Here is a 72,089-nt window from a genome sequence, read left to right as displayed (position 1 = left end):
CTAATACATAAAAACAAACAGAGAGAAGCAGCCAGAATGAGGAGACGAAGAAATATGTCCCAAATGAAAGACCAGAACAAAGCTCTAGGGAAAAAAACTAAGCAAAACAGAGACAAGCAATCTGCCAGATGCAGACTTCAAACACTAGTTATAGGAATATTCAATGAACTTAGGGGAAAAATAGATAAAGTCAGTGAGAACTTCAACAGAGAGATAGAAAACATAAATATTGAGACAGAGAGCATAAAAGAAAAACAGAAATGAAGAATACAATAACTGGAATGAAGAATACGTTAGAGGGAAACAACAGTAGATTCCATGAAGCAGAAGATGGAATCAGCGATTTAGAAGATAAGGTAGCAGAAAACACCGAATCGGAACAGCATGTAAAAAGAATCCAACAAAATGAGAATAGTTTAAGGGGCCTCTGAGACAACATCAAGCATACCAACACTCGCATCATACGGGTTCCAGGAGAAGAGGAGAGAGAGCAAGGAATTGAAAACCTATTTGCAGAAATAATGATGGAAAACTTCCTTAACCTGGTGAATGAAGTAGACATCAAGCCCAGGAAGTGCAGAGTTCCAAACAAGATGAACTCAAAGAGGCTCACATCAAGGCACATCATTATTAAAATGCCGAACATTAAAGACAAAGGCAGCAAGAGAAAAGCAATTAGTTACTTGCAAGAGAGCTCCCATGACAGTGTCAACTGATTTCTCGACAGAAACTTTGAAGGCCAGAAGGGACTGGCAGGAAATATTCAAAGTGATGAAAAGGACCTACGACCAAGATTACTCTATCCAGCAAAGCTATCATTTAGAATCAAAGGACAAATAAAAAGCTTCTCAGACAAGAAAAAGCTAAAGGAGTTCATCACCACCAAATGAGTATTACAAAAAAATGTTAAAGGGATTTCTTTAAGAAGAAGGAAAAAAAATTTTCAAAAATATGAATAATAAAACAGCAATAACTACATATCTATCAACAATTACTTTAAATGTAAGTGGATTAGATGCTTCAAAATTTAGAGTGGCTGAATGGATAAGAAAAACACAACCCTTAATATATCTATATTAACACAACCAATCTATAAGTGACTCACTTTAGATTAAAAGACATGCAGACTGAAAGTAAAGAGATAGAAAAAGATATTTCATGAAAATTGAAATAAAACAAAATAAAGCTGGGGTAGCAACATTCATATCAGACAAAACAGACTTTAAAACAAAGTCTATAATAAGAGACAAAGAAGGACCCAGTAATCCCATTTTTGGGTATTTATCTAAAGAAACCCAAAACACTACTTTGAAAGGACATGTGTGTACATATGTTCATTGCAGCATTATTTATAATAGCCAAGATACGGAGGCAACCTGGGTGTCCATCAGTGAATGAATAAAAAAGACGTGGTACTTATGTACAATGAAATGTTACTCAGCCATAAAAAAATAATAAAATCTTGCCATCTGCAACGACATGGATGAACTTAGAGGATACTGTGCTAGTGGAGTAAGTCAACAGAGAAAGACAAATACCACATGATTTCACTTACATGTTGAATCTAAAGAACAAAATAAATAAACAAAACAGAAACAAACTCATACAAACAGAGAACATTTTGATGGTTGGCAAAAGGGAGGTTGAGTTTGGGTGGCTGGGTGAAAAAGGGGAAGGGAATAAGAACTACAAATTGGTATTTACAAAACAGCATAAAAAACGGTAGCATAAGGAATATAGTCAATAACGAATTTTTTTGTATTTCAAAATTGATTTTATTGCAGCCAAAACAATGGAATTAACTGTACGTAATAAACTAACTATTCTATATGTACACATTTTAAGTTATAGGGAATAAAGTTTATTTTGGCAGATAGTGTTAAACAAAATTAAAGTAGCATACATTAGTAACATAACTCAACATAACTATGTTTGATGTCAGATGGATACAAGATTTATCAGGATGATCACTTTATAAGTTACATAAACGTTTAAACACAATGTTGCACACCTGAAACTAATATAATGTTGTATGCCAATTGTGATTGAAAAATTAAAATTTTTTAACAAATTTTAAGTAAATGGGAAACGAGAAAAAAATAATTGATCAAATATTAAATAAGCCCCAATAAAACAATTTTTAACCATCTTTTAAGTCCACTGGAAAGGATCGATTTCCATAGCTTTTTAATACGACTGTAAGAACGGAATTGGTTTCAAACCAGAAACTAAAACAATGTAAATGGTTTAAAGTAACTAGTAAAGGTCATAAGACACAAAGATCAGGGCATGAAATCACAGAACTCGCCTACATCTGTCATACTTGAAAAATAATACAGGCCTGACCACGTAGCTCCTAAGTTGCTCAAATTCAAATTATTAGGCTATGCAGTTTTCTTTTTATCTTCTAAAAGAAAAAAAAAAGTCATTGCACTATATTCTCCCATAAAGGATCTCACAGCTGTGCATACATGAGCACAATTCTGGATGGTCCCAGAATATCAATAGTATTATTTGGGCTAACCCACTGGCTCACTGGGTCACTGCCAGATAAAGCCCTTTAACTGTGAACTATTAATGAGCTGGGGAAATATTCAGTGACCACAAAATCACTAAATCAATTGGCTCTGTAAAGACAGCCTATAAAGATGAAAGAAAATGGGAACGAAACCAGAAAGATAACTCATCTGTGTCCCAATCTGCAGGTGAAAGGTGGTAGGGGTTGACTTAAATTTCTCCTGCAAATTCTGACCCTGCATGTTCTTCTGCTTTACCCTGATCTTCCAAACACATGAGCAGACACAAACTGATAAGACAGAGCTGATGGATAAATGGTCCTATAGGATGTGATTTAAATGCAAAGTCAGTGTCAGCAAGACTGTGCCGGGGGCCAGAAGTACCTCATTCTTGACGCACTCACACGCTTGAAGGTAACTGTGCTGGCATTGTGTTAAGGTGGCCCCTCAGCTCTCCATACAAGTGAGTTCCTGGGTCCATCCAGTAGAAAGGCTAAGGGCTCAGATGAAAAGTGTCCTTTAAGTGAAGGGAACTGAATCCCATAGAAGAAGGAGCCGGATAAAACAATCCTCCTACTGGGATTTTCAGAAAAGATGATAAGATGATAGCAATAGCTACTATTTATTGAGTACTTGTTAGGTGCAAAGTACTTTATCTGCCTTATCTCACCTAGTCTTCACAACAACCCTTGGGGGTAAGTGTCAGCATTACCACTTTTTATTACATAAGGAAAGTAGGCAAAAAAGAGATTAAGTAACTCACCCACAGATGCACGGCTGGTCCGTCTCTCTCTCCTCCTAACCACCACCCATGCCTTTTCGCCACCACTGCCCTCCCCATCATTACAGACACAATTATGTCATACCTCTCAATGCTCACTGAATTTTCTGCTGAGATGTTGGTGATCTTAAGGGATGTGTTTTTTTATATTTATAATGAAATGTGTCAACCTTTGAAAACTCTGCATAACTCAGTGAACTAATATTTTTCAAGAGACTAATGCATAGTATTACGAATCACGTATGGGTAGAAGAGTCATTAAAATGTAATATAAACCAATTTGTATTTGAAGGTAAAGGAAGCCAAAATTCTTATTATACATGATCACTGTACTCTATCCATCTTGAACTTCACCTTGTAATCTCAGCAGATTAGACTAAGGATTTGTCCATCTATAGCCTGGTCTGGCAAAAGAAGCTCTGTCAATATGGTACTGGCTTACCAGTGATCCTCTCTTAGGGTTGATCAGTCATCTACAGAGGAACTCAGCAGGCAGCAGAGCTGGCAGAACGTCTGCTCTGGACATGAGAAGAGCATTGTGCCAAGATTAACTGGTTTGGCCAGATAATCACCCAAATCCCCGCCTACCTTGAGTCAGAAGGTCTAGCTACTCTGAAATGTGTGAAGTCTTTGCATTGAACCCTATTCCCATGATCTCTGTAGGGCCTGCTCTTCAGATTTCAACAGTGGAGGACAGAAAAGGGAAAAATGAGCCCGTTCGCTGTTTGTTTGTTTGATGTTTTTTTTCCACAGAGTCGGCTGCCATCAAAGAAATCACCACACTGTCTGCAGTTCTGTTAGGACAGGGCCCAGAAGGGTGGCTAGGGCTGTCAGGCATAACCTTGCAGTGTCACCAAAGGAAGCGGGGTGGGGAATACGAGGAGCAGGGAATCTAAGCACTGCAAAAAGTATTTCTTAAACAGCAGTGCAAAATAGTAGAGGAGGTTGGGGGACCTCAGCTTATCTATAATCTATCATTCGGTCTTCTACGTGAACAATTGAGATTTTTTTCAGTCTTATATAAGTTACTTTTAATCACTCAATTATCCCATTTTTCAACTAGATTGCTGCCTTAAATCCTTATAGAAAACCTACTCTGCCACCATTGTGCGTAAACTAGTTCTTCCAGGCAAATTATTGGATTGATTAAACAGAGTCCCTACGCAGGCTCTGGGAACTTCTCTCCACTCGCCCTGCCCACAGCCCGTGTAGAGGCTGCAAAGGAATGGATTCAAGGGCTGCATGGTCTGTCTGAAGGACGTTTCTTCTTTCTTCCTTCTCCCTTCTCTCCTCTCTCTTCTCTCTGCCAAAGACGGAGGCCTGTGTGGCTATATCTAATATCTATCTAATATCTAAGATAACCATTGCTAGAGTGATATCAGGAAAGACGTCATTCTTTAGCATCCCAGAATCTATGTTTCTGAGCGCAGCCTTCTCCGAGGCAACACATACAATATTAGGACATTCTGGGACCCGGTGTATACTCTCAGATTGTTTCCACATAAGTCTCTAATCTCAGTCCTTGAACCAAGGCCAAGACCTTTGCTTTTGATTCATTAGGCAATCAGCTAACAAATATTTACTGAACATTTATTAAAGATGTTCAGGCTTCGAACTGATAAGATTAGTGCTGTGTTTTAAGAAGAGCGAGTGACAGCCTATTAATAATTTGCCCGGTTGACTGACATCGAGGAGCACAGCTTGAGACTATTATAGAAGTTCAGTTAGGATGTTGTGAAGCTTGAATAAGAATGGTGACAGGTAAACAGAAAACAGTGGAATAGTGGAAGAAATAAAGTTAATAAGCAGTTATTGTGTGATGACTTTAAAACCGTATGTACAACTATGGGTTAAATTCAAGCACTAGCACTTACCCCAGCAAGTGACTTAATCTCCCCAAGTTTCAGTTTTCTAACTTGGAAAATAAGAATAATAAAACCCACTGTCAGATAGATAGATAGATAGATAGATAGATAGATAGATAGATAGATAGATGATAGATAGACAGACAGACAGACAGAAAGACACACACACACACACAAGCCTTCCAAAAGGTAGTTATATATATTTGATTACTATCTGTTCACCAAAACCCATTTTCTCTACTCCTTGGGCAAAGAGCTGCAATTAAATATTATCACATGACTGAGTTTTAGCCAATGAACTGTGAGTAGAAGAATGTTGCCACTTCTATGCCTGGCCTTTGCAGATTCCTTCATATTCTTTCTCTACTTGCTGGCTCAATACAGAGATCTCTTAGCATTCAGAGGAGAACAGAGCCATAAGATACAAGAAGCTCAAGTCCCTGGATAACCAGATAGCCATGGGATGTCCAACTGAGAATAACACATGAAGTTTTGTGTGTTAGAGACTTCCTATGAGTGAGAAATAAATTTCTATCATATTAAGCCACTAAGAATTGGAGCTTTATATCTTTCTATTCTTGCACAGAACCAGATATCATAATCCCTCAAAAAATGACTATTATGATATTTTTTGGTATTATGGGAAATACAAAGATCAACAAGTTCTCAGTTTAAGAAGACATCCACGTAGCACACACTAGACATCATATGTATGATGCAGACAACAGAAGTTCAGTCTCCAGAGGTAGGGGGATCTGAGATAGCTTCGCATAGCAAGTAGTCTTGAGCTTGTCTTTAAACATTGAGTATGAATTGTCTGGATAATGGAGACTCCATTTATTCATCAATCTTTAAAAACCTCAATAAGAGATCCCCCATCATCCAGTATCCGTCCCCATGGTCTGTAGAATACTTAGGCTCTTACCCAATATTTCTTCGTTGCTCATGTCTTCTGACAATGATGTCCAATGTGGTCTGGCCCTGATTTCCAAGCAATGGCCTTCAGTCACACACAACATTCTGAAATCACCAAATATCCACTTTCTATCCCCAGAACGCCTGACCAAAGAAAGGAAGGAACTCTAGCTTCAGAATTTTTGATACTTTTCCCCTTGCGTCCATCACAGCTCTCAGTTTGTGGCTTTAAGAAAATGGCTAGTAAATGAGACTAATTATTCATGTATATTGCTCTAGCATTTTTTCTTGTTTTTGCAGCTGCTGATCAATTAATCCATTTTAACTACCATTTTTTTCTGGCTATACTAGCAAAAAGCTTCATTTCAGAAATCAAAAGACTGGCCAATCCAAAGAAAGGGTTCTGTATTTTAATCATTACCACGCAATGAAAGTTTGCAACATAAACTGACTGCTCTAATTTCCCTCTACCAAATAATGAATTCTAGATGATATGATGGAAATTCTGCCATGATTTATAACTTGCTTTAATCAACACTTTTGCCCTTTATTCTTCGAAAACTGTTAGGATGCCTATTTTATATGAAAAGTAGAAACCATCTTTGTAACTTCCCAAGTTTTCAGCTTTCCCAAAATCTTTAACCCAGACGTTGTAACTCTCTAGGTTCAGAAACACACAGTGTATTCAAGAGATGTCAAGTAAACTGAAAAGTATCACACATCATTCTGCCAGTTTATTTAAAAAATGAGACTCACACTTGCAGGGTCAGGAAAAAAAGAAAAATGTACTCAGAATTTGGTACGTGAGATCATTTAAAACCCATATTATCACACTGTCAAGTATGCATTCTGCAGAGAGTGTTAATGGAGCTGCAGGTTTTGAAAACCCCCCTCCCCTGACCCCAGGAGACACTTTGGTTCTCAGAGCAAAGAGGAAACACTGGCAGGTGCATACACTGCAGTTATTCAGAAACCCCTTTGATGTGGTATAGAAATGGCCTTCTTTTTAGATACAGTTAAACAACGAGGCCTGCAGGAGCTGCAGTCATCACAACTAGTACTGAGAACTAGTATTGACTGCAAATATCTGGATGAAAGAACATCAGAGAAGCACATTTTGTGGGCTTCAGAAAGAGTCTGACCAGGTCTCTCTGTACTAACTGGCCAAAGTCTAATTGACTTCAGAAAGAAATAGAGGATAAGACACCAGTTGAGGCTAGTGTTTGAGAGCAGTTGCCTTTCAGTCTGGAAGAGTTCTTTGGCTTCTTCTAAAGAATAACTTTGCGTCATCCGTTCATTCAGTATATATTTTCTACATCAATTATGTGTTTGGTACTGTGAGGCAAGCTAGGGATTTAATGCTAAACAAACCCCAAATGTAAGACTCGCCATGTCAGTCTGGTGAAGGAGGCTTCATGTAAAAAAGTGAAGCTACATGGTGATGAACGCCGTGTAGAAGAACACTGTAATTCTGTCCTAGAAGCAGTGTCGTTGCTTATACCACAGATAACAAATGGGTTTCAACTCATGGGCTAATTCCAATTGATTACTAGTGTCTGTTTGAAGTACTGTGTTGAGAATGCTTCTGAGGTCTTGTTTGAGGTCAAAAAGGGAAGAATTTCTTGATTAGTGATGCATGGCATGGATGCAGAAGGGGAAAGCGGAAGTACGTGTGACATGTATCTGATGTGCCTCGTATCCATCTAGAGCATGTAGGCATTTGATAACAAAGTGAAACATGAGTACAATTGCACAGTCATCTAGCAGTATGCAAAAGACAATTACATAGCTTCTTTTTTCTGCTGCTTCTTTCTTCTACCTATGTCTGGTTATCTGAGGACTGGACTGGCCAGCATCTCCACAATAAACTGTCACAGACATGAAGGAAAATGAAACTCATTCCGTCTCTGACATAATTACAAAGGCATCAGGCTTGGTTGGACTTTGGCTGAGTGTAAAGAAGAAGCCATGAGTGGCTCATTGGGTAAGAGAACGGCTTCCCATGAAGTTCCTGGAAAGAAAACTCAGTCAACCGAAACAGACATGGTCCCTAAAGGGTAAGTCTGTGCATTCGTTCTAGTTTCTATAAATCCAAGAGACAATTACTCTGATAGTAAGTGCAAATCTATAACTAAAGTAACACTAATTTTTCAAACGGGAAAAGAAATCTCAGAATAGCATTATCCACCAAAGATGGAAATTCTCATAGCATGGAAGTCAAACAGGAAAACTTGCATGGGTGTCAGGAAAAGAGCTTTAAAAAGAAAAGTATGCACAGGTTAGGGACTGTATTATCCCCATCCTACATCAGAGCCTCCTCAAGTGCCACAGCCCCTGCCTAAAATATTCTGCCTCTACATAAACACTCACACAAGCATGTGTGTACACACATGCGTTCATCCCATCAGCACTCACCTTAATTCCTTCTCATCCTTCAGGCCCCATCTTAAGTCTTTTCAAAAAGATTCCTTGATCAGGCTGTCTAAATTAGATGCTTCTTTTCTGTCCCATTATTCTTTGCATGCAAAGCCTGTTTGTGTCATTCCTTACTTAATATTCTCATATTTACCCCAAGGAGATCACACACACACACACACACACAATACTGACACACACACCACAAGACACACACTGCTAATTCTGTCTTGAAGGCTAATTTGTCATCTTGGACTCCTTGCCATTCTCACTCCCCACCCCACTCCCAGATTTAGTCCCAAGCCCTTCTGGAGTGAGATGCCCTTGATATTATCCGTCTCTTAACCAGTCCTGATGTCAGAGCCTCTCGGCACCTGGTGGTCCCCCTCTCCTTAAACACACATTCCTGTCTGGGGATGGGAAGCAAGGAGGATGACCATGTTGCCTTGCTGGTTCCCAAGATGAGCCCCTCTCTATGTTCCCTTAATAAACTCTTAATGTAATGATGGAGTTGTCAGCCTCTTCCTCTGGTCTGTCAGCCCTGGGAATTTCACTTTTTTTTGATAAATAGGTAGATAGACAGATACATATAGCTACATATATATTTATGTATCTATCTATCTATTCATATATTCATATATATTTGATTATACCTAGTACATAATGGATATTCATTAAATATTTGGTGAACCAGTGAATGAGTAAATGAATGAAATAATAAATGGATGTTACTCTGGGACGTTTCGTGAACAGAACAAATTATTCACCGTGACTTGACCAGGAATGAGAACCCTAGTCTTGATCTGAAGAGAAGCTATTTTTTATTCTCCGGTCTTATGATTAGAGATGAGAACAGTGATGGGGAGACATGCAAAGGAGGGGCTGCTGGGGGCTCGATAGGTCCTACTTTTCTGAGAAAGAGGGTAAGGCTTTACCCTCTGCCTAGAGATTAGCCAGATAAGACTCCAGAATCTCTTGGAGGGGCCAGTTGATCTGCTTGGGCCAATCTTGTTCTCCGAGGCTGGTGACCGCAAGACCCGGAAAGGAACAGGGGAGGCAGAGCTCCTTGCTCTGAATTCCTGATGCGCTGTCAGCAGAGGGTCTTTTCTCACTTCTCAGTTCTCCTTTATAAAGTGCATTTTCTATGAGAGGAACACTGCTTTCTCTGGAGAACTGTTAATTCCCGGAGGAGGAGTAAGCCATTGAGGCCTGCATGGGAACACCCACTCATTTGCAAATTGGCAAACAGACTCTCCCACAAACTAGAAGAAGGCTTGATTCAGAGCTTAGAGGAAACAATGAAGCCCATTTAACAAAGCCAACATTTAATGAACTCAAAACAATGCACTTCAAAAAATAAATTAATAGAGGAGTCTTTTAAACTTGAATGCATATTTATTAGCTTTATTTTAAAGTACCATCTGTTCACTTAGTAAGACTATTCATTTATCGTCATGATTCATCGCCTATATGATTTCCTAGCGATAAACGAAAACATTGATTGGAATTTTGCAAATGACGACCTTTTTGTGTCTGGGCCAGCTTTCACAAATCATACAAGACCTTCAAATAGAACAGCTACCTTCTATTGCCTGGCAATTTGCAAAAGAAAGATACGGGAGAAACGAGCTCACCTTTCAGATGAGTCTGCCTTAAAACCCGTTGTATTGGACTCTTTCAAGATCCTGGGATTATGAAAATCTTCCCATCAGTTTTATTTGTGTGTTTTATGGAGAAATAGCAATGGGTCGCAGAGGGAGATGTTGCTTTTGGATCTCTCCCAGTGGCACCCTCCACTCCATCTTCATCTCAGGAAGGGGGAGGAGTGGTGGAAAGCGGAGAGGGAATGGGGTGAGTAATTACCAGGAAAAAAAATAGGAGCCTCCTACCTTTTATCAGAGCAAGTATCAAATACTATTTGGCCCAATTACATTTTGTCCCATTCTGTTTCTTATGCAAATGAAACATCTAGAAACCAGCCTGCCACAAAAGTTGACTCTACTTCCCAACTTCATTCAACTTGCCCACAAAAAGAGTATCATGTACCTGATTGTTAGTTGGGTCTCCCCTCCAAGAAATTGTAGGCGAGATTTTATCATCTTTGGGCTTCTCCAGAAATCAAAAGCACCTGCTCTTTGTTCAGGTGCGCTTCTAAAGAAAGAAATATTCCCACTGGAAAACACCCAGAGTTAATACGGGAACATTACTGACATGTCCTTCCAGCCTGAGGATATCAACCTCAAACAAACAAACTTTACGGCAGCAAACCTATATTGACTGTTTACTATGTGCCAAGCACTGTGTTAAGCAATTTACATGTAATATTTCATTAAGTCCTTGCAACAGCATAGGAGATAGGAAGTCTTTTTAGAGATTTGCAAACTAAAGGCTGAGAAAGGTCAAGTTACTTGCTCAAGATCACATAACTGGAAATGTGACAAAACCATGATCTCTTAATTCCAGAACCTATGCTCTGAGTTACATATGCATAATTAAGCTCTGATGACAATAATGCATGCTATCTAGCAGCGACCTATTCCTAATAGGCTCCCCTCTTTGGATTTCCCAAGCAGAATTAAACATAAAACAAAAGTCTTCCCTGATGCTCTGCCCCTATCGAGTAAAATGAGGCATGCCTATGCAAAGTCATTTATAGTGGCTCCCCTTTATCCGTGGTTTCACTTTCTGTGGTTTGTTACCCACTGTCAACCACGGTGCAAAAATATTAAATGGAAAATTCCAGAAATAAACAATTCATAAGTTTTAAATTTCACACTGTTCTGAGTAGCATGATGAAATCACATGGCCTCCCACCCCACCCCTGTCTCCATCATATCAATGCCTTACATACTACTTGTCTATTAGTCACTTAGTAGCCATCTAGGTATCAGATTGATTGTCACTGTATCACAGCGCTTGTGTTCAAGTCACCCCTACTTTACTTAATAATGGCCCGAAAGTGCAAGAGTAGTGATGCTGGCAATTCAGATATGCTAAAGAGAAGCTGTAAAGTGCTTTATTTAAGTGAAAAATGTATGAAAGTATAGGAAAAAAAAAACATAATACATACTGTATAGGGTTTGGAACTCTCAATAGTTTGAAGCCTCCACTGGGGGTCTATGAATGTACCCTTCACAGATAAGAGGTGACTACTGAATATCTCGTCTAATACTCTGAGGAACACTATATCATGGACATGATCATACCCTTTCAGGAGAGGAAAAAATTAAGGCTCACAGAACCTCAGTGACTTCCCCAAGGACACACCACTAAGAAGTGGTAAAGCTGGGCTTTTGATTTCAGGCCGACTGCAGGGTCCACCTGCTTAGTCTGACCCTAAACTGCTTCACAGCATCTTGCCAGTGCCCATCAGACATTCCTCTGGAAAACAGGAAAGGATCAGAGAGGTCATTCCTTATGCGGCTTGGCTATTTTAGGCCTCTGAGATTTGGCTTACTTGTTACTTCCTCTGTCAAGCATATTGACTCTCCATTTTTCCTTCTTCTCCATCTCAAATTCCCAGTACAGGCTTCCATCACTCTATGCATCTCTCAACCACCCACCCAATTCCTAGTTCCACTGACTTGCCTGAGTCTTCCCAGAGCCTAGTCCAGTGCCTGGCATATGGCAGAGGCCCAATAAGTGTTTTTAAAAATGAGGAAGAAGAAAAGGCTCAGAGTTAGTGCTCAGTATTAGGAAAGAGAAACTCAGAGAATTCACACATCACTCGTGAGATTCAAGTGCCTTTTTTCTGCTCGGGAAGTAATATTTACGATAAACTATGGAGATCAGTGTAAATGTGCCGATATTTCCAGGCCACACTAAACTCAATCCTAGTGTAAAAAAAAAAATTAATAGGTTGCCTCCTCCTCTTTCCTTCAGCCCATTTAGTCTTTATCGGTAAACTATATTATATGTATTATACAATATAGGTATGTCTCATGTTACATGAATCTACAATGGACACTTTGTAGTAATTTTGAAGAAAAGGAAAATAACTCAGGGACGAATACATCTTGCCAGAAATGGTTAGTTCTCTGTTCATGTAATCTATTTATTTATCTAGTACCTTATAGTTTACAAGAGCCTCACATCATTGTTCTCTCACCCCGTGAGGTGAGCCTAGGGCTACAGCCTCTGTTTACAGAGAAGGAAACTGAGTCACAGAAATTTTTAATAGCTTGTTATATGGCTATTTCCTCAGTCCTTAGACACCATCATGGTAAGACATACTATCAATTTAACCATAGGTTTTGAGAAAATAAGGAAACTCTACCTTATTCTGTATGCATGTTGCCTGTAAGACACTTCGCCATGTTCCTGAGACACTAAATTATGTGCTTTTGGAGGGAGGAACGTGTACATGTATCTTAATACCAAAGAAATATAATAAGTAGCAAAACAATGACTTAACCCCATAGTCTGAGTCATTGTGTATATATAATTTTATTTCTCAGCTACATTAGAAAGCCGTGCAAGGCAGGACATTTTTCTACAATTTTTACATCTGTCTCTCGAAGGGCTTAATATAGTGGCTTCTGTACAATATACTCAGAGGGATAAAAGGGCCTGCTTCCTCCAAAAACAAAAGTTAAAACAAACCCTGATTTCTTATTCTTACACTTCTGAGTGCTAAAAATCCCCAGGAAATATATGTGGAAACTCCCCAGAAGCAGCATTTTATCTTGTTTTTTGGCGGGATCCTGTTTGGTGACTAAAAATTGACTCATAAGTTTGCCTTTCTAAGTTCCTCATAAGTTTGCCTTTTTAAGTTCCTTCTTCCAATGTCATTGCTCTGGGAGACTAACAAAACTTTAGAAGCCTAGAGATCTACAATCAGAAGTTATCTTTCGGGAGGAGTTCTAGAGAAACTTCAAGATGAAACTCTAGCAATTCAGAGTTTGATTTCAAAATATTAGAAAAAGACTTTAACATGTTTGCATCACATAAACAGCCTGTTTTTTGTTTATTGTTGCTGAACTTGATAAGTTTGAAGTTTAGATAGCCTACATATAAAAATAAGAAAGCAGGAAATAAAGCAAAGAAAGCAAGACATAAAGAAAGAAAATTGTCACCTGGAACTGTGCGGAAATTAGTTTGCCTCCAATTGGAGTTATTTTTTGTACGAAGGGGGGAAAAAATCAACTTTTTATTTCAATCCTGGTAGAAATGGTTAAAAAAAAAAAAGTTTTTCCAACTCTGTGAAGCAAAAGAAATTAGACTCAAGGGGCCGTAACTGAGCTTCTCACCGGATTATTGTGCAAGGTCTCCTTTATTCCCCCCACAGTGGATAATGCATGTTCATTGTGATTTATCTGGAGCCGGTTTCTTTTACACCCTCGGTCTTTATAAAGTCAAGCTGGGACTGGGGCTGGAGATTTGGGCAGCACCTGGGAGACAGCATCCACAGTCCAGAGAGAATCAAACAGTTGGGAACATGAGCAATCGCGTGGGTCATTGACACTCCCTGCGGTATGAGCCCCACTTTTTGCCTCCCAGAGCAGACCAGGAGCCATTAAAAATGGGGACAGATGGCATTATCGATCTACCTTGGAAATTCCCCCCAAGACTGTGTGTGTTGCTTCGTTCTTGGTTTTAATTTCTCACGTGTGTTTCTTACCTAGAATGATCGCAGCTCGGGCCACGGCAGGACAGTGAACATTTGGCCAGCTTGGTTTGGTCACCTGGCAAAGACCAGATTCAGAGAAGCAATGGCGATGAGGGCCTTTGTCCTGCTGGCCATCTTTGTGGAAGCCTCTGCGAAATCATGCACTCCAAACAAAGCAGGTATGCCCTGGTGCTAGTCCCTTTTCCTGGAAAGAAAAGTTTCCTGAAGTTTCCCTTTGCAAAGCTCAGAGCTCTGTGCTGATATTGTTATAGAAATGAATAATGTAGCCAAGTAGAAGCACTTAAGCCTCATCCCCTCCAACACCCCCGGTGCCAACTGGACTTTTTCCACAAGAAGTAAAAATATTTTAGATAAATTTAGACATTTTTACAATTAGAGAATGCTACATAGATGGATAAATAGAAAATCTCCACATATTTTTCTACTTTCTACTTGACTATTGTATTTCTGTCCTGTGCCATGAATTACTGTTTCAGAGCATTGTGCATGAAATGAAGACACTTCTTATTTTGTTATATGCTCATTTTTATGAGATTTAAAAATGTTTATATATGTAATTATATATGAGAGATATATATTATATATGAAATATAATATTTAATATCATATATATATATATCTTTAATCTATCCAGTCTGGCTTCACAGATCTATTCCTTAAAGGAGATTAAAGTTTAAAAGTGGACTAATTTTCAATACATATTTAGTACAGATATTCCACAGATGTAGCAAAAACTATAAAAGTGGAACTTCATTGACAGATTTGGTGAAAACTTTTATCACAGCTCATGAAGAATAGTGGGGAAAGTGTTTTTAATCAATTGTTTCGCATATTCAGCTGTGGCTGGAACCGCTATTGTTTATGCAGATTAGTAGGATGACCGTCTCTGATTTGCAACCATGTGTATCATCTTTCTAGATGTCATTCTTGTGTTTTGTTATCCCAAAACCATCATCACCAAAATCCCCGAGTGTCCCTATGGATGGGAAGTGCATCAGCTGGCACTCGGGGGACTGTGTTACAACGGGGTCCATGAAGGAGGTTACTACCAATTTGTAATCCCAGATTTGTCACCTAAAAACAAGTCCTATTGTGGAACTCAGTCTGAGGTAAGTCCAGGCCATACAATGAGGAGTCACTAAAATGAGACAACTGGGCCCAAGAATAAGACATCTGCTGTTTACCCGTCAAAAGATGCAGAATTCACCAATTTCCTTTTAAGAGTCGATCCATACTCTTATTCCTGGGATGTTAGTGTTATTTCAATTCTTCTCTTCTGCCTAGTTTCAGTGACTCTTTGGATTTGAATTTTATTCTCTTAATGTGTTGCCGGAGGCAGCTAGGTCCCCTTCTGTGAGTAGAACAACATGCATTCCCCACCTCTACCTTGCTTTGAGTTCTGAGCATGTGCTCACAAGATGCCACCCTTTCTAGGTTGGATGGGAGGGACACCTTCTGTCTGAGACTTTAAGTGAGTAACCAAAGCATAACACAATTCATAATTGGGTCTTGTGAAATACCCAGGAAAGGCAATTGGAATTAAAAGGAACCACAGACAACTTCTTGCCAATATCCTACGTGACGGAGGAGAAATCTGAGACCTCCCAATGAAGTCACTAGTCTGGGGGCACAGAACCAGTAAGAACGCAGTCCTCAAGGGAGGCTATTCCACTGCTGATGTCCAGCATCCCTACTGCCTTGACTACAAAAGACTTGACAGCAATCGGGTCTCAGAAAATGGGACCAAAGAGCTCATAAGACCCCACAAGGATTCAGCGATTAAGTGGAAAGAGCCATAGGCATGATTAACAAAAATGTCGTGTCCTTGAGTTCCCTGGTAAGGTGAACTAGAAATTATCTGCGTTGTCTCAGGCTTTTCAGGTGGACGTTCAAGATTCTTCTTGTCTCCGATATCCTGTGATTTCAGCATTCAGCAAGTCAGAGGAAAGCTTCTCAGGAATCATGCTCATGACTGGAAGAAAGAAAGAGCAAATAATTAGACAATAATGTTCTAGAAATGGGGGAATTCTAGAAATCACTCTAAATGGGTGAAAGTATTCACATAAGATCACGTGGGCAGGTAAAATGGGTAAAAAATTGATGTTGGGAAAGAAAGACTCCTGAACCAGTTCTTTTTGGCCAGAAGCCTAGTGGGTAAATGGATTTCTTTTAAGTGTACAATGGTCAACTCAGATTATTTTAAACAATCTTAGTTGAACAGACTCCGGAATTCTTTACAAAAATGATCAGCCCACCAGACAAAAAGCGTAGGTGCACATTCGTGTCTCCCCACGGGGCTTTTTTCAGAGCCATCTTTAAATACTTTTCCCAGAATCCTTATTCTCATCGTGGGGGTACAGGGCTACCCTAACGCCTTCTTCCTTTCTCCAGTACAAGCCCCCCATCTACCACTTCTACAGCCACATCGTTTCCAATGACAGCACCATAATCGTAAAGAACCAGCCCGTGAACTACTCCTTCTCCTGCACCTACCACTCCACCTACTTGGTGAACCAGGCTGCTTTTGACCAGAGGTAAGTTGCTCTGAGAGTGGAGGATGGGATGCTCTGTGTGTGCTCTACAGTCCCTGCCAATCAGGCATGTTTCAGTCCTTATGCAAAATTCTCTCCCCTTTCCAGAGTGGCAACTGTCCATGTGAAGAATGGGAGCATGGGCACATTTGAAAGCCAATTGTCTCTCAACTTCTACACTGTAAGTGGTATCTTCAGGTTCCCATCACTGCCAGGAAATGAATGGGTTGGACATGCTGGGTTGCTTCCTTGGGGTTTGCTCTTATATAGGCTCTATGCAGAACCTCACTCTTGAATTCAAGTTGAGACGTAAGCTTTGGTCTAACTTTAAACCTCTTTAAAAACTAAACTCAGAAAGCCAGATTTATAAATGGGATAAAAGAGCTGAAAGTACCACCAAAAAAAAAAAAAAATCAACCTTCCCATTCTTTAGATGAAAAAACAGGCAAGAGAAATCCTATGAGCTACAAAGGTCAATAGACAGTAAGACAGCCGATGTCTCTTTATCCAGATTCGTTTCTACTACAACCTGTTCTAGAGATTTATAGTAGGATGTAGCTCTTGTTAGAACATTTGCACAGAGTAGCGAGCTTCCTACCTAAGACAGGGCCAAGGAGAGAGGTTGGGTTTGACCTCTGCTGCCTAGTTCTCTGGTTGCCAAGCCCTTCACTTAGCGGGCTTCCTCCACCACCACCCTGTTTAATTTGGGCATACTGCCTCTGTTGACATCCAGGTCAAAGGCACATTTGGTCTCTCTCAAAATAAAGTGCTCCAGAGAAATGAAAAATACAATGGCCTTTAGCCTTGCTGCCATCCTGTTTAGAAGGTAGAAGGGGAGCTTTGTTTTTTAAACCTGCAGCTTTCAGTGAGGAGAAATACACATAGCATACTAGCCCAGCTGGCTGGAGGAAGATGCAAGCAGAAATAGAAATCTTTACATAGAACATTAGAACTAGAATTTATCCTTAGAGGTCATCAGGTCCAACCCTTTCGTTTCATAAAGAAAACAACTATAGTACCTGGAGTGCCACTAACTTGGTACTCTTTAAACTTGTTTTATTGGGTCCCTAGGAGCTATTGACCCTGCTGGACTCAGAAGGTGAGAGCTAGAAGGGACCTTAGAATCGCCTAGTCCATTTTACAGCCCAGGAGGAGGAAGTGATCTGCCCCAGATCACGCAGGTAGTCTGAGACACAGTTCTCCTAACCCTGTTCTCTGAGGCAGACTTACTACGAAGGGAATGAAGCTGAAGTTTCACGACCCCCCAGTTGCACAGGCCCCTCTCAAGGCCCTGTGTCTAATTTTGTATTCAAAAGTTTGACCCTTTTCATTAAAGAGGGCTCTCCAAATTAGATAAGCTTTAAGGTTCCACAGAATCCTGCCACATCCCACTAGAGGTTAAGTCCTAAAAAACAAGGAATCCCATGTGGCCCCTGGATGTGTAATCAGGAATGTTAATACAGGGCTAACTGCCAGGGCAGATGAAGGGTGGCAAAAACCACTGTAGAAACTGATGAAGCGTGTCCAGAGAGAAAAACAGGCTTCACGTATTGACTACAGTCTCAGGGGACATCCTGGTGACAGGCTGTCTTTACTACTGTGTCCCCGTCCAGAAGAACATGACTGTTACTTTAACTAGATAAGATTATGGGTATGAACCTATGAAGATTTTTACGACAGGCACCAGAACTGGAGAGGCACCAGGATTGTCGAAAATCATCATCCACCGTCAGCCATGTTGGGCTATGTTTCAGATATAAGTATCAAATTTTAGAACTAGAAAAAGCCTATTCTTTTTTAAGAGAAAACAAAAAATACAAGGCATGTCCTCAGCATCACCCAGGCCATCCCGTGGGCTGGACAGACAGACTTAACAGGATGCCCCCTTGAACTGTTCTAGAAATGAGGCTGAGACCTTCCTCCCCAGGGGACTACCAAGACCCTTACAGGACAATCAGACTCAGCATCAGGGCTCTGATGCTGCGACAGAGAATTTATACTGATTAATATTCCCACCGTGTGCTTGGTTTCCTAAGCCTGACTCACATGGTTGGTATTTTTCTTCTCTTCCTTCTTCTGCTTTGAGAGCATTCTTGTGTGTTTCTGAAGCAACAGTTGCTCCCTGCATATATTTCCATCAAATTACCAGCAACTGAGCTGTGCCCTAGATTGTACAATGAAATCAACACATTGCTGATGGCTTAGGATCCCGAGAACTCTAAATGCTGGGCTCTAAAACCACCAGTTCTACTCAGGAAGCTTCTTCTCTTCTCTCCCTATTCTCTCCCACTCTTGCAATGGCCCATGGTTGGTATTTGTGTCAAAAAGTTATTTTGCCTCCCAATCCAAAATAAAGGAAGGTAGTCAGTTTGCAGGAGCAGCCTAGCACTGTGGTAAGAAAATAGGCCTTGACATCAGACAACTGGTTCCGCCATTTACTAATTGTGTGACCTTGGGCAAGTTAGTTAACCTCTCTGGGCCTCCACCTACACATTTGTTAGATGGAGATAATAATAGCACTTACTCCATGCATTTGTGATGAAGATTAAATGAAATAATCCTTATGAAGCACTTACCACAGTGCCTGGCACAAGGTAAGTACTGTGGAAGTAGCCGTTCTCATTATGTTAACTTCTGACCCCATTTAAAGTGGAAACTCTGAGAGCTCCTAGTGCTAGCATTGTGGTCTTTATAGAATTGAACGTCAGTGTCCGTATGGGATTAGGTGGATTTATACTCAATTAAAATAGTACTGACCATTTCTTGTGGCTAAAGATAAATGAAAAAGCTTGGGATGAAACAAATGCAAGCAATAGAGGCCAAAATTTAGACTTCCAGAGCCAGAACAAACTTCAGAATCGATCAACCTTGACCTTCCATACAAAGTTTAAAACCCTACTGCAAGACTGCTGAGGCGCAGGCTCTCCACCTCTTCCAAGGACAGTGGCAATTTTGCCCTTCCCATTTTAGATCAGTATATGATAGCTGACATCTTGAACTCTGGCCCATTGGTCCTGGTTCTGTCTTCTAAAATAATACCGTGTAATGATGTTGCTGACAGTCCTTCACCTTTCTCAAGCTTGTCTTTCCCATGTAAAACATCCTCCAACTGCCAGTGGTCCATTTGTCATCCCAGGTACTCTGCTCTGAGTATGACCCATTTAGTCCATGCCCCTACTGAAAAGCAGAGCTCAGAATTGAAATGTTATATTCTAGACCGTGTCAGACCAATGCAGGGCATAGTGAGTCAGGGGTGACCTTCTAAGTTCTTGGAGATTCTAGGGACATGTTCTAGGATAAGATTAGCTTCGGGCAGTTTTCTTTCGCTGCTGTCTCACATTGAGCTTGTGAGCAGAAGCAGCTCCCAGATCTCGCCCACGTGACCTGCCGTTAATTCAGATGGACCAGTCCTCACGTGTTACTAGCTAGTCGTGACTCAATCTTTTGATCAGGTGAAGGGCCTGGATGGCATGATTTTTCAAAGCGCTCCTCTATCCTGTTCAATGAATGAGTAGTTTACGTGGTGTTTCTGGGTTTCCAAGAATGCCAAAACAGACTCTACGGGTACCATATGGAGAAGCTATCTGGAATTAGGTCCCTAATTTTCATGTTATAAAGAAAGTAGAGGGATAGCATGCTGGGGTCGCCTTAGCTGTAGGATGAGAAGTGAAGAAACTGACCATTAAAAGCGTTTTGCTTCAGAGATTGAATTAACAGGTAGATTCTGTTCTCCACTTTGAAACAGAATCAGGCAGTTTCCTCGGGGAGTAGAAGCATTATTCCAATATTCCGATATTCTGCTGGCTGGTCCCTGGGAGATGAGGCTGGGAGAAGCACCTCTGGCTAGGTTGGAGACTACGTTATGGTCCCCAGGCTAGGTCCCACACTTGGAAACAGTCTCCTGAAATATGACAAATCTCAGAAAATAACAAGGAACATTTAAAAACCACTTCAACCTGCTAGTAAATCACTTGGAATGAAGAACATTTTTGTTTCATTATTGCAACCATTTAAATGGTGCAGGTGGCTGACATATGGGAGGAAACATCTGACTTCCAGGTGACTGAGTTCAGGAACCCTGGCCGGACTTGCAATCAGTAAAATAACATAAGAGGCACTAGAAGATGACTCTGAGGCCTCTTGGAAAATTCTCTGAATTTGACCTTTAGGAGGTTAAAGTCCATTTTAACTAGATATCCTTGTTACAGTATTTACCTATTGCAGTTCTGCAAATCTCTAAGTCAATGATCCTTAATCTTTTAACTAGTATCCTGGTTTAAGCTTTATGCTTCTATTACATAAAACCACCATCATAAAAAAATTTTGTGTGAGATAGAAGAAGGCAAAGGTTATTCCCTTTGTGTAAATGGGGAAACTGAGGCCCCAAAGGCTGACTGTGTGTCCCGCGTTAGTGGTGGGACCTAGGATTTGCTCAGAGTCCTTGTTTTTCCATCACGATGCTTTGGTCTATGGAAGCTAAACTCGGAGAGTAGATAAAGGTCGTTACTAGAGTTGAATGAACCCAAGACACAAAGAATGGAGAAATCAGCCTTCTTTGGGTAAGTCAAGTGGAAACACTGCTATTATTCCTAATAACTCATCCAGAATTGCCTGATGAAAATGACAGCCGGAGACCACACATGCCAGGCCAGTGAAGAAAGGCTGCTGCTTCTGTACTCAAGTCATGGCCATGACCCCCTATTGCACTTAGAGGTGAAACCACAGTCTTCTGGATCCACCTCCGTAGCCTCTCAAGCTCATCTCCTGCCCCTACGCACTTCCTTCCTCCCCACCACTTTCCCCCTTGACTCAGTCATGCTCCAGCACATTGGTCTCCTTACTGTCCTGCCAGCCACGCCCGCACTCCAGGGCCTCCGCCTTGGCTGAAACACTCTTCCTTGGATACCTGCATGCACGATAGAAGGGTTTCTTAGTATCAGTACTCAGCCTGGAAGCACAGGCCTCATCAGCTCCCCCGGTCTTGGTTCAAATGTCACATCCTCAATGAGTCCTCTCCACCTACTCTATTTATAATTGCAGTTCACCCCTCCTTGGACTCCCAATCCACCTTACCCTGCTCTAATTTTCTATAGCTTTTCTATATAATGTACTATAGTCTATTCTAACATACTAGGTAGTTTACATACTCATTGTCTATCATCCATCTCCCCTGCTAGAATATGGGGGGGTTAGAGACAGAGATCTTTACTTTGTTCCTCAGTAATCTCAAAAGACAGAACGTCCTGACGTAGAAAGTAGCCCAATAGAGAGAACAGTGCCTGCCACTTAGTAAGTGATCAGTGAGTTGTTGTTATTGTCATATTTGTTAACTGAGACTCGGATCATAAACTTTCCAACCCAGGCTGGAAACTGCTCAGACACGTAGTAGAGGAGCAAGGGCAAAGTGGGGTTGGATGTGTTTGGTCACCCATGCCCTTGGTTAACTCAGGAAAACACAGTGCCTCAGCATTCCTGGACTCCACTTCCCCCCTCCCCCACCCCATCAGCCAAGTCTTATTTCTCTTTGGCACAGATAAGACATATAGTCCATGTCTCCTTGTGACCAGCAAACCCGGACATGTGATGTCCTATCCCTTCCAAGATGGCACCAGCATCCTAAGTGGCAGAGCATCTCTGATCCTGGAGGTTTCTCACTGTGGTCTCGTGTGCCTGTGCCTTTTGCATTGATTCCCACCCCTACCCCATCCCAATTCATCTGCTTCTGTCCATCCCAACTGCTCAGTCTGAGAGGTCATAATGCCTAGTGTCGATTTCCTTCCAAAGAATGCCAAGTTCTCCATTAAGAAAGAAGCCCCTTTTGTTCTGGAGACATCCGAAATTGGTTCAGACCTGTTTGCAGGAGTAGAAGCCAAAGGGTTAAGCATTAGGTAAGTAGATTTACTTTGTGTTTATATTTTTAAATACAAAGTGAAGGGGGAAAGATCAGCAAGAGACTTTTTAATCACCAGTTGTTTCTAGGCATACAACACTCTGGCTCAAAGGGATATCTTTTTTTTTTAATCCAGGTTTAAAGTGGTTTTGAACAGTTGTTGGGCCACACCTTCAGCTGATTTCATGTATCCCTTGCAGTGGCAGCTGATCAACAAAGGGTAGGTACTACTCTCCGGAGCCCAGGGCTGACAGATGGAGCTAAACACATTCAGGGCTGCTCTGGCTTGGGAGGAAGAGGCAGAGCCTATTGAGGTCACATCGGTGACATCCTCTGTGCTTCCAGGCTGAGTACCGACACTAGCAAACATTGATATAGTGCTTTCTGGTACCAAGTACTGTTCTGAGAGCTTTATCATATATTAATTCATTTGCCTTACAGGCAAAGGTGGGAGGCAGAAAGAGGCAGCGGCAGCAACTGTGATAATATCTGAACTGAGGTGTAACCACATGAATGGATAGATCATCTAAGGGATGGAGAAATAATTAACAACGACAAACTTAGCAACCCACTGGATATGAAAGGAGGGAAGAGCAAGGCAAAAAGGCTGAGGAATATGTGACAAAGATGGCTTTGCATTGTTGAGTCTGTGGATTGTGAAGACTTATTTGTTGTTGGCTGCTTGAGAGGGGACTTTCTGGATAGGGGGCATTGTGTTCTTCTAGAGCTCGGGAATGCCATGTTGAGCTTGAGGTTGTGATTGGCCAGAAATACTGGGAATTATAACTTCAGAAAACAGGGGAGATTTAGAGCTAGGCTGAAGCTGTGGGCATCGTCCACACCACGAACGGCAATCACAGAAGAGGCCATTCCCCAAACCAAAGCAGACCGGTGTGGCCTTGTTATTACCACAATCCATCAGGGCTTAGGTAAACATTGGGGCCAGGGACAAAAATGATTAGATAGCAAAGGTCGAGCCACTTTGAACCTTTAACTATTTATTTTCATTTAACGAACACTTGTAAAGTACTTTCAACATAGCAGACATGGCTCTAGGTAGGTGCTTTACAAATATTAATTTCTTCACATTTCATTAAACCCCTATCAAGTAGGTAGTATAATAGTCTCTGTTTTATAGATAGGAAAACTAAGGCACAGACAAGACTGAAACTTGCTCGAAGTCTAGACTAGTAAGGGGATGGATGATCTGGGGGTTCAAACTCAGGTAGCTGATCTCCTGAGTAGCATTGTAGGACAGGCCAACAGAGCCACATCTGAGCCACTCAGCAAAACTTCCTGCAGAGATGGGATGTTAGTTTGGGTGTTTATTTCACATGTGTTACTCAGTGCGTCATTTAGGATGTGTTGATGATGGCCCAAGCAAATGACTTCAGGGAGATACTGAAATAAATCATTGACCTACTGGTACCTGAAATTACTATGCAGCATTGGTAGCCTCTCCCAGATGGTGGCCACACAGGAGCAAAGTATTTTGCCACACGATGGGATCTCCTCCCTACAGATAGTTCTGGTGCTGTTGCTTTTATCTGACAGATGTGTAATATAGCAGAAAAAGGAAAGCTTGTGGCTTTGGGATAGTTGATACAAGCATCCTTCAAACTCGAGTGTGCACAGGCATTACTGAGGATGCCTGTGATACATGGAGGCACGCTGTAAGCCTAGCACCCCAGAAGGGCCCTGAGTGAACCCTGGGAATCTGCATTTAAGTGCAGTCATGTGGAAGAAGTTCTGATCTATTTCCATGTTCTGCTTAGTTGAAAGGGCCCCTTGAGGTTGGAGATACATGCACAAAGACCAGTGCCAACCAGGAAGATGAGGAAATCGCTCCCACAACCTTCCAGATGCTTTTGGTTCACACTAGGCCTTTTTGGAGGAATATCCAGTTTTCAGAGTGCCTGGAGAGATGAGAATAACTATATTATCAGGAAGTTTGATCCTGTGTGGGGAAGGAGTTTCCTGTGGTAACAGTGTGAACGCCCCCCTATGGGTGTTCTGTCATCCAGGGATTTCTGTCACAGCCAGGCAGGGGCCACAGCCAGCACCAAGAGGCAGTAGTGCCAAGGCATCTAGTCCTGCCCATGACTTGCCTCCTCCCCTCCCTGGACAAAGCTCTGCTTACACTGTTTTCCACTGGCTGACACCAGGCCTTGGGCACTCCAGCTGCAAGGAGCTGTTTTAAGGACTCACATCTGAGTTGGTACAAGAATCTCAGGTGTATTGACCAAATGATCTCCTTAGAGTCTTATTTCACAACTCAGAAAATGCCTCCAGTCCTGTCACTGCTCAAAGGTCACCACAAACAGAGGCCAGCTTCCAACCCCCGGTCCGCATCTAAGGCACAGTGTTCACTTCTGATTTCACTCAGTAACTCTGAGAGTTAACGTTGCTTCAGTCCTGTCTCTAATTTGGCCCCGAATGTCTGGTTCTGGTGGAATGGGATTGGGAGAATAGGTGTGCGCTGAGGACATTCTGGAGGAAAGGACACGGAGTATGGTGCAGACATTCTGAGCCCTGCTCACGCTGCCACCAACAAGCTACACAGTCTGGTGTGTGTGGAGTCTGACTGACAATGGAGCCAGAGACACTCTCTGGTTGGGATAGGGCGGGTGGTGATGCATTAACTCGAGGACCCACAGTGGTACTGTCCACTAGTCTTGAGCTTTTGAACCCATAAGTCTTTTTCTATAGAGGACAGATTCCGATGCTCCCGTCACCTGCAGACAACCCCCCCCCCCCAATCCTGAGTGGGCCTCGCTGCTACGTTCCCAACATCTGGTTGAATGTCTGGCACCTCCATAGGGCATCGGTATGTGTTTGGTAAATGAGGAAGTGTCTTGCTTAAACCAGGGTCTCTCAGTCTCAACAGCATGGACATTTTGGGCTGGATCATTGCTTGTTTGGGAGGATTGGTTGGGTCTGTCCTGTGCATTGTGCAATGTCGTGTATCCTTCTTGGCCTCTACGCAAGAGATGCCAGTAACATCTTCCCCTCAGTCATGACGACCACAATGCCAAATGTTCCCTGGGGGGCAAATGGCTTCCAAATGAGAACAAATGGCTTCAACTAAGGCCCATCTGTGTCATTATTTTTTCTTTTACTGCAACTTTTACATTTGGGACTTTGGAACTTTCCAAATATTACATTCTCATTAGAGAGAAATCAGGAAATACGTAAAAATACAAAGAAGAAAACGAAAATTGTCCTAATTCTACCACGCCATAACAGCCAGAGTTAACACTGAGATGGCACCCTTCCAGTCATTTTTCTCTGTGCTTCATTAAAAATGTGACCATATTGCTACAAAGGTAATTATGGAATATAATGTAAAATTTAAGTAGTAAATTCAATTTCCCAGAGGCAGAACCTCATAATGCACAGGGAAAAAAATGTGTTGGGCGTGACCTGGGTTAGGTGGCTGTGCCAGCACTTTGGGAAATGCCATTCCCAGCACTATCAACTTTACCTTGTACACTTGCTGGGAGTCTGTACAAATCCTAGTGCTCGGGAGGGCTGGGGGTGGAGGGTGGGCGCTTCATCTTTGGGATTTCACTTTTTTGGGACAGAGGCGTGGTGACTTACCAGGTGTGTGGCTCTTTCTAAGTCCCCTTCCCACCCTCCAGGGTAGCCTGACTGCAGAATGGGGATGACCACGCCCATTTCATCTCTCCTCAGCTTGACTCAGTAGTAGTCGTCGTAGTAGTCGTTAGGCTGAGTGAGATGCCGCCAAACTGCCTCGGAAGGGTAGCGTAAAAGCCCAAGGGAGTGGTTGGTGGCGCTGAGCCGGAACTGCCCCCAGAAGCCCGCGCTGTCATTCGTGAGGTGACATTTTCTCTCCCGCCCCTACCCCTGTGTGCTTTAGCTGCCCCACGGACGAAACGGTCCTCGTGCACGAGAATGGGAAAGATCACAGGGCGACCTTCCAATTCAATGCTTTCCGGTTCCAGAACATCCCCAAACTCTCCAAGGTTTGGTTACACTGCGAGACTTTCATCTGTGACAGCGAGAAGCTCTCTTGCCCAGTGGTGAGCCACCTCGCTCCAGAACGAGGCTGTCACCCCCGGGGGCGGGGGCGGGGCGGGGGGGAAGGAGGGTGGGGGGAGGGTGCTGGTATTTGAGAAGCCGTGTTTTTAGCTGGGAAACCATAGCCAAGCCAGGATAGGTGTGCGCCGAGGACATTCTGGAGGAAAGGACACAGAGTATGGTGCAGACATTCTGAGCCCTGCTCACGCTGCCACCAACAAGCTACACAGTCTGGCACATGTCACTTAACCTCTGAAGCCTGGCTTTCTCATCTTTAAAGACAGAGTGGCGAGCACGTAAAATGAAAGCAGTAAGACATGAAAGTGCTTTTAAAAAGTTAAAAGCACAAGAGAAAATGAAAAATCTCAGTGGTAGCAACAGGTCCTGGACGGAAGTCAAAAGGTGCGTTATTTTCAGCTCTTGCCTGCCAGTCTCCCCCCGCACCCCTCTCCCCCAAGAAGCTGCTGCAGCTGCAATGAACATGCACAGCAAATGCAAGTGGGAGACAGTTTTCCGCTGCAACCTGGTCCTTCAAGCAGTTGGTGCCAAAGTGTGGTCCATGGCAGCTTCAGAATCACTTGGGCACTTGATGTAAATACTCAGCACGGCCCCCAACCACCTGATTCAGAAACTCTCTGCTTTCAGGAGTCCTTAGGGTGATTCTGAGGCATGCTCGAGTTTGAGAACCTCTGCCTTAGAGGCCCGAAAGTGTTAAATCCCAAATTGTCACCTCCTCCAGTCTATTTGGACTAGAGATCTCGATGACGAGGGACACGGTGTTTCTGACCAGGGCCCCTGCTCACATCGCCTATAGTAACCAACAGCTACAAGAATATAATCTCTAGTTCTATTGATGCGTTTAGCCAGACAATGGTCACTTATAAGCACAAATAGAGAAAGGGGAGGGAGCAGAGAGACATTTAACAGCTGATGAAAGGATAATTATTGGCAGGGCATTTAAAAAAGAGAAGAAAATGAACCAGAACACATTGCAAGTGTCCACTTCTCAAATCGCTGTGATGAGCGTGACTGAGGTAAAAGCTTTACTTCTGACCCAAAGAAATTGTCAGTCCCTCCCATACCCAATGACCTCATCCAGCACGATTTCTTCCAGCCTGAAGCACTAACAAAGTAAAGCTTTCTTCCTTTTTCTCAAGTTAAAGAAGGGATAAAAAAATGTTTCTTTGGGTTATTTAAAAAATAATAAGGTAACTAATATCTGTTAGCTGGGGAATTTTGACTCACGTTTGTGGCTTTTTTTTTTTTTAATCTCTTGTCTTTCTCTCTTTTCTCTCCTGTGTCATTTCTCATCCTACCTCCCTCCCTCCTCTCCCCTCTGCTTCTCCTGGGTCTTCAGACTTGTGACAAACGGAAGCGCATCCTCCGGGACCAGACAGGGGGCGTCCTGGTGGTGGAGCTCTCTTTCCGTAGTAAGCAACCCTGTTTTCCAAAAGGTTGAGTTCTCTCTGGGCTGCATCCAAAGGCACGGCCGGTTAGAGCATTTTTGCCCAATTGCCAAACCAGTTGTGCCTGTAGACACAACCTTCACGTGCAACTCTAGTCTTCTTAACTGGGGCCCGGTAGCTCATGAAAAATCAAGGAGTCGAGGTTAGTTAACTACCCTGAGAAGCTCTACCTGTGGCCTAAATTCCAATGCCCCCAAGGAATTAGGACATGCTGAGCTTCCAGGTAAAGCCTGCCATCAACAATCATGATAGAGACGTGTGCTGGGAACATCCAGTGCAAGTCAACAAAACTTGAACTGGGCTGGGCCCTGGGGTTTCAGAAACAAAGGAGTCCCACGTGGGCTTTTAACATCTAGCAAGGAGAGAGGTGTTAAGTGCTAAGGGAAAGGAAGATGCTGTCAGCGGTGGGGGTGGGGGTGGGGTGTGCTATGGGAGTATGTGACAAGGAGTTCAACCTCGTTCAGGACTTAGGGAAGAGCTCTGTAGGTCACCAAACTATGGCTAGGGATGGGGTGGCGCTAACCCAGGCTGCCACCAGATTTCGTATCGCCTTCGAGCGAAGAACAATTTTTACCTTTTTATGCAGTTGAAAAAAATCAAAAGAATGATATTTTATGATACATAAAATGATGTGAAATTCAAATGTCAGTGTCTATAAAGAAACTTTATTGGAACTCAGCCACACTCGTTCATCTACGTGTTGTTTCCAGCTGGCAGCACCAAGTAGTTGCAATAGAGATCCCATGGCCCGCAAAGCTGAAAATATGTACTATCTGGCCCTTTGCAGGAAGTTTACCAACCCCTGCCTTAGAGAGTTGAGAAAATGGTGTGAGATGAAGCCTTTGTAAACCTTGCTATAAACTTTGTTCCAAAGACAAGGGAGAGCCCGCTGGTTTAATCAGGAGAGAATACAGTCGGGTTTGCATTTGAGAAACATAGCTATGAGACATCTCCTTCCATGATCTTTTCGTAAACCTTCATCATTCTCTCTCTTTACTCACTACAGGCAGGGGATTCTCGAGTCTCTATAGCTTCTCAGGTAAGGAAACAAGGCACCTCTGGGAAACGTCATGGGGCGACACTTTTAATAGGCAGATATGTGTTTTAAAAGAAGCTCACCTTCTGCCCAAGCAAAGCCGTTAAAAATTGAAAACTACTCTTTAAAGCACACCTGAGTGGGGCAGAGGGCGATGGAGGTAGAGAGGTCTCTCTCCAGCCAGCCCCTGAGCTCTGAAGGGAGGGAGTGAGTGGGGGCAAATTGGATGAAGCAGAACTGGATCCCACAGGTCTCGACAAAGACATCGCCAGGTGGCATCGCTTTGTTCTTGCATTTAGAGAATGTGAATTTCAAGGACCCCGTTCATTCAACAGATATTTGAGCCTCCTCTATGACTCTGCCCCCTCCCCCATTAACTGAGTGACCTTGGGCAATGACCTCAGCCTCTCATTCTCCAACTGCCTCTATGAAATTGGGTTAATAACTGCCCCCATCACACATGGCTGTTGTTTGGATTAAATATTACAGCTGAGGATACCAAACAATGCACAGCATATGGCAAACATCCAGTAAGGATCAGCCAGAATTACTATGACTCTGTACCAAGCATTATTCTGGGTGGTATAGTTATTGCAATGAGAGGCAGGCAAGGTTCCTGACTTTCCTAATACGCGTGAAATGTTGGGGTCTGGGAGGGAAGGACACCATGTAGATGGAAGCCAGGAAACTCTGGCAGGAAAAAACATTTCAACTAAGACCCAGGATCTCACCTGAATGATAAGAAGGAGGCAACTAGGCAACTGAACAAGGAGATGGGGTGAGACAGTTCTGTTTGTTAATAAACTCACAGATGTGGACTTTGTTCACTCAGAGGAAATCATGTAAACCAACTTTTCTTAAGGCTCCTATCCAATTCCAGATTCTAATTTTTTAAAGGCAGGTCTACAGCTAAAGCCCTACAGTGAGATGTCTCGTCATTGTATTATTGAAGTTCAGATTCCCATCCCTCAGAGGTCCGTATCCTAGGTTTATCTGTTGGGTTCTGATCGAAGTCAGCTACAAAAACCCCAAAAGATGAACAAAACTGACTTCGCATAAAATGTAGAATTTATGAAAAGTTATTGCTTAACACCCCTGGTTTGACTCTTTTGTTGAGTTGTCCTTGCTCCTTGTAGAACTGTTTCTGAATGTGCTGTCTCCTTTCCTGTCTGGTTCACAGATGTTCTCTACCACCTCATCGTGATGCTGGGGATTTGTGCCGTGCCGTAGGAAGGAGGTAGCCAGGCAGGCGGCTGCAGCTCCTCCATCCACCATCACCTCCTCTGTCAATGACAACTCACATTTATTGTGGCCAAAAAGAACAGACGACCGTATTGTTGGGGAACAGACAATAGAGCTTTGCCAAATATGTGTTCCAATGATTTTTGTGAATTTCAGTGATTGTTTTTCTTTGGTGTCCTACTTCCTCTTTTTACTTCCTGTGGATGCTATGGTCTCTCCTGCGGCTGCTGGAGACTTCTTTCCCCATACTCAAGTCAGGGCTGCAGTGGACTCCTTCAAAAGCTATTATTCTAATTTTAAAAGACTAGCACACCCAACCAAGTGCAGCTGAGCATTTTGAGGAGAATAACCACAAAGTCAGTGCTAAGAATGCACAGGAATAGCCAACTATGCCAAAAGGGCCTTTGTCATCAACGCTGTGCAATTCTAATCTGAGGACTACAGCTCAGCCACCAGGCAGGGGTTCCAATCTTTCGAATGATGATGTGGGAATCGGAGAGGAATATAACAGTTTTGCTCAAATCTGAGTAATGTACAGGAAAACAATTCCTGAGAGCCCAAACCGCTCACACAATTTATTTGATCATAGGGTTTCTTGAATATGTATAAACATTATATAGGTATAAACTCCTTATTTTTATTGCTGATATATAGTTCAAAAAATCAAAAGAAAATTACGGATTAAATAGGAATAAAGCTACAAAAAGAACAAAACCCACAACAACATTAATTTAACATCATAATGTGGCATTGACTAAATGAAACTGCTATGGCAACATGACTGGGGAGTGACTGCCATGATAGGTCCTCGGAAGCGTGTCGATCTCATCCTACCAGAGGCCTCCCCAACTCTCTCACTACTTTTTCCTATTTGGTCTAAGAAATCTTCATTTGTACAGAATGGTCTGACCTCATGTAGCTTTCACTTCAATGTTCAAATTCATATTTGTTTTTATCTCATGAACTTACAATCATGAAAATGGAACCAACAACAACAACAAGGGAAACAATTACAAATATGGTGCCGCACCCTGACAACACTGCCACCCCAGTGACCCAGAATACATTAATATTTGCAATTTACATGGCCAAGAAAACAAATACTGAATAAACCAATCCCGGCTGAGAACTGGCAGATCTCTGAGAAGGCACCATGGACCCCAGTTTGAGGCTTGAAGCTGGAATGAGACAGGAAAAACCAGAGCTCTAAGGTCTTTTCTTAGTCCTGTACAGGCTTACTGAGTCGGCTTATGATTAGATACACCTCAGTTTGTATCTCTGCATTTTATGTATTTGAGAAGTCTTGAGATTTGTACTTTGATGGCTCTTTTACACCAGAAACGTTCTCGAATCTCTGGAGACATGAAGTGCATGTTTGTTTAACAATAGGCTAGATTAAAATGACCCCATGTGCTGTACACTGGTCTCAAAGCTGGCCTCAAACCAGTTTGACATCTCTTCTTCCTCTAAATTTAAAATTTGTGTAGTCAGGAAGGACAGAAGACGTTTTATTGGTTCTACTGAAAAACTCTTAAATAGCATACTCATAGCCATAATCGAAATCCTTGGCTGTCAGAATAAAACAGTGTTGTATTAGGTCTGCTCTATTTTATCGCAATGTTTAATGATCTTGTATCTCTCCCTGGTGCTATGGAATAAATAAAATGCCTTAAAATGATTAAACATGACTATCGCTTACAGTGGTAATATCTCATGTTGATTCCTCAACCCTCTCAATGCTTTCAACAGCTAGAGCTTCTTAGACTCATGTGTATACTACACAGACTTTCCACCATTCTACCCTGCATTTACATTTCGAAAATTCCGGTATTGGGTTTCTGATGCAAAGAGATAAAGCCATTTCATATGATTAACATGGGGTGGGGTGCGTTCTTTTTGGTCACCTCTGTCTCTAAAGCCCTAATGTCTCTCACCAGCAACCAGATGTGTTTTGACTTAAAATTAACTAACAGTCCCAAGACGTTCGGTCCATCTTCATGTCTCACGACTTCTCTATTGAGGAGTTAAGAGAAAACACTCTCCAAATAGTTCTCTCTCGCAAATTCCCATTAGTGCTAAACATAACAGAGACATTTAGAGAAAGAGGAAAGAATATATTCTTCCTCAGGTATCCTTGGTTGGCATAGAAAAAAAATACTGGATATAGATTTTAGGAAATTGCTCTTAGCAAAATTCTTGGTTATCATCCCTAAAGACTCTTTCAAACCTTGAGTACTATAAAAATATATACTTTTAGATATGAATATATATTTATACACACATATGTACTAAGTACACGTACCACATAAACCTCTATTGATCAATTCATAGATATATAGACGTATAGACATACGGACATATAAATATAGGTATAAGTATAGGTAGAGATAGAGATAAATATAGATTTATGTGTTTGTATTCAGCACATACGTATGTATATCTATGCATGTAAATACATATATACATGCATATGTGCACATGTGATATCTGTGTGTATGCACATGTATGTATATGTTTTATGTGTATGTATGTGGTTGAATGCCAAATATTTATATTAAAATATTCAATAAAAAGGGCAGAAGTATTAAAGTTTTTATTATATGAACATAACTTCTGTAAGCACGTGGGCCAGGACACACACATGCGCACGCACACGCACACACTCACACACACTCCATACAGTTACAAAGATGGGATAATAAGAGACAGTTGCCATATCCTACCCCATTCCCACATCTGTGTATCATTTTCTAATGCCCTTTTAATATAACAATATTTGATCACTTAGTTACTTCTACACTTTTGAACATATCTCTATTAGTCTTGAATATATTACATTACTACTATTTATGCCTCCTCTCTCCAACTAAACTGAGAGCTAAAGATCATAGAAAGTTTCATATTCCCTTCTATCCTCCACTGTGGTAACTGGCACAGAGTAAGTGCTCAATAAATATTCCCTGAATTAATGAAATGTTCATGTGGATGGATGGATGGATGGATGGATGGATGGATGGATGGATGGATGGGTACTGGCCCATTTCTCTAAGAGACTTCACAGCAGAGGCTGCCTTATTCCCTTTCATGGTGAAGTAAAGTGTGTGGGACCCAGAAGCCTTGGTGCCGAACAAAGGAAGAAGTTATGAGGCACAAGAAGATAAATTTTGTCCCATTCTCTCCATGCTGGGGTAGATGACATTTATATGTCATCTTCATATAAATGCATTCTACCTTCCCTCCTCCGAGCGTCAGTCAAAGCTTTCAGCCCGCGCTGCTGAAGGCCTTTGGAGAGGTGCAGAGACTATCACAATTAAAATAAAATTGTAGTCCAGAAAATGGAGTCTGTGCAGGGCTTAGATTTCAGCTGCCTACCTCTGGGCAAATGAAACGTACTGCCGATAGGAACACTTAGGGGCTACAGGGAACCCTTTGTAAAGTGCTTCCCTTGGCCCCTATTACTGTCTTTCTTCCTGAAGAGAGGCAAAAATTCCGCCAAACCTTTTGTAAAATCTGGTATTCAATGCTCTCGACCCATCTAAAGGTCATTTGTTTCCCTGTACAGAGCTCAAAAATATCTCTACAAAGGCAGCTCAGTGATCAAGCAAAAAAGAAAACCCTCCCAAGTCCTGCTAGGTTTCCCTTCTTCAGTCATGGGACATTCAACAGGAAAAGGTCTCAAATATGATCCGTCATTCAGATGACTTTGCCATATTCAGGGGCAGCCACACAGAAGAGAATCTAGATGTGAGGACTTGCAAGGGATAAAAAAAAAAGTGCTGTAAATGTATTAGTGGTTTAGTAAATCTATTACAAGAACCACTGAATAAAACAACATGGAATCTTATTCTTTGTGTAAAGGGGGAAATGCTCATGGCAGAATGGACGGGCTCATCATTGTCTGCTGGAAATTACCAAAAAATATTAAACACATCATAAATGAACAAAAATTTCTACTTAGAAGTCAAGCCCTGATTACATCATTTGCTCCATGGATGATAGGAAAGCAATTAAACCATAAATTGAGAATGGGACAGTATCCATTTGGAAGTTGCAGTGCTCACAGAAGCTCTGGAGCCAGGCCTTCCAGCGACTGTCTGCAAGGGTCCTGTCTGCTCAGAGTGGCCTTGTCCTACTGGATTTCAGTGATCACTCCCTCACACCTTAGGTAAAACTTTAAATCCTAAAAACATCCCTGAGATGCCTTCTGAGGTGGGTTTCTCTCTCCTTGCAGGCTGAGTGGCCGACAAGGAAAATAAGCACGAAAGGTTAGGGAACGGCCACCTTGCAAAGGAAGGTGGTGGACCTGTGGGTGGCCCCAGACTTCCTTCTCCAGCTTTCCGTTCTCCCAGAATGAAATTGGGTTCACTGCCTACTCACAAGCTAATGAGCCAGAAATATCTGGCAGCTCGGGCAAGCTCCCTGGCAGGCCTGGGAGCGACAGCCCAACCCTCGTCCCCCAGAAAACGAGTTCACTATATACAGCTCATCCAATTCCTTAGTTGCTTCAGGCCACAGAACTCTGTACTAGGATGAGGCGGCCAGCTAGATGGCTTCCCCTACTGGGACACTGACTCAGGACCCTAGAACTACCTAGCCAAATGGTATATGTAATGCTCCCCACAGACTTTCATGGGACCCCACAAACATCTTTAAAGAAAATGCTCACCTCAGAGGCTCTCTGGGACTTTGGCTTCCTCCTCAGCAAATTCGAGAAGTAGAATAGTGAAGTCTTTTTTGCCTTTCAACCAGAAAGTTGCTTATTCTCCTTTGCCCTGAGGGAGGCAAAGGAGACGGCTTTTGAATCACAGAGGAGGGGCTGCCTGTGACATTTAGCCTCTGAGCAGGCAACTGGGGTCTCCTTCGTTTGCTTACTGAAATGTTTGTAGCCAGAACTGTTGCTACTGGGCACGAGCTGCTTCAGAGAGGAAAGGCTTTAGTATACATGAAAACTTGATGATTTCTTTGGACTTTGCTGATAAGCCTAGATGGACAGTAAATAATGACCTAAAGGATGAAGGCTGATGGAGGTTAAAGTTGGTTGCCAGGCAATCTTAAGAAATAATAATACTTTTGAGCTCTTACTATGAGTAGGGCCCCAGATGAAGCACCTGGGAAGGCAGTATTATCACCATTCCTATTTCACAGATGATAAAACCAAGCCACCAAATCAGACAGCTAGTAAGTAGTGGGACAGGATTCAAAGCTAGGTCTACACTGCTGCCTTCTAGAAAAATCTTCCTCTACTTGAAGTCAGTTGATCAATACAGCTACCGGGAGCAGAGTCAGAAACGGGAGAGTCGATGACACCCTCTTCCCTCTCGCTTCTTTTCCTGGATCCCCACACCCACCGAACACCCAGTGTCACAATCACCACCCACCACCCTCACTGTGACATCGCCAAGATTTTCTTGAGAGAGTCTCAAAAGGAGAATCCTGCCTCCCAGAAAAGACAATGTTTATCAGAAAGATGAAAAGTCATCATGATATGTTTCAGTGACCAACGGAAGGCCAGGATGGAGGAGAAGGCAGAGGGAAAGGGAAAACATTTAAATGTGTAGAGATGAGGTCCTAGTAGCCCCAAACCGATGGGTTTCTGTCCCCTCTACCTGGGCATTTTAGACTCGGGAGGAGGGGCATAGAGGAAAGCAGACATTATGATTCCTGGGCTTGTATGTGCTGTCGCCTCATGTGGGAGACTAGACTGGGGTGTTCGAGCAGAAGCCAGGAGACCGTGTGGCAAAGAGAAAAGAGGCATCCCGCGGGGGTTAATCCAGGGGGGAGATAAGCTCTTATCGCAGATTCCACATGTGACTGTTTGAGGGGACAGTAGTCCTCTCTGAAGGAACAAGACCCGGCATCATGAGCAGCTCCCCGTGGACCTTAGGGATCCCCACGCACTGCAGCCAGAGGATTCAATCATTTCGTTCAGTTCCTCCGTACCTCCATCAGAGACCCAAATGGGGCAGGTGGGTACAGCTGGCCTGGTCTTACCTTGCCTGGAATGGAGCCTCCCTTCTGAGAGATGTGAATGCGGAGAGCTGCCATAAACCCGTACGGCCTTGTTATCACCTTGGTTGTCACTCTGATACAGATGTCAGCGGGGGAAGGGCTGCTGTGGAGAGGGAACGCTACACTGCTCAAAATCTCGGGCTGCCAGCACTTCTCGTTAGCAAATCATAGACAACTTCCCCGCTTTGAGGCCCCCTACTTTTAAGACCCACACTTGAGCTGGGATCCTCCCCCCAACCATTCATGCATTGCTGACACTTGGTGGTTGCTACTCAGGCTTTGATATGATCAGTTTAGGATCAGAAAACGAAACTGACTCCATGTGCAAGCGGGTACTCGCCTGGAGGGAGGTAAGCTGAGCTCCTCAGGCTTCCTGGGGTGGCCCCAGAGCTGGGCCATATACAAAAATGTTGTTCGTAACCAGAACTGCGACTCGAGTCAGGTTTGGAGCCTACGTCAGCATTTCCACTTTCAAACTTTATCCTTAAAATCTTTACTTACAAGCTAAAAAGAGAGGTCTTACAACACAGTAAAATTACGGTAAAGCGAAAAATACGATGTCCCCTGGAGTTCCTGGCCATAGATTCCCTTCTCCAGCACCAAAACAATATGTCAGAGATGGGTAAATTACCACCCACAGGCCAAATCCAGCCCACCACCTGTGTTTGCAAATAAAGTTTTATTGGAACCTAGCCACACCCATCATTTACATATTATAAAAGGCCACTTTCACACACAACAGAGGTTAGGTGGTTGCAACAGAAATTATGACCCCCTAAAGCCTAAAATATTTACTGTCTGGCCCTATATAGAAAAAGTTTGCCAACTCCTGCTCTTTATTTAACTGATCTTATTATACATGTGCCAGACTATTTGGAATGAATAGTCTTGGAAGGAGGCAGTCATGTGTGTCTACACAGCTCCATTGAGAGGACAGGGCCAAGCACCCTCTACAAAGCTTGTGATCGGTATTGTCTAAAGTGGATAATGATCTTGTCCTTCAACTGGAAACCAGTGGACGAAATGCAAATGGGTCTTCTAAAAATACCCTCTGGTTAACGATAGTGGACTAGAGGGACAGCGATATTGTGTTTGTAAACTGCCGCAAGTGATACCCACGCAAAGTGCCGCTTTCCATTCTGGATGCCATGTTCACAGTGTCTCTGAACAGACAGTATCTGGGCATGGTGATTCCCACCATGCCGGCCACCACAGGACCTGAAAAGGAAAGAACGGACGGGCAATAACCAGTCTGCAGGTCCCAGGGGATGGACTCCACGATGCACTTCAAGTCGACAAATGCAATTCAATAAGTATGTGTGAAGTGCCCTCTCAGGGCAAAGCTTGGCAATAGATCTTGGGGTTTACAAAGAGGCAAACTGTAGAACCCACAGACTTCCGTTGGAAAGTGACGTCATCGATTGTTATAGACTGAATGTGTGTGTCTCTTCCAAACTCACATGCTGAAGCCCTAATCCTCACTGTGCTGGTATCAGAAGGTGGGGTTTGGGGGAGATAATTAGGTTTAGATGAGGTCATGGGAGTAGGGGCCCTTATGCTGGGGTTAGTGTCCTAAGAAGAAGAAGAAGAGACACCAGAGCTCCCTCCCCTTGTCTCCCATGTGAACACAGCCAGATGGTGGAGGTCTGTAAGCCAGGAAGCGGGCCCCACCGGCGCACGGTCATGCCGGAACCCCGACCTCAGACTTCCCCATCTCCGGAACTGTGAGAGAATAAATGTCTGTTGTTTAAGCCATCCGGTCTACGGTATTTTGTTTATTTTGTTACAACAATCGAGCTGACTAAGAAAGAAATCAATGACAATGTTGTTCATGCACTGAAGATGTACAAAAAATCAGAAACAAAACAGGAGCAGCACAAACATGAAAGTAACTCATTCTGATTAGAGTCGGATTTTATTTTAATTAAGCCGTGGGAGACAGGCAGGAGCAGGTCTGGCTACATAATTTGCAGGGCCCAGTCTAAAATGATAATAAGGGACCCCCTTATTTGAAAATTATTAAGAATTTCAAGACAGTGACAAAAGAGCGTTAAACCAGGTGCAGGTGACTTCTGCACAAGTCACCTGCCCATGAGATTGATAAAAACACAGAACAAATCAAAGGGCATCTGACACAGAGGTGTAGAAGAAAGGCAGTTCAATAGAACTGTCCTGGTTTGGGTCTCTTCCTCATTTGTGGTCCAACACCTCAGAGTCTTTGTGTGTCCTTGTTGTTACCAAGCAAGCTGGCTAACTAGAAATATGCAGGCAGTCTACGGCCATGCCACCCTGAACAACCCAATCCTGGCTGATCTTGGAAGCTAAGCAGGGTCGGGCCTGGTTAGTACTTGGATGGTTAGTACTAGGAAGACCAGGTGCTGTAGGCTTAAAAAATAAGGGATTGTAAGCTGACAAGGTCCTTGCAATCTATGAGGTCAACCAAGGGTTGCCTCACCTAAAAAAAAAAAAAAAAGAAAGAAAAGAAATATGCATGCAAAGGTAGTTTGACCTTTTATTTTCTTAAGGTTCAGGGTTCCTAAAAGCCTAGAACCCTGGACTTGAATTTAAAACTACCTGCCACCATACCTGGAACAAAAGGCCACCTGCCATCAGAGTTGTCTCCCTGTGTGGAGGCCATTCCGAAGCTTGAGCTTCTCCTCAGGCATGTGCCCAGTCTGGAAGCGGACGGTGGCACTGAGGAAATGCAAGGACATCGTGGCAATCTCGTCCACATGCTTGGTTCCACTGTGGATGGGAAGTCCGCTGGCCACCATGTATGCATCCCCAGTGGTTTCAACCTGAAAATAAAGTAACAGAGTGGCCTTGTGTCCTCCATGAGGGTGGGGGTGGGGTCAGAGACCAAGGCCCCTCATCACCGACGCCTGCTTTGAGGCCCCATACTCTGAAGCGTCACCACCCTGACCTCCACTCCATCCAAGTTCCAGCATCCCCTCAAGTTGGCTCTTGTCCTGGTTCTTCCACAAAGCCTTCCTTCCCTGAGCCCTCCTCTCCACGGTCACTGCTTCCTCCTCTGGATTCTGATAGTGGTAGTAACCCTATTTTGACAACCAAAGCTCAAAACCAGTTAGACATGCAGCAGGGTAATGATGGGGTAAATCCTGAAGGATCATATGGAGCCATTACTGAAATGTCTTCGTTCCACACAAAGGCTCTTATATTCTTTTATATATATACATTATACAAAGTATATACATTATGCACACGTGTAAATGTACATATCCAGTCTATCTGCCCTGCCCTCTTCTCTCCTGATCCTCCTAAAAAAATTAGGTTTCAGATCCCTCATTCACAACCGAGAATAAATGACAAACATAAGCTTAAACTTACAGCCCTTTCCAGATACATTCGTGTTTTAGCAGAATCCAGAGATGATGTGATAAAGGCAGAATGACTGCTTTAGCCAAGCAGTAAGAATACCTTTGTCTCCTGGTGACCCTGCCATTACACGGCGTCAACAAGTACACAAGTCTAACTTCCTCTAGCCCACCTTTCCCCATTACCAGCGTATCCTTCAGAAATACCAACTGATTCTTTTAAGCATTAGCCCATATAAAACATAACTGAGAAGTTAGCACTAAGAGGAAATCCCACAAGAGGCCCTCCTGAGCCAAGCAACTTCCATTTTTGTTGGGTACATGTGACCTGCTCTTGAAAATTATCCGCACCATCCCTTCTTCACCCTCGAACAGAGGCGACATATTTGGGGAATGTTGGGGGATAACCATTGAGGACATGTCACTAAAGGACATGGCCACACTGTCCCCCCACATCTTGCTGGCCCCAGGGCCACAGGCTGAGCCCTGGAATCATAGGCAGAGCTAGGGCACTGTGGCTGCCCACCAGACATACCAGACATGCATAAACACGGACAACCTAAAGTCAGGATCCAGCGCCATCCGAAAAGCCAGCAAACACATCAAGTGAAGTGGCCATCATCACCACCACCTAAATGAAGCCATTTTATCAGTTTTTGCTATCCCCCACCCTCCTGCAACCTCAGCCATTTTTACTCCAGGTGACCCTGTTGATACATCCCCAGAGTAATGCTGGACAGGTAGAGGTTTCACCTTTAGCCAGGGGTCTAACAGTCTAAACTTGGGTGGCTAGTTTCCCCTGAATCACTAAAGATCATGGTAACAGAGGTGAGACTCACACAAGATCCAAAGAGAAGAGCAAATATGAGATTCTCCGAATCTGAAGGAAATATTCAGGAGGCAACTAGGGGAATTACTAGTCAGTAGAAGGTCAATGCTTCTTTAAGAAATGCATTTACTACGAGATAAAATAAGGTAGGAAAGAGAGAGAACAACTGATATTTCTTGACAAGTACATACATCTGTGATTGATCGAGACCTTTTCCAAGAAAACAAACAGGAATAAAATATTGAGTTTCTGCCATAAATTGAGATAGACTGCTAGCCTGAAACAGAGCCTTCGTCCTGGATGATGTCTAGCAGCAAGTTCATCCTTACTCATGCCCAGGACACAGACGACAAGGAGCACGTGTTCTCTTATAGCCCAGGAGCCAAGCATCTCACCTTCTACACATCATATGTTTTAATGATGTGATCGAATAAACTAACTGTACAGGTCATTTTACGACTTGCAAGGGGGAGCCGAGAGAACAGAGTTTTGTGAATCCAACAATGTCAGAGAAAGAGATGGTCACGGACTCAAAATATTCTGGTTCCACAGACCTTCCAGCTATGAGCTGTTCTCCAATGAAGCTGAAACCAGAAAAAAGGGTTGTTTTTGAAAAGTATCATATTCATCTTTTCTCCTACAGACTCCTACAAAGTCACCTGGTAGATCCTTTTGCTTTACTGGGTTAGGTTATTGGTAAACAAAATCCATCATCTGGAGAGATTTGTTTGACATTCATTCTTCCACCTGCATTTTCTCTAAAGAGAGATTTTAATTGGTGGATATAAACTGGGGGTGGGGAAACCACCAGGTCACATAAATGCCTTTACGAAAATATTTTTTTTTCCTGAGACTATTTCATTTTCCTCTATTGGTTATAGAGTTTGATTATAAAGACTCGGCCTGCAGATGTAGAAGCAAATGTAAGCGTTCACTGATTCCCTAAATCAATACATTTGCTTTAATCAATCAATCTCGCAGCAATACATCCAAATCCCCAAACCATTTCTTTTATCAAGACAAATAGGAAGGGTGAAGAAATTTCAACAGCAGATGCTTCTGCCAAGTATTTACAGAGTGAACAGGTGAAAATAGAACCAAAAAAGAAAGAAGTCTTGAATCTAAAGTCATGGGTACATATTTTATAGTGCAAAGGTTTTGGAGTACAATCTGAAAATCCTGGGAAGTTAGCAATTAACCAGACTCATGGGACTAGAGCGCCATCTGGTGTTCGGTCTCCTTTGCTGCAGCCACCATCTTTATTGTAAAAGACAGTACCCCCTCGTTTCCTGAGGACTTGGAGAGCTTTGCCTCTATCTCCCGTAACGGGGTGTACTAAATTGCATGCAAATTGCTTGATCCACTTTAGAAGAACTTGATGTCCTCTTAAGAAAAGAACAAAGAAAATATTCTTCCCTTTTGGGGATTCTTAGAAGGCAATGCTGTAGCTTCGTGGGTTCCTTTGTCAACGCCCCCACTGCTCCGCAATACCTGAGAAGTATTGTGGAGAGAAGCTTATCGACTTTCCTCTTCTCTGCCATCAGCTGGTTGGTCCTCTCTTCCACCACCTCCTCCAGACGATTGGTGTACACCTCCAGCTCGCTCACCATACTGTCTAGTATGTTCACGTGGTTTTAAAAGAACACAGATATTAACGTCTTTTTCCAAGAACTTTAAGGCCACAGTAGAGTACAACTTCCAACTATACATTCCAAGAAAACATGTGTCACTCTCAAGGTTTCCAAAGGACAGCAGTGAAATGACAATGGCGATGACGCCATGTGGCGGGACAGAGCCCGCCCTTCACCAGCTCTGATCCTGAGCTACCCCCTTTACTCCTTTGAACCTCAGTTTCTTCATTTGGAAAAGGAGGATGCTAAGACATACTTTGCAGGGTTGTTCTAAGGATTCAGGGAGATAATGGGTACAAAGGAACCCAGCAGGCACTCAACAAATGGTGGCCTTCGCTGGCCCTCCCCACTTCCCAACATGCTTCATACCATCGTCCCGGCCAATCAGAACCGTAGGTTTCAGGACAGGTCATCCTTTTCTTTTCAGGTGACAACATCATTTCTTTTCAGAAAAAAAGCTATAAGAGGCCCTTCTAAATCTTCAGAGAAATCATTTAAATTCCCCATCTTCCAAATGAGGAGACTGAGGCTCGGATGGGAAGTAAACTTGCCTTAAAACTGGGGACCATATTATCTGAGTAAAAGTCATGACATAGTAACTGACCTGAGACATACCATTTAAAACTGTTTTGATATGGAAAATGCAGAATACAGGACCGTCGTGTTGAGAATGCCTAGCAAAATGGCCAGATTAGGAGTAGACACCTGACTCCCAGCACAGGGCCCCTTCCACCAGCTCAAGCTACTTCTAATGTGGCTGTGCCTTCCTATGTTCAATGTGACAAGAGATGATACAATTACCCCGATTTGGAGCAAGTTACTACTGGAAAAATTATTTGAGAGGCATGAATAATTTAAGTGAATAACCTACTTTAAAGTCGGTGAATCATTTTTTATGGCATAGTTCAACCCCAGTTGATTCTGAGGCCATGTCACATCTCCCTGGGAAAGAGGATCTTGATTGATTAGTGATGTCTGGACTGGAAAAAGAGGGGTAAAGGGCATACAAATGTCTCGGATCTATTTCTGTAACATTGATGAGATAAAGGGAGAATGTATCACTCCATTTCCACCAGCACGTAGCACGGTGCTTTGCATGTGGTAAGCACTGAGTGCATATGCGATGAATGAATGAAGGAAGGAATGGAGGAATGCACGTATAGAGGAGAGAATGGACGGGAGAATGAGTGAATAAAGCAAATAAGCCACACAGAGCCAACCCCAGTCAGGCAGCGGCAAAATTCTAAGAGTTAAATGGTCAGAAGAAAATACCTGTTCCACACCTAACTCACCCTTTGGGACTGGCTTTTCGTAAAATCTTCTTGATGGAAGGGAACGTGGGCCTTTGCCCTGGAGGTTCATCCCGACATGCCCTCACCAGAACCGCGATCTTTTCATTGCCCTTCTCCTCTGACAGGGAAGGTCCAAGTGGAACAGAGGCCAAGGAGTCTCTGATTCAGCTGACGATTCCTGAAATTCATTTCGGGTTCAGAGAGCCAAATGTCTGGACTCCGTGCTGTTTGGTACTCTTCACTTTGAACACATGTGCCCTTAAATTTGTAAACTGAATTTCCCAGTAAATTGAACGGATTAGGATTTGAATATTTTACAAGAGAAATCTGAATATTTTATAAGAAATATTCTGAACCATCCTGGAAAAATGAAGAATTTTCATGTAAATCATATAAGTACTCCCTGATTAATCTGTTTTTAGATTAAGTTTTTTTCTAATAGAACTTTTCTTAACGTGAAGCGTGTCTCCATATGATTTCAGTAGTGTATAAGCATTTGTTATTAGAAATCCCCAAAGTGTGCTTTATCCAGTTTTGTGTTTCATATAATATGCTATGTAAGAGATATTTTAACAAATAATAAATGTAACTAACCATCATGTTCTGCCTCTGTGTCCACCTCGGTAAACCTACTTTCTTTCATTTCCACATTGGCCCCTACCAAAGTGTGTAAAACAGTCTAACTAGGCTTTGGAAAAGAAATAATATTTTGAGAACAATGTATGACGTGTTTTGGTATAAAATACTGTAGGTGCAACGATAAATCTTAAAAGTATATTACTAAGTATAAGAAGCCAGTCTGAAAAGGCTATGTACTGTTTGATTCTGTTAATATGACATTCCAGAAAAGACAAAATTATAGAAACAGAACACAGACCAAAGGCTGCCAGGAGTTTGGGGAGGAGAGAGGATTGAATAGGTGAAGGACGGAGATTTTTTTAGGGAGACAAAACTATTCTGTATGATACTGTAATGGTGGATACATGATACTGCCTATTGGCCAAAACCCATAGAGCTTTACAGCAGAAAGAGTAAACTTGAAAGAACGCTAATGTTTAAAAAGATCAGTTGGGAGAGTGGACGACCCCAGGATAGAATGCAGACTTGTGACAACAGAATCTAACTGCATTACAAACGCATGACGTACCCTCACCGAAAGGGTGCAGGGAGAGTGCTGAGTTAAGTAACTTCTGAAATGACTAAGATGATAAGACTAAATACAAAAAGAACTATCCATAATGACTCTATTCCCGTCGTTAAGACGGCTTCTCCCAGAGGTACAGATCAGCAAACCCGGAAAGGACTATACACATATATCGTACAGCCCTGAGACAAAAGAAGACAAATTCGTATGTGCAAATATGAGGTGAAGGAAAATACATGTGCAAAGGCTCTGGGGTGGGGACATGTCTGGCGCATCCAGGTGTCCAGCGGGATTGAATGGAGCGAGCCACGGGAGATGCAATTAGGAAGGTGTGGTGGCTGTAGCTAAAGTAGGAATGATGATCCCCAATGAGATACGTCCATGTCCTAATTTCCAGAATCTGACTTATTTGGGGGGTGGGGAGAAGGAATAAAAATAATAATAATAAGGTCTTCGCAGATAGAATTAAGTAAGTTGGGTCCCGGAGATCGCCTTGGATTATCCAGGTGAGCCCTAATCCAATGACAAATGTCCTCATGTGAGACGGACAGAAGAGAGGTACTCAGAGGAGGTGGCAATGTGAAGATGGAGGCCGAGGCTGGAGCGATGTGGCCACAGCCCGCGAAGGCCGGGGCAGCCGCCAAAAGCTGGAAGGGGCAAAGAACCGACGATCTATCTTTGAGCTTCTGGAGGGAGCACGGCCCTGCTGGACCTTGATTTTGACTTCTAGCCTCTGGAACTGGGAGAGAATAAATTTCTGTTGTTTTGAGCCAGCAGGTTTCTGGCAATTTAATATGGCGGTGCCCGGATACAAATATAGAAGGTCGCTGAGGCTAGTTTAGAGGCCTTCGGTGGTCTTGAGGGCCGTTGTGAGGACTTAGTTTTCATCACTCCCCAAACGGCAGGCCAAGGGAGGATGTGATGTAGACAAGCAACATGTCCTGACTCATTTTCTAACAGGATCTGGCTGCTGTTATAGACTAAATGATGTAATTCTGAGTTTCTTGATTTTTTTTTTTTTTTACCAAACTGCACCTGTCTTTTTTTTAACATGAATTTCAAAAAGAAAAAATAAGAATGACATAAATTGCAAACAAATAAACATTTAATAAAACAATCAATAGGACAAGCACAAGCTCACCCTGCTGACCCAAGCCGGCGGAGGAGATGCTCCCAGCCTTATTGTCTCATCACGGCCGTCAAAGGCCCGCGGTCCTGAGGGTGGAGCAGCTCCCTCATCAGAATGGCCAAGCTGTAAACGTTTCCCTTTGGGGCAGCTGACCAGGGTGACTCTGGGAGCCGCAGCAGCTCGGAGGGCCGTGCAGTAGAGCTCCACAAAGCAAAACGTCATCGGCATGGAGGGAGAGAGCTGCTGGGCGGAACTGGAAAGCCATGTCTTCCATCCCAGGGGAGCTGGGGAGCGATGGAAGCATCCGGCCCCTGCGACGTCAGCCCTGACGGGGTCTGACTTAAAGGGCGCACAGGGGTCTGCGTGTGCGAACATGGAGAAAACAATCAGGACGGACGAGCACTGACGTGTAAACAGCGGTTAACTCATGGCTGTGCAATCACAGGTGGTTTTCATTTTCCTTTCCCCGTTCTCTTCTGCCTCCATAACAGAAAACGAACCATTTCTAATGTGAGCGATGCAGTGGCAGTTAGTACATGTGCAATGTCGTGCAACCCCCACCTCTATCTAGTTCCAAAACATTTCCTTCACCCCAAAGTAAAATCCCATATCCATCCAGCAGTTTATCTCTGTCTTCCTCTACCCCCAGCCCCTGAAAACCATCAGTCCCTACGGCCATGCCACCTTGAAGAAGCCCGATCCCATCTGATCTCAAAAGCTAAGCAGGGTCAGGCCTGGTTAGTACTTAGATGGGAGACTACCTAGGAAGACCAGGTGCTGTAGGCATAAAAAATAAAAAATAAGGGATTGTAAACTGACAAGGTCCTTGCAATCTGTGAGGTCGACCAAGGGTTGCCTCGCCTAAACAAAGAAACAAACAAAACCATCAGTCCACATCCTGTCTCTACAGATTTGTCTATTTTGGATTATTGAATATTTCATGTACCTACTTTTTTCTTTCTTTCTTTCTTTTTTTTTTTTTTTTGCAGTACGGTGTATAGTTTATGTTATTATAGTATATAATCATTAAAAGAAAATGTACTGGGGGATGAAGCAGGAGTGGCTATTAGCACGTTTTCAAAATCGCCCCCTTTGTGCTTTTCTATGAGACGCCACCCTATCTCATGTTACGGAAACCTCCCCACACACTCAGCAAAACTGCCAGCCATGTGCAGTGAGGTGGTCTGGGATGAAGGCACTGGGCTCGACAGGGCCCGGGTGTGTGCTAGGTGAGGCTCAATTAGCTTTGGACATGTAGCAAGGCCCATATAAAAAGGAGGGTTGGACTCCAGCTGGTGGGTCCTGTCTTGAAATGCACACCAGAATCACTTGGGAGCTTTTAAAAACAACACAATGCCCAGAGCACACCTTCAGATATTCTGATTCAGTTATATGGGGTGGGACCCAGCTGCCTACACATTTTTAAAAGCTTCTCAAGTGATACTGGAACCAGAGATGACAGACAACTACTGAACTCGTCACCTTTAAAGGGCCTGGCAGATCATCGTTCTACACTGAGAAGGTAGGGAGATGCTGTGGGGCACAGGAGACTACAGAGAAGGACAGCGACTGGCTTCAGGTCGCCCAGCTGAGCCAAAGTGGGAACTAGTCTCCTAACTCAGACATCACACTAGGGACTCACACCACCTGTGGGGGCTATTTTTCTTGTCTCCTTGGGTGGACAGAGGAGCTACATGCCGCCAGCCCCAGAGGAAGGCCCATCTGCAGGTACCTGTGCACACAGGTATGAGGAAGCAGGGATGGGGAGAGGAAGCCCTTCACTGCTCTACCAAAAGTGAGCAGGTGTGAGACCTGCTCGTGTTTACCTGAGCAGTCCACCGTTTTCTCATTATATATTCTGTATGTCTGGCCATACTCGAGTTCCCACAGCGCGAACCCCGACAGCTTCACCTGCATCCGGCCATCCGCCAGGCAGGTGGAAGGGTTCAGGTTGCCATGGGACCCCAGCAGGCTCCTGTGGAGGAACAGCATGCCCTGGGAGAGTGAAATGAGCAAATGAATTAGAGCAGGTGCCAGTGGACACCACCGGAAGGAGAGACAGAGAGGCAGATGGACTGAAGCACAGGCGCACTGACCCAGGGTACGGGACGTGCCCATCTGACACAGCCCCTCACCCAAGGGGTCAACCTGGGCATGACACGTAAAAAGGAGAAAACAAATTTCTAGCTTCTCAGTGTGGAGCTATGAAGGCAAGGCCAGCTTAAAATAAATACAGCCTAGTGGTCAGACTCCCGAATTCAAATCTCAGCTCTACCACTTGAGGGCGGGTGACCCTACACCTATAAGCCTCGCTCTTGTCATCAAAGTGCAGATAACAATGATTCCTACCTCACAGGGTGGCTGTGGAAATTAAATGTGATAATGCATGTGAGACATCAGACATGGCGCATGACATAAAGTAAATACCCACTCGAAATTATAAGGAAAAAAGTTTTATAAATATGATAAGGAATATATGCTTAATCAGCAAAGCTTGCTAAGGGAAGTGAGTCAGAAAGACAGTGACACAATAGCCAAGACACGGAAACAACCTCAGTGTCCCTGGGTGGATGACTGGATAAAGATGTGGTACATATATACAGCAGAACACTACCCAGCCATAAAAAATGATGAAATATTGCCATTTGCGATGACATGGATGGATCTTGAGAGTATCATGCTAAGTGAAATAACTCAGCCAGAAAAGGACAAGAACCATATGATTTCACTCCTATGTGGGGTACAAAACAGAGCAACCAATGAATAAACACGTAGACACAGGCAACAGTATGGTGGTTATCAGAGGGGAAGGGGCAGGGGGATGACAAAGAGGATATAGGGGGGCCAAACACCTGACGGTCAAGGAGAGGAGACTTTGGGCAGTGAGCACACAAAGCAATATACAGATGATGTCTTATAAAACTGTGCACCTGAAACTTACATAATGTTATTAACCAATGTTAATAATTTTTTGTTTTTTTTAAGAAAGAAAGGTAGTAATAATTTTCATTCAACAAGGAGATGAGGGCTTAGGGGGCGGGACTTTCTTCGGGCACAGAGGGGCTTGAAGGAAGACCTAGAGTTGAGGAGAGAAGAAATTATTTGAGGAGAACAGGTAGTAGAAGAGATCCATTGGGAAAAAGAGAACTGTCGTATCTGAAACGTGATTTGAGAGACAGATGTTTGTATTTCTTACTCTTTCCAAGGACAGACCTAGAAGTGGGGAAATGAAGGTTAAGAGGGAAAGGCAGACTGCATTTCAGAAGCCGAGCATAACGGTCCGGGGGGTGGCATTCTCTGTTGCTTTGTTTTTTTATTTGCCTACCTTCCTCGATGGCTTCAGGAGAAAGCATTTAAGTAATAGTTACTGGATATTTCCAGTTTCTTGGAATTAAAATACTGACACAAAGTCTCTCTCTGTCTTTAATCTGAATTCCTGAATCATTCCTTTTCAGAATACTTTGTTTGGAAGCTGGTAGGAAACTGACAGCCTTGGTATGTACCAGGTTTAGGGTTGTCACGGAGCCATTTTACCTGCCCCATCTGGGCAGCCTGGGCCTCCTCACACTTGCCTCAACAAAGAGGTTTCTAGGCCAAAGCAAAAATGACAAAGCCTCTCTCGCAAGGTCGATTCTCTCGAGGACTTTTTCTTTTCTAAGTTTAGAGTGCTAGCCTTATGCCAGGTTCCGACCTAAGTTCCTTACTTAAACTGGCTCATATAACCCTAATGACCCAGTGGCGGTGGATGGTATTATTGTCAACCACATTTTATGGATGAGAAAAGAAAAAAAAAAACAGAGACATAAACGTGGGCCAGGTCACACAGCTGGCCAGCGGTGGAGCTGGGCTGGGAATTCTGCGGTTAGATTTCCAAGTCCACCCCCTTGACCGATGACTCAACTTCCCCTTTGCTGATAAAAGAAATCTATGAAGGGCAGAGAGTGAGAAGTGATTAAGAATCTCACTTTAGCCACAAGGTTCCGTGGACATCCATACTGTAACATGGATCCGTGATAACAAATCAATAACAAGAAAACTTTTTTGAGACTTACTTTGCTCTGCACACTGAAGTGCTGGGAACAGGGTACCTTAAACATGTTACCACATTTAGCTTTTCCGGACGTAGGTTAATATTCTCATTCTCTGTTTCATAACCAGGACACTCGGGATTTTAAACTGCTCCCAAGGAGCGGGGGCAGAGCCGGGACATAAGCCCAGGCTGGCTTGCCTTGGAAGCACGGCCACTTCTAAACCACTAGATTTTACTGCTTCCGGTGTCCTAGGTAATTGCAGAGGAGGAGGAAGAAGGTGTGTCAAAGTCCACCTATTCTCCCAATACTTTTATAAAAGAACACTAGTGCAGGGACTCACCTTTTCCTCCAGTAGTGATGACAGGCTGAGTCACTGCCCTGTGTGAGCCACAGCCCTGAGCCAATACTGCATTAGAAATATAGGCTAACACAGGCCAGTGGATACACCGTGCTTGCACCCACCCCACACCCCTCAAAAAATCAGGAAGTCATGTTTCTTTATCAATGTGGCTTGTTTGTTTCCTGAGATGAATCTCATTTTGGAAATGCAACCCACTCAACTGGACGTGGACGAGCCTGGCCGGGGCTGTCTCTAGAATTTCTCCAGGGAGGATCCAACTGGCCAGGTCTGATCTTGAAATCTCGGGAGAACTGTGTCAAATCCAGAGTTCTCCCTGACCTCACGAGGACCTCTCCATGCTGCTGGCCTGCCCCTGACACACGTGGCCGTCCCTTTCCTTGCTAGTGCCAGCCCACCCCAAGCCTGAGACATTTTACATTCTGGATGCCGCCGAACCGCGCCCCCTGCCCCTGACACCCAGGGACATTAGCAGAGTTCATTCTATTAGGGCATAAGTGACCTGTTTGGGGACACTCGGAAAATTCTATATACGTAGTCCTCTTTAGGACATAGGACTTATCTCTTCGTTATTGCTTTTCTATCTATGGACATGTGTAACTGCATATATATTATCAGAGAACAAACAGAACCATGAGAGATGCGCCATTTGCGTGCCAGATGTCCTGCCTTTTGGTAATTCTATCACCTGCTCTTCTGCGGGTTGCACTTATTTCCCTACTAGAAAGTCGGAGGTGGTCCACAGAGCTCCTGTCTCTATATCCCACATCTGTGCTCTCTCATACTTGGCAAGGAAGAAGCATAGCATGGAAGAAAGACTCAGCCTATGGAGACAGACTGGCTGCAAGATTCATTCTGCCTCTTATCAGTTGGGCAGGTTATTTTACCTTGCTAAACCTCATTTTTTTTTTTCCTTGGAATGAAGCAAATATTAATGTTAATATTGGAGTTGATGAATTAATAACGAAGTTAATTGCTAATTACTTAGAGCACGGTTCAAGCGAAACATAATACAAGCCACATGGATAATTTTTAATTTTTTCATTAAACAGGTACAATTAATTTTAATAATATCTTTTATTTAACCCAATGTATTTTAAAAATCTTATCATTTTAACATGTGATCAACATAAAAATATTAGAAATTTTTTTTTTGTTTTTGACACAGCACATTTCAATGTGGACTAGTCACATTGTCACTGTACAATAGTCACAGGTGGCTGGCAGGGCCTAAATGTGCCTTGACCTAGCTATTCTATTTGGATAGTGCAGACTTATCCCGTAGGACTGTCAGGGGATGAAATAAGAAAGTATATGTTTATTAGTATTAGTAATGGAGTTATCTTTGATAACAGTAATACTGCTATCCCTACTAATACTAACAATTAACATTTATTGGATGCCTGTGCTGGGGTAGGCACAGTGCTAAGCAAGTTACGTAATTATTCCTTATAACAACCATGTGAGGTAGGTGCTGCCATTACCTTTATCTTATTCACGGGGAAACTGAGTTTCAGGGTAGTTAAGGTCACCTGGTCAGTAAGTAGCACAGCCAGGGTTCAAATCCTTAAGACAACTTCTGTGCCAAACTGTCCTTCACCCTCTTAATCCATCGAGAATTCTCTTACTTATAAATAAAGGCTCATCTCTAACTCAAGAAGAGTATTATACTCTCCAAAGTTGCTTCCCAGGCTGTCCCCACTGGGTCAAACTCTTTGGGGACAGGAAAATGAGCCTTATTCCTCCTATGTGCCCTCCATGCCCAGAAGCAGGTTTGACCACAATTAGGCGCTCGATCAAAACACTTTTGCTATCTTGAAAAGTCTGTGTCATCTCAGAATCTCTCCGCTACCTGGTATAGAGGAAGTTCTGATCAAATAGACATCAGGAGAGGAATCATTTTTATGATTAATATGTGACGGGCAGAAAGGCGAGCTCACCCATGGAGCCTGGCTCAGTTCCCAGGTTCATTCAATGTCACCATGGCAAAGCTTGAAGAGGCTGCTGTGAAGTTTCTGTTACTCTGAGTTCCTTTTAAGGCATGCTGGCAGGGCCTAAATGTGCCTCGACCTGGCTCACTGTGACTTCCTTACCCAGTCTCATGATGTGCACACTCCATTTCAAGAGGCAGTGACCCTTCCAAAGCAGGGAGTCAAGCTGTCTTTCTGGCATGGAGCAGGGGACACACTCAGTGACCTAGAGTAGCTGATAACCACTGGGGAGATTTTCCCCTTTGTCATTCTCACCTACCCCAGAATTTCTTTAGAGAATCCTTTAGCTTAAATGCAGAGGTCCCCAACCCCCAGGCATGGACCGGTACCAGACCGTGGCCTGTTAGTGACCAGGCCACACGGCAGGTGAGTGGCAGGTGAGCAAGCAAAGTTTCATCTGTATTTGCAGCCACTCCCCAGCACTAGCATCGCCGCCTCAGCTCCATCTCAGATCATCAGGCATTAGATTCTCATACGAGCACCCTTAGGGTCAAAAAGGTTGGGGACCTCTGGCTTAATGCTTCTTGAAAACCAAATGCCCACACTGAAAAATCTAAATCTATTGGGTGTTCATACCTTGGTGAGAATTTACTAGCTTTCTCTTCGCATCCATTATAAATGATGTCAACTGTTTTTGAATGAGGCAAGAGACAGATCATTGGAAGTCTAGATACCTTCCTGGGCTTGCCAAGAAGGGAAGGGGAAAGTGGTTGAAGGGAAGGAGAGAGGAGCCCAGAGTAGGAGAGGAAGCCACCTCAGATTCTCCTACTCTGTAACTGGACCACAGCCATTTAAATGATTTTATATGTACATTTCCTGTTTTTTTAATTTTTCTCTCTAGTTAGATTTTAAGTCATTTAAATTTGGAAACAAGTCCTTGTCTTCCTACAAAAGTGCCTAGAGTAAGACAAACCATTAACCGATGCTCAGTAAAATTTACCGAAATAATCACAGTGGTCGTCCAGAGTTGTCCCTGGAGACGCAATCGCAAGGTTTCTGTTTGTCTAACTTGCTTGGTTACGACATGCTGGCTTCCCACTAAGGCCTAGAAAGTCAAAGTCTCACAAGGCCATCAAGATTCAGCTTCTCAGAAACAAAGAAATGCCAATCAGGCCAACGTTATCTATTAAACCTACATGGAGGCTGAAGTCCAGAGAGGGGATCAAAAATCTAAAGTCACTCAATGAGTCACTGTCCCTATGCTCCAGAATGACAGAGTTCATGGTTCACCATTGTGTCCCTCACCACACCCAGGCTGAATCTCGCCCACAGGAGTCTACTGGTTGATAGATGATGGACTGTCGATTGATAGATGCTAACCAGCCCTTGCCCGGCTGCTCATGTGTCAGTCTGAGGGGCTTCCTCACCAGAACCCACTTCCAAGTCAGTTGCTTGACCTCCTCTTATGGTAAAAACAGATGCAGTGAGAGTAGGAAGAGCAGCCGTATTTTAGTCCAGGTTGAGGACATCAGCCTCAGGATGCTGGTTCACACTGACATGGCCCACCTGACTTATCTTCCATCTGTGAAGTAGGGATAATAACAGCTCTACTTTACATTTCGTTATGACCATTAAGTAAATTAATATATACAGAGTGCTGGAAACTTTGGGGCCAAAGTAAGCACTAAATATATGAGTAATTATTATTAATTATTATTATTGTCATTATTTTTCTCCCCTTTTTTGCAGCCACCATAGCCCTCTTTGCCCAAAATAAAGATTCTGCCTGCTCATATACCTTCACAGATCTATATCTCTTGTGTAACAGTTTTGTGGTGGTTGTGGCACTGATCCAATTTTCTGGGGAAAGGAATCTAGGACTAGGGAAAAGAAAGAGATATTAGGAATTCCTTTCTCCAGCCCACTTTATGGTTTAGTAATTAGATTTTCTTTGGGGTAAAAAGTTCCACCCTAAAATGTAAATACCTTACTCTTTCCTGATTGGGTAAAGGTAGCATGCCTTCCAACTTTAGTGTAAAATACTTTACTCTCTTATATTTACTTGAGATCAGGGAGAGAGAAAAGGATGGACAATCTGAAGTGGTAGATTTTGGAAGTGAAGGTCTGAGGAGAACCAGAATTTTCTGGAAAGATTGCAGTTTGATTTTAATCCAGTACACAGAACAACTCAAAAGCGCTATGGTATCTGTTCTTTAAATAAGTTTATGTTATACTCACATTGACTATGTCATAAGCCAATGAGAATTTGAATATCCAGTCCAATTCATTATCTGAGTTTCTCAAAACATCCTGAAAAACAGTTATTCAAAATATCACCAGTGATTCAACCTGAAGCACAGTGAGCTTCATATGTGGAATGAATTTGGTTCTAATACACCAGGTAGTTTTGTCCAAAACTAACACAACCTGAGACAGAGCACTCTAAATCTAGTAACTGGGTATTTTCCCTAGGAAAGACCACAAACGTGATTCAATATTGAGAAAGTTACGCAGTCTTGAGTTTTACGAACTTTTCCTCACTCTTGACATAAAGCTGATGGTCACACACTGTAGGTAGGATGGGCCCAGAAATGCAATTTAGGAGTAGCTGTGACAGCTTAAGGGATAAAACCAAGCTCAGAGATGGTATCCATCCAGATCAAAGGAAACTAGACACTTGGCAGCTCCACAGCTGTCCAATGAGATAATTCAGGTCTTGCAATTAACTATTATTGGACGAAGGGGCAAAAACATTGATAAGGTTCTTTACTAGCTGCTGCTAATCAAACCTAAGGTAAGATGTGCTGTTTCGCTTACCTTAAGACTTCCTTTTTTGCAATACTGGGTGATGATGCAGGTGTTGGGTGGTTTTGTGCAAATACCAAAGAAGGGAACAATGTTTTCATACCTTAATTCATACACCTGAAAATAATAATGGAAATAATAGTTTATGATTGTAATATGTCTTCTATGCTAGAGACTATGCTGTGTGCTTTATAGACTTTCAGTTAATTCTCACAAAGAGCCTGTGAGATAAGAACCGTGATGCTCGCATTTTACAGATGAGGAAACTGATGCTCAAAAGGTAAAGTAACATGTCAAAGATCATACAATTTATTAGTGGCAAAGTTGGGAGGCAAATCCAGGCAGTCTGCCTCCAGCAAATAAACCAGAGGAGTGATCAAAGTCTAACCTTAGCCATGGAGATTAACTAAAGTCACCTCACAGTAAATAGACCAGCCCTGGTGTTTATGGCTGTCAATGCCAGTATGTGAGTCACGACAGATCATAGATTCAGAGCAAGAAGTCAGATCCCATGAACCTGACTCCCTCCAAGGACCAGGTTCAAGGGAAGTGAGCAGCCATCACAAACACAAAGGATGAAGAGGCAGAACGAAGGCCAGGGAGAATTAAGGGGAAAAAAGAAAAGCTAGGAGGCAGTCCAAGCTTCAGGAGCCTGAGTCAGGCCAAAGGGCCTGAAGTCTAAAGTCAGGGGCTGCCAGGGGACGGTAGAGGTAGGTCCAGTTAAGGAAAGCCGCTTTCCACCCTTATTCCTTTGGACTAGGGCCACTCCCACCCCAGATGGGAATGGGGAACTGGCAACAGAGGGCCAGAGAACAGCACCACTTTATCTCCTCCCAGGGGTGGGGGCCTCACCAGCCAGATTTCCTGCAGCACAGATGGCTTCCTGATCCAAGCTTCTGCTTGGTCACCAACACAGCAGATGGCCACATGGTTTCCCTGGAACCAGAGACAAAGTGGAATGTTCTTAACCCAAGATGATCCAGGAAAAGCTCTACTCAGAAAGAACTAGGAAGGGAAGCAGGAGGATCAGACAGAAACCAGCCCATGATTACCAAGTTCCTCACTTCCCAGATCAGCCCTGTGTCCAAGCACTGAGCCAGCTAGTTAACACAGAATGTCTTGTTTAACAGGTATCACAGCCCTGCAAGGTGGGAATAATTAACTCCTTTCCAGACAGGCTCCCCAAGGTTAGGTAACTTGTCTAAGGTCATACATTTGCAGGTAGTACAGCCAGAATTTGAAATGACTCCAAGACTATACTCTTTTTATTATACAATAATATCCTCTTATCATTCAAAGGAATAGTGAATTGAGGTCATAGTGTAAGTCCAGAGTCAGATACTTAGTTCTGAGCCCATTTCTAATATTTATCTCAAAGGGTTGTTTCAAGGATTAAATCAGTTAAAATATTTAACACTGTTAATTCAATGCCTGGCACATATCAAGTTTTCAGTAGATGGCATATCTTATTGTTAGGTAATATACCTCAATCGGTATATTGAGTCTGCTTTTGGAAAGTCACTGATAATCATCACAAAATTAATTATACGACCACCTGGAAAGATCTGGATAGAAGAAGGGATAGAATCTGGACACAAGAGAAGATAAATCTCAGTAGGAATTAAATATCAAGCCAGGATGTGCCACTTTTAGTTGGAATTAATTGCAAAGTACTCGGGATTGTGATGGGAGTTCCAGAAAGAAAGAGATTCCTGTGGGATGAAGGAAGAGGTGATTCTTCAGCTGAACCTTGAAGGATAAGAAGGTTCCAGAGTGGGGGAGGGGAAGAGAAAGGCAGCCAAGGCATTGAAGATGAAACATAATACTTGGCATAATCAGCAAGACCAATTAATTAGATGACTATAGGATTTAGGCCTAGGGGAAAAAACGTTTCTGAAAGTAGATTGGGGCTAGGCAGTAGAGAGACTTGAGTCCCTTGTTAAAGAGTTTGGAAACTTTCTTACGAACAACAGACATGGGGAACCCAGTGATGATATTTGACGATAATTTTAGGAAGATTAACCAATAGTGATATGCTATAGATTGTTGGCTCCCAGCTCTAAATGGCTAGTTGATCACAATATACAGTTTTGTATGAATAGAGATCCTTCGGGTTTTATGGGTGGTAATAACCAAGGAGGTTTTTCATAGTTTGAAAAGTCAAGTAAACATTTAGAAAAAATAGATTTAGTTGCCTAGGGAATGATTGGGCTCTAATCTCTGCTAAACCCAATTTAGAGCAAGGAACAGGTCTTCCCTCGCTTGGAGCTTTCCGCCCTTACTCCCTAAGACTTCCATTTGAAAAAATAAAAATAGATTTTTCTTTTCTTTACAAAATTTTCCCCCAGGGAACTTAACCTTCCAAAGGAGTGCTAAGCACAGGTAGCCATAATGGTCCAGCGAGTGGAAGAGAGGGTAAGAAAGGGCAGGTAGGAATTACTCTGCAGGCTTCAGCAGCTGCCACTGTTTATATTGCAGAAGCATCGATACTGTGAGTGATTGATTAATCAGTGCTAAAGTGCCAATGATGAGTCTACCTACTCGCCACCCTGAACAAGCCCGATCCCATCTGATCTTGGAAGTTAAGCAGGGTCAGGCCTGGTTAGTACTTGGATGGGAGACCACCTAGGAAGACCAGATGCTGTAGGCATAAAAAATAAGGGATTTTAAGCTGACAAGGTCCTTGCAATCTGTGAGGTCAACCAAGGGTTGCCTCGCCTAAAAAAAATAAATAAAGTAAAATAAATAAATAAATAAATAAAAATAAAGTGCCAATGATGAAATAATCTGTGCTCTAGGACTACACTGTCTAAAAAGATAGCCACTGGCCCCATGGGGCCAATTAAATTTAAATTAATTAAAAGTATATAAAATTTAAAATTCAGTTCTCCAGTTACACTAATGTTTAATAGTCACCTGATGGTAGGGGCTACCATATTAGACTGAGCAGACTTGGAATATTACCATATTCATAGAGTGTTCTGTTTGATAAAGCTGAGTCTAACGTAGAAGCCAGTATAGGAATCAGCCAGGAGTTTGTTAGTGAAAATGCAGAGTCTCAGGCCCCACGCCAGACCTGCCGAACCGGAATCTGCATTTTAACAAGAGCCCCAGGTGATTCATATGCATACAAAAGTTGAGAAGCACCATTCTGGAGTCACAGCACTACCTGGCTTTTACTTGGAGAATGTCCCCCTATTCAGAATGTCCTGCCTTACAGAAAGGACACGCAGAGAATGGAACAGACACATATCAAACCCTTCATGCAGCCACCTTGCCCTCAGAAGTACCTGGTAAAGCCCTATCAGGGCATAAAAGAGCTCTTCCCCCTCCTGGCTCTTGACAAAGGAGCTGAAGTCCCCAGAAATTATCATGCTAGATGAGCCACTGCTGTTCCCTCTTGATACAGGTGTGCCTCTCTAGGATGGCTGTAAAACAGGACACAATTCAGTCACTCTCAGTAGCATGATCAAGTACTGAATGAACTGTGCATTCTATAGACGAGAAAAAGAAATGCCAAGGTCACCTAGATGATAAATGGGGCAGTTAGGACTCGAACCCTGATCGCTCTGACCCGAGGTGATATGAGTGCTTAGCTGATACATGCATTCTTCTTGCATCTGCACCAGCGTAGATAGTGTGAGGGCTAAGAGAGCGGGGTCAGACTACCCAAATTCAAGTTCTGGCTCTGGCCCTTGACTAGATGTGTGACCTGATGCAGAGTTACTTTCCTAAATGAACATCTAACCACGTTACTTCCTGTTTAATATCCCCAGCCCTACAGATGTCTTTAAAGCTGAGGAATCCTGTTTTTCAAGGAGAGTTTCTCCTGGAGCCTAACATGGAAACCGGGGAGATCAGAGCTGCTATGACTGAAAAGAGAGGGCTCAGAATTCCTCCCCACCACACCTGCATCCTTAATCTATTATTTACCCCAAGATCAGACCAGTGAGCCCCAGAATCCCCAGGGACATTTGAAATGACTTATTAATGAAGCCCCATCTCCTGATCTTAGCATGTTGAAGCCTCCAGAGTTGATACTTACCAAGTCATCGTTTAATTTTTTTTTTGAAGGTCATAACTAATTTATTAAATAATAGTATATACATAAACCCCAAGGAAAGGAAGCTAATTCTACAAACTACAATTCTGAAAATAAAGCCAATGTAACAGGAACAAGATAGATACATTATGAAAGGAATGTCTGATTTTGACCCATAATGCATTCCTTATCCTTACCATTAACCTAAATGTCTGTTAGAACAAACCTATATACCTGGGTCTAAATTTGGGGCTTGTTTAGCAAGCAACGACATTCTAGAACAAATTCCTTTTGCTTTGCGATATTTAAGATTCAAACATTTGTTTCAGTACATTAATTTTGATTCAACAGTAGATCTACATATTTTGTCAATCTCTTAATACTTGAGTAGCATGTACTCCTGAGCAAGTACTATCTGAAACTGTAAAATTGCTGATCTTTGAAATAAAATTTATTTTAGTTGTGGGATGTTAACAAATTGAACTGAAAGTAACATTCACTCCCTCCATAGCCCTCCTCCCAAGAACAAAAAGCTCTTACTGAAGTATATAAACTCAACTCTTTTAACTCTAAAGAACATTGATTGTTTAAACATTTCTGATAAGACAATAAATGCTCCAGAATAATCAATATATGCTTGCAAAGATTACACTGTTTGATTGCAATAACAAAAACAAAACAAAAAAAGAAAAAAGGAAAGAAAGAAAAGACACTTCAAAATTTCAAGCTAAAATATGTGTAAAGACAAGTTATGGCAGTACTTTTTGAAGTTATGTAAATGTAATGTACTTATCAAATAATGTCACCCTTATTAAATGTGTGCCAGCCCTCCCAGCCATGAATACTCCACACCTTGGCATACCCTGTGTTATTTCTCTTCTGGTCACCACAAGTGAACCCACTCTTCCCAAATGTCACCTCCTCTCTGAAGCCTTCACGATGCTGCGACATTTAATTCCTCACATGCAAGGCTTCTGTCTTACCTTGTAGACACCTCTTGGAGAATCTCATTTGTAGTGTATCCCCATGCCTTGCACTACAGTTGGTCTGCAGTAGATGTGCAACACATGTGTATTGAGCAAATGAACCTTATTTTAGTCATCAGATTAAAGGGGTTAATGTGGTTTGGAAAAGGACTAGGTATTTCCCAGAAGACAGCTTTAATATTTCAGCAGGATATAAGAATTTGTACAGCCACAGGGTAAGGGAACTCGAGAGACTATCTGACCATTTTTAAATATTCAGTAACTGAGGCCTGGAAATGACATTCTCAGAGATATTCAGCGAGGAAATGGTAGGCCCAGAACCAGAACTCAGGGCTTGAGACTTCTCACTTTATAAACAAGTCAGCCTCTGCTCTCATAAGCTCCTAGATGAAGTCCCCTCCACAAATCACCAGCAGTGAGCAGGAAAGATGTCTGGGCCAGGTGTGTTCTCACCTTGTTTTGAGGCAGAATAGTGATGTCGTCATAACGGATTTGCCACCAAACGTCTTTATTTTGCCTCAGCAGTTTTCCCCTCTGCATCTTTAAAATCAGACCTATGATGGCAGCTCCCAAGGCAGTAATCAGGAGGGTGGTAGTGAGAATCACAGCAGTCACACCTAGAGGGCAGAGACATGTCATTACTCGGGCCTGCCTAAAAGAAGCGAGCACATCCTGGCACTGCCAAGCAGATGCCACAAAAGCTGCCCAGGCGTGAGTCCTAGTTAAGACGCACTGAGACTTCTTGGACTTGTCTTCTTTAGAAATACTTTTCTGACCTCCCCTCTGGTTCCCATGGCAACTGCACTCACCTCCCCATTTGTACAGAAAGTTCCTTTGTAGAGAAATAACTTCTAATATCACCACCACCTTTTATTAAACATTTACTATGTGCTCTCCTTAAAGGTGTTCTCAGGTAAAATCCATCTCGTTCCAGGGCTGGGCTCCCAAGCATCAGGTAACAGCCCCCCCATTCTTTCTACCACCTTAGAAATGAAGTTCCTGAGCCTCAAATCTCAGGAGCCAGTTTCCCCTAGGGCAGAGGTTCCCAACAGGAGAGGCGGGCGATGTTGCCTCCCTGGGGGATTTTGGTAAAATGCCTGCAGACATTTTAGGTTGTTACAGCTAGAGAGTGTCACTGGCATCCAGCAAGCCACTGGCATCTAAGCAGCCTACAACACAAAGAACAGCCCCTGCCCCCCGCCACACACACACACACACACACACACACACACGAAAGTTTTCCCACCCAAAATGTCAGTAGCACTGCTGTAGTGAATCCTGCCCAGGTACCTTCCTCAAGCACCCACACTGACCTATAAAAGTAGGCTGAGCTTCACAGAGCTCATTGTAAAATCCACAGCGAGGTCTGCCTTCAGGAAGTGAGCTGTGGGGCCAAGTGATAGTGGAGAAATTCCTCACAGGTCTTTAAAAAAAGAGAATTAAAGGTCCATGCCCACTTGACGTATTTTACTTGTCTCTGCCTCAGGTACAACCGAGGCAAATAAAACACGCATGTCATTTCAAAAAGCAGGCCTTGGTCTCTTAATCCACATGTCTGCTGACCCATCCAATTTTCCCACCTTACCTAGACTCTTCAAATCCAGTCTGCAGGTAATCTAATTTATGGAAAAGCAATATCTTTTTGCGGGGTAGAATAATTGACTCAATCTTTTGATTTAAACCATGTCACTTCTGATTTAAAAGATGATGTGTCAATTCTCCAGCATTACTGGGAGTTTCTCCCGTGTTCGGTGCAGGTAAATCTTGTTACAGAGCACCTTGACATTTCACGGGCCAAAGCATCTCCCCCTACATGGAGAATTTCTGTTTCTACAATCTTGAGGACCTAGTTTGCCATGGTTATTTTATTTCCTGGGCCAACCCATTTTGATACATTTAAACTCCATAAGAGTAGGAGAGAAGAAAGTGTCATATCAGATCTGGACTGGGGGTGGTGACGGTGGAGGCAAGTAGAAATCGTATTAAGCTTTAGGTTTCCTTTTGGCTTTATCTTTGTTATGGCTGAGAGAACAAAAACAGAGATTTTTTTTTCCCCAGAGATTCCTGAGTCCTGGCCAGGGCCTCTGCCTGAGACCATGGGCCAGTGTGACCAGCCTCAGAGGAGGACCAGGCCCCTGTAAAAGTACAGTTAATTGTGCTGTGTTCTCAACTGGAATCTAAAGTGGCCAAGCCATACTCACAATCAAGGGCAAAATCAATTTAAAGGCCCAAAGCTGAACTTTTCTGAGTTCAGAGAGCGCTAGACAATGTGGAGTGGATCCCAAACTGGCCTCCCCAGCAGGACCCCCAGCCCTCCCACTCCTCCCAGGTCTCTTCCTATAGCATGAGCTAAACTTGAAGAAATGTCCCACCAGTACCTGATCACTTTCTGATAGCTGCGATAGTGAAGAACAGGAAGAAAGAGAGACCCGTTTCCGGATTTCTGCAGGGCGCAGACTGAGTAATCCATACGCCTTTCTCCCTGGGAATCCACCAACACGGGACCGGTGACTCCTGGAAAGAGAGAAGATTGCACACAGCAAGGAAGACAGAGAGGAACTCAGAACTCGAACTCCTGCAAGCGGAACCCACTCCCTAGCAGCCCTGGAAACCTGGCTGATAGGCCATGTCAGGGAATATGACAGAGGGTCCAGGAGGAGAGCAAAAACAAGCAGTGCAGAGCTGCGACCCTGGTGGTGGCGGCCCACTTTGGGTTTTGCTAGGCCTATGCTGGGGAGGCCCACTCAGCAAGAGAAAACAGAGTCGGCCAATCACACGTGATCACGTGCACACATGAGTGCGCGCACACACTCCTTTTTTACAGTCTAGCCTAAAACTGCTCCAAGTGAGACGTGAACTTTCTCTTTCCCTGAGCAAGCTTTAGAAGAGAGTCTCAAATGCCTAAACTATTTCCAGAGTGTATACTTCTTCAACCACCAGTGGTGTACAAAGTAGCAGCTTTGCTACTTTGAATGAAAATCTTCACTGCTGCTCTCTCCTGAAGCACAAGTCAAAAAACTTCAAAGCCGTTCCTGTGCTCTATTTTCTCCTCTTAATTGACTCAGAACAACAGATCGGCTTGCTAACCTTCCGCCACACAGGAGGAGTCCACAGAGGCCCTAGAATCAGGAGCATGCAGACTTCTTGAGTTGGAACAGAGGGAAAGGAGCAGACCATAGCACTTTTCTTCCACCCAAACACATCAGCATGCATTTTGAGGGCACACAAACGAAAGAGGTAAATTATCACTTTATCTGAGCTCCAGCCATGTGTCAGGCACTGCACTAAGCACAGAGTACAGCAGTGAGCAGGGCAGAAGGTCCCTGCCCTCAGGTAGCTGACAGTCAGCCACTATACAAGTGAATCATGGGGTACAATGGATTTGCAGGTGGGCTCTCCAGGCCAAGGGATCAGCAAGTCCCAAAGTGCCAAGACCAGAAAGGCTTAGCTTATTTGAAGAAAAGAAAGTTATCAGTTACTAATTTTATGTTAGAAAGTAGAGTCTTATAAGCGCCACAACATAAATAATTGCTATCACACTTTGACCAAATACTGTGTCCAGACACAGTGCTATACAGGCATGACTTTATGCAGTCCTTGACACTCCGTGAAGTAGGTAGGATGATTATCATCATTTTGCAGATAAAATATTTGAGACACAGAGAGGTTAAAGTATTTTCCCAGGAGCATACACCTAGAGGGTGTCAAGAGGCTGTTCCACACAGGAGACACGTTCAGAACTTATCCAATGCACCATAACACTATAGCATATGAGATTTCACTTTAGCTTTTAAAATTTTTTTGTCGGCAGTGGTGAATTTGAGCAAAAAAAAATTGCCTTTATGTCTCATTAATTTTGTACCCTGTTTCCATCTGCTTTCTACAGCCATTTTTTTCTATAGAAAAAAATGAAGAGTTCCTATCTGCTTTTCCTATTTGTCTCCCCAAACATAAGCAACAGAAGACTCATTCCTACTTACCCCTGGCAATCGCTGACAGGATCCTAAGATCCTCTTGCAGAAGGGCTGGGTCATCATTGGTGTATCTCACCCTGGCCGTGATGGTGAAATGGGATTTGAGTCTATTCTCTACAACCCGCCACAATTCATCCACCCTATCCAAGGAGGAAGTCCTGGAGTGACCTCCAAACATCCCGATGTGTTTCCAGCCCAGGTACCAGAGACTTTTCTGGAGCACATCACCAGTTACATGCATGGGTGGCACAAGTTTCACACAGGTGTCATCCAAGAAGTCACTCTCCCATTTTGCTGTTTGTCCAACAAAGTCAAACATGGGGATATTCCACTCAGAGGCCAGCAAACCAATAACCTTGAAAGTAATCAAAAGGATCTATTTTCAGAATTAAGTTTATGCTACACTCAAACCCCATTGTTAAGTATCTGCATCAACTTTGAATTCGGTGACTCTATGGGTCATACTGGAGCCATCTTTCTGAATATTGATGACAATGTCTTGTATCCAACTTCAGGATGCAAGACCTCAGAGAACAAAAATAACAATAGTGAGCATTATTAAGAGTGTACTGTGTGCCAAACACTTTAGTAAGAGCTGATATATATCATCTCGATTCTTATAACATTTTTATGAGGTAGGTATTAGCATTACCCCATTTTATAGGTGAACACATGGGGGCACAGAGATATAAGTCATAAAATAGCAAATAGTGGAACAGGATTGGAATTCAGGCAATATGGTTCCAGGGCCCACACCCACAGCTACCACCCACTCTCTTAGTCTTTTTTCTTAATTTGTTCCTTATTCATTTCTCATCCATTTTTCATTCGGAGCCTACAGTTTTACAAAGAACTTTGGAGACACTGCTCTTAGAGGAGTTTATGATCTACTATAGGAGCTTAGACATATACAAATAACTTTAAAGTTAAATATACCCTTCATTTATAGACAACGAACTTATAGGAGTTTAGAAAAGTCAGAAATTACTTCTGATTTGGGAATTAGGGATATAGACGTAAAGATAGAGGGATGAAGAAAGGCTCTATGGCATTTGAGTAGGGTAGGCTTTGGACAGCAAAAAACGTGTCAAATGGGGAATTCCAAAAAAGAATAAGATTCAAATTCAAACATGAACTTAATTCAACAGCACCCACTAATAGTAGTTCTACAGTATTTTTAAGAGTGGGATCAATATTTTTGGATCAATACCTCTCAGAGCACAAGATACCCAGACTTCCAGAAGCTAATCTCATTAGCCAGACAAATACAAGTCATTCATTTCTCTCATTTTCTTGCCCTAGCTTATCGCAATCTATCATACTCATTCTTTCCCACTTACTTTTACCATCACCGAATAATTTATTATACACACCAAAGGGAAACCTACACAAACGGTATTTTTTCTATTGAAAACCAAGCATTCACTTTCTTCTGAATGATGAGTCAATATGCAGCACCAAGTCCAAACAATGAACAAGTTTGTTCATGAACATCAACAAGTTAATGAGTGAACTTAACAATTATTGATTTGAAAGTCTTTTTAAAAAGAGAATATTAACGTTTCTAATTACATGGTCCCATTGTATCTCAAAGAAACGAAACTCGGGTCCCACAGTAATTGATAATAATGCCATCCCTATCAAGAAATTATTCAGGTCTGTACCATCATCTTAAAGACCACCCCTTCCAAGGGACACTCAGCCAGAGTTCCTAGAGGGCTGTATACCTCTGCTGCTTCTGGGCACGCTGGTCCAAACGGGGCAGAAATCCTTTCTCTCTGGACCTGATTAGTGAAAATAGCAAGAGACTCCTTGGCGCTGCAGGCTGAGTTGGTGTAAGTGAAGCCCCAGCTGAAGTTTCCAAGGTCTGCCGGCTCTGAGTTGATCTCGTCCATGGCAGTCTGGAGGCCTGCACCCAGCCTTTGCATGCTGAGTGGATGGGAGATGTTCCAGGGAGCCTGGAAACCTACAGTGTGTTTAGCAGCTTCAAGCCAAGTCACCAGCACACTGGCAAAGAGTGTCAAAACTAGTATTGGGTGGGCATCATGGCTTTTAGCCCCCAAACAGAGTCTACATCTAAGTGGGGTCTCAGCACCTGTCCTGGGAGCCATGGATGGCACCCAACACCTGGATCACTCTGAGAGGCTCAGCCTTCTGACCACTCATGCCATGAGCTAAAATGAGAGTGCAGAGTTCCCTAAGGACCACAGCTTGCTTTCTATTCATTGCCATTAATTAACTAAAACCTTCTCTTTTCAGAATCTGTTGCAAAGCATCTAGAAGCAGCAGAAAGGGGCTATGGCAGGGAGTCAGCAAGGCCCTGGTAATTGATCTAGTGACACCACTAACAAACTTTATGGTTCTAGGCGAGTCACATAACTCCAACCCCCACACTACCCCCCACCCCCAACCCCAAGATCCCTCTCTTCTAGCAAAATGAGAATCATGAGAACTACTTAGGTGTAGGCAGATGGCCTGGGCTGGGATTCTGATTCCACCACGTATTAGTCATGTGACCTAGGACATGTTACTTCCTCCCTCTATGTCTTCATTTTCCGATCCATAAAATGAGGGTAGAACTGTAATGGGATCATCCCCGAAGACATACATTAAGGATTAAAAGAGATTGTATAAATCCAGTGCTTGGCACAATGCCTGGGCAAAGAGAGCCACTTCGTCAATATTAGATGAGGGTGCTGATGACCACGAGGATGATGATAATAAAGATTGATGACGCCGATGTCATAATAATGATACTTATTATCAACTGTTGAATTAATCTTATAATTTTCCTTGAAAAAGTGAGCTAATGGCTATGAGAGGGTTCATTCACAACTGACACAGTCTATGTTCTTCACCCTGGCCTTTGGCACCAGAGAAAGTTTACTGATAAATGAATATTAACTCTCCCTCTACATAGGTCAGGGCGAGGAGCGGGAGGCAGCTCTTGGTTGAAGAATTACATAAAAAGTACTACAGATGTAATACTTTACAATAAAACACTACTTTATATGAAGCATTAAAGGATTGGCAAGACCTGGGGAAGCCATTGCTATTCCCAGAGATGATGACCCAGCCGTGAGTGGCAAATGCACATCGGTATGAAGGGTTCAGTTTCCACCTACCATGGACTTTCTTTTGAATCACCCTGGCAGGAGAGAGGCTGGCATCTGCCATTCATCTCAGGATTCTGTATTTCAGCATGGGTAGACTTGCTATGATTCCCAAAGCTTGATCTAAGGACCAGCTACATCAGTCTCTCCTGATGATTAAAAATACACAGTCTCACTCCAGGTGCTCCGAACCAGACCCTCCAAACCTTGGGTTTGCTCTGAGGATCCGCGTTTAATAGACCCTCATGTATTCCTAAGAATATTAAAGCTCGAGAAGCTCTAAGACAGTCTGAAGTGAGAGGAGGGAAAGAAGAGCCAATACCAATTCTCCTCCTGTCTTCCTCAGTAGCCTTAGCACTGGCCTATCTCAGAGGGCCATTTCTAACCCTGTGGATTACAGGGATTGCTTTTCTCCAAACAAAATTCGCCATAACTGCTTCTTCCCTGATCTTCAGATTCTCTCTCTCCTCTGCTAGGACAGCATAGCATCAATTTGCAAAGTCATGTGAGTCTAATCCTAGGTAGAATTCCATGGATTTTTTTTTTTTTTTTCCGGCTCAGAAGCTTACTAGATGTATGTGGCCTTGGGTAAGTCAGTTAACCTGTGCCTTAGTTTGTTCAACTGCATAAAAAGTTTAACAATGCCCTTCTCAAGGGATATTGTGAAATTACGTAATTACTTAGCACAGTGCCTCACATTTAGTAGAAATTCTGTAGAAGAGTACTCTTAATGGATCTCAAAACTAGGATTCTGAGAACAGTATTTTATTATATATTCTGTGTCCCCTCTCCCCCTTCCATATATAAACTTCTTAAAATCTGTACTCCCACTCTGGATAATTCCAGATTCTTTGTTTACAGATTTTCTTTCTCTGAGAATCTTTGAGGAAAGGTGACTGCGTGTTCCTCTTGGATCCTCAGATCCAGCACAGTTTGGGGTCTTTATATATGCAAATTAATGTTAATTTTGTTGTTGTTGTATTTGTAAGTGCTCACAAGTGAGCATGGTCAAAACCAGAAGAAAATACTGCTGACATTCAGCATTGGTGAGAGTAAAAAACAGACATACACTGCTGATCGGAGTGTTGATAGCCATTTTAAAATATATATCCAAATATATATATGCATCTTTGACTTTAATTTTGGAAATTTATCCTAAAGAAATAAGATCATACAATAAGATTTTATCACAGTACTTTTTTATAACAGTTAAAAATTAGACACAAACTTTGTGTCCCACAGCGAGGTCCTGAATAAATAACATATAGTGAATCCATGGCACTGAAGACCAGGCAGTCATTAAAAATGAATGCATTTATTGGCTTAGATAGTCAAAATGTATTAATTGAGAAAGCACACTATAAAACAACATGTGTAATATTCCATTTTTGTTGTTTTTTAAAAAGCACATAGAGTCGAATGGTAAGATTACATACACCAACCCACTAAAAGTGACCCTCTCTTGATGATAGAAATTATGAGTGCTTTTTCTTCTCTTTGCTTACCTTAATTTTCATATTTTTTTGTCTTAATGTCGATGATAAGGAATAAAAGTGAAAGTTTTCATTAAAAATAAACCCTGCAGATTTGCATTTGTGGAGTGAAAGCATGGGGGTTAAACTCACGCTTTCGGAATTCTTAGGTGAGGAGCATCTCACGCTCCTTGGCACTTGGCTGACCTCTGTGGCCTCTAATTATTCTCTGCTGAGTTCAGTCCCTTCCATTTCTCCATTGCCCTCAGAGAAGGAGAGAGAGAGATGTTGTGGTCCAGGTAATGGTGATCATCTGGGAACCATTGCCATAGTAACAGGCCCATCCACTTTGCGCATAGTGCTTCTTTGGCTGGAGTGAAAATATCTGAGGTTAAAACCAATTTAGCGGGATTTATAGGGACTGAGGCTGCTAGAGGGAGCATGATATTCTCAGCTTTATTTCTCTAGTCCTCTTCTCTTCTAGGAGATTCTCGTGCCTACAAGTTACTGGAACCATGGTGGTTGAGGGAAGAGGCCACGTGGTTTCATCCGACAACGCTTTGGAACAAAGGTAGTCTGTGCTTGGCCAGCAGAAGTGCAGAGCTTGGTTCCCTGTCAGTGGGGGCGGTGCTTTCATTCCTAGCTACTTTATCCCATTCCTGTTTCCTGAAGAGACCATTACATAGGGAGGGTTCTGTCTGCCTGATTTATGGTTTCCTTGGTGCTAACCAGCATAAGCCAGGCACATGACAGCTGTTTAGTATCCAAGATCAGAAAAAAATGAGCTGCATTCAGGGTGGTGGGGTTTTCATAAAACCTCTAGCATTTTCCTAGCTGCCTGTCCTCCCCTCCTGCTTTCCCTTTGTATCCCTTCCATTTGTAAATCAGTGATCTGACAATGTTTAGAGAAAAAGTGAAGGTGAGAGGTGGTAAAGGTATATGGCCTACTCGGAATAGTGAGATGAGCCTGTAACATCTTGGAAGGAAAGACAAAGGGAGAGACGCCATCACCCCACTTAACACACTCTGCCAAATCTCGTGCTGTGTTCTGGGAAAAAGCATCAGCCTCAGGCTTCCCCAGATGAATAAGACTGTAATTGAGCCTGTTTTCTTTTCCATGAATTGGGGAACTGGCAAAGAACAGAGACCTCTGACCTTACCAACTTCTTGCCCTAAAATCCTAGGACTCTGGTGGCTTTATCACCAACTACGTACTCCGCACTCGGTGGTGGCAATGAGTTTCTTTCCAGGTTTTGCTTATAGATTCCTAAAGGGAACATTCCTGAAGCTGTGGCACACCTGAACTGACCACCTCAGAAGTAAGAGCAAGTAAAACACAGCTACAATCTGTCGGGGTGCAGACTTCAAACTTCCCTGTTGCGTCCACAGCTCTTGCAAATAGCTGAGACACCTTCCCTGAATATGAAGCTCCGGGTGAGTAAACATTTGAGGAGCCATGGGAAAGTGGAGCAAAGGCTGAACTTGTATAAAGCAGGAGATCGCAGTTCTTAGATCTGTAACAAAGCAACTTCCTTGGATCCAAAAGCCACTCTTTTAGGTAACCATGCACATACCCCTCCTAGAAGCACGAGGATGGGGCACTGGCCTTGATTTTCTGATGAGGACGTACCTCCTGTTTCTGAAGAGGTTTGTATGAGGGAAGAGGATCCTGCCTCCTAGGGACTCTACCTGACTCTTAAGCACTTTCAACCACCTGGTGTTTATCCTGTGCTGCTGATAGAGCCCCGCCCCTCAATAAATCATTAGCATAAGGAGCAAACACTTCCCAAAAGGACTGGGGAGGTGGGGCAGCTGCCAGCTCCGGCTACTCAGTAACTAAAGATACTAAATGATTAACAGTGATATAATTACTTCCCAAACTACTTTCCACAAAAATTGAAGTTTTCCAAAAACACCTTTCTTGTCACAGTCTCTCAAACATTGAGTGAATAAAGAATATGTTCTTATCTTAATGCATATTTCTCTGCTGATTACATAGTTTTAACCCATGAGAATGATATGCTTCTCCATCCCAGCCAAGTCAGGGACCTGTGTGGCCCTAGGCTTAGTGTCTGGGTGGCTTCTCCAAAGCAAGGGGAGATGTCCCTTCTGACTCCTCCATCCTCCTCAGCTTCTTGTCTGGAGAGACCAGAACCCTTCCCATTTCCTGTCATTTCCACTCTGCTCTTGTTAAATCCTCCCAAACAGCTCCTTAGCCGGGCACTCAGAGTTGCTCTCCACAGTGTGAGCCCAGGATACCGAGGGTGCCATGCAGAGGACAACTTCTTTAAAGGCTTGGTGAAAAGGAAGTATTGATGCTTCTATCAGGAGTTTCTCCTGCACCTTCCTATAAGGGAGCAGTGTAATAGAATGGTTAGGAGCACAGCTTTGAAATGAGACTTAAGCTAGTTTGGACAAGTTATGTATTATCTGAACCTCAGTTTCCTCATTCACAATTACCTGGATGAGCTCACTCAAGGATTAAATGAAATAATAGAGGTGGAGGACACAACAGGGTACCTGATACTGATCGATAGTCTGTGAGTGGTATGAGTTTCATAATAAGGGACAATCGCTTCAGTCAAAATCACACACTCCATTGGGTGAATGCTGTGTCTATCCGAGGTGACAAACCACTGCTACTACAGAAACCTGAGGAACAGGTAAAAGGCATGCTGTCTTCAAGTTCACCTGGAGCAGTTATAACGTGTTCACTGCTGCCGCCAGAGGCACCACCTTTTACTTAATCCTATAGGCATTAAGGCAGAGAATCTTCAGTCCAAATCAGTGTTGTCCAAGAAAAATAGAGTGTGGGCCACATAAGTAATTCAGAAATTGCCAGCAGACATATTTTAAAAAGTAAAAGGAACAGGTAAGATTACTTACGTAGTATATCCTAAATATTTTTAAATTGAGATTGTTATTTTCTTCATACTAAGTCTCTAAAATTTGGTGTGTATTTTTTACTTAGATATATCTCAATGCAGACTCGCCTCGTTTCAAGTTCTTGTAGCCACACGTAACTAGTGGTTATGATACTGGACTGTGAGGTCTATATCTTCACTCTGAGTCACCCTCCTCACCTGCACACAAATAGTGCTGTCTCTCCTGTGCGATTGTTGAAGGTTCTGGGAATTTAGAGCTGATATCTCTCTCAGGGACCTGTACACTTGCCATCTGATTCTTAAACGCTCTTGGGAAGTTCTTGCTGATAAAGGAGTAGGTTGCCTTTGTCACTGTGTTCTACCTTATTGACATCATGACCCTGAGAATAATAGTAGTTTTATCGCACACTGAGACCCTGGCCAGAGATGAGGCCATCCATGAGCACGCCTGGCCACTCCAAGGGCTGAGGGGGTCAGTATCTCTTAGCCCACCAGTGTGCCATGGTTCACCAGTTGGGAGGCTCAGATCAGATCTAAGTCTACAAAGCCATTTGCTCCGTGTGTGTGTTGGGGCAGGGAGAGTGCCTGGACCTGAAGGAAGTTTTTGTTGCAATCTCTGCAAACACCATTCTTCTCAAGCAAGTTCTCACGCCGGAGCAGCACTTCCTTCCCACAAAGAATGAGCCTCAAGAGCTCAGGTGCCCAAGCTGTTGCTGCAGACACTGAGTTGTGGGGCTGGTTTCTCCCCTGTGCACTGTGAGGCCCCACGGTGTGGCGTTGACAGTGGAGCCCAGCA

The 72,089-nt window shown here is 43.0% G+C and overlaps 2 protein-coding genes, 1 long non-coding RNA gene and 3 pseudogenes across 3 annotated transcripts in view; 4 read left to right on the top strand and 2 right to left on the bottom strand.

Moving 5' to 3' along the window:
• LOC120609686 (uncharacterized) overlaps positions 1 to 10,715 on the bottom strand; it is an 18,955-nt gene extending 8,240 nt beyond the window's left edge. The window contains exon 1 of the long non-coding RNA XR_005654816.1: positions 10,539 to 10,715. This is a non-coding gene — a long non-coding RNA (uncharacterized LOC120609686). The remainder of the gene's footprint in view (positions 1 to 10,538) is intronic.
• Positions 10,716 to 14,028: 3,313 nt separating this feature from the next.
• On the top strand, positions 14,029 to 30,648 carry TECTB (tectorin beta). Its single transcript, XM_039872420.1, has 10 exons — positions 14,029 to 14,279; positions 15,040 to 15,230; positions 16,513 to 16,655; positions 16,761 to 16,833; positions 22,437 to 22,540; positions 22,679 to 22,762; positions 26,423 to 26,585; positions 27,941 to 28,013; positions 29,056 to 29,088; positions 30,266 to 30,648. Exons 1-10 carry the CDS (start codon positions 14,204 to 14,206, stop codon positions 30,313 to 30,315), a joined length of 990 nt encoding a protein of 329 aa, XP_039728354.1. The 5' UTR covers positions 14,029 to 14,203; the 3' UTR covers positions 30,316 to 30,648.
• A 5,604-nt stretch (positions 30,649 to 36,252) lies between these two features.
• LOC120608930 (guanylate cyclase 2G-like) lies at positions 36,253 to 65,934 on the bottom strand. The gene is given in 17 exon segments (XM_039870898.1): positions 36,253 to 36,365; positions 37,456 to 37,557; positions 38,963 to 39,134; positions 40,896 to 40,951; positions 40,954 to 41,084; positions 41,992 to 42,132; positions 43,424 to 43,601; positions 45,130 to 45,214; positions 45,709 to 46,055; positions 47,523 to 47,691; positions 54,255 to 54,326; positions 54,834 to 54,938; positions 55,674 to 55,757; positions 58,112 to 58,249; positions 60,303 to 60,466; positions 63,830 to 64,178; positions 65,551 to 65,934. Coding segments are annotated over 17 exon segments (2,790 nt in total).
• On the top strand, positions 38,608 to 38,723 carry LOC120610159 (uncharacterized; annotated as a pseudogene).
• On the top strand, positions 46,364 to 46,482 carry LOC120609935 (uncharacterized; annotated as a pseudogene).
• LOC120610124 (uncharacterized) lies at positions 57,353 to 57,471 on the top strand (annotated as a pseudogene).
• Positions 65,935 to 72,089: the final 6,155 nt, after the last annotated feature.

The sequence above is a fragment of the Pteropus medius genome, unplaced genomic scaffold (genome assembly GCF_902729225.1).
Source record: "Pteropus medius unplaced genomic scaffold, Ma_sr-lr_union100, whole genome shotgun sequence".
Classification (NCBI taxonomy): Eukaryota; Metazoa; Chordata; class Mammalia; order Chiroptera; family Pteropodidae; genus Pteropus; species Pteropus medius.
Note: the sequence above shows the minus strand (reverse complement) of the source record. Positions and strands in the feature narration are given on the sequence as shown.

Excerpts from the sequence above, each read along its gene's own strand:
- TECTB (XM_039872420.1), top strand. The coding sequence starts at position 14,204 with ATGGCGATGAGGGCCTTTGTCCTGCTGGCCATCTTTGTGGAAGCCTCT. Across the intron at positions 22,541-22,678 it reads GCCAAAGGGTTAAGCATTAG|GTTTAAAGTGGTTTTGAACA; the intron begins GTAAGTAGATTT and ends TTTTTAATCCAG. Across the intron at positions 26,586-27,940 it reads AGAAGCTCTCTTGCCCAGTG|ACTTGTGACAAACGGAAGCG; the intron begins GTGAGCCACCTC and ends CTGGGTCTTCAG.